This window comes from Salminus brasiliensis, chromosome 20, assembly GCF_030463535.1.
Source record: "Salminus brasiliensis chromosome 20, fSalBra1.hap2, whole genome shotgun sequence".
In the NCBI taxonomy this organism is placed as follows: domain Eukaryota; kingdom Metazoa; phylum Chordata; class Actinopteri; order Characiformes; family Bryconidae; genus Salminus; species Salminus brasiliensis.
The window spans coordinates 30591447-30645444 of NC_132897.1; the positions used below are offsets into that span (position 1 = coordinate 30591447).

A 53998-nucleotide genomic window follows, 5' to 3' on the forward strand; every position below is an offset into this window, starting at 1 on the left:
ATAAACAGTTTAAACAGCCATGGTCAAAGAAGGTCAAACTATGCAAATTCTTCTGTGTGTTACTAGTTGAACTTACTTTATTGGAAACAACCAAAATCTGCCGAATCGGTGAAGAGGCATTTTGGCCCATTAAGAGGCATTTTCCTCTATATAAAACTTTCAGTTCACAGTTGTTTTAGGGATGTCTTGCTTGAACGGCCAACTTCACATCACGCCACAGTTCATGGCTTGGCGACTTGAAAATACACAACAGATTTATTCTAGTTTATTGTGCCGATCTGCTTGTTTACTCCTGTGTTTGGAATTACCCCTCAACCTTGAGTTTTAGAGTGAATGGTTTCATCATAACCTGATAAAACTCAAACCATCCCTTCACAACTGCTAGCCATCCAAACCCTGGGACCAGCCAGTAAAGCATCCTCACACATTCATACCAAGAGGGGTATTTATTTATTTATTTTCTAAACAGTGCTTTAGCCTCTACATCTTTCCAGGAACTGTTTGTTTATTGTTACATCTTCTGGCCTTCACATCAAGTCACTGCATCATAATTTGGTTGCAGACTGAAGTAAAGATCCCTTTATCATTTGGTTATCTATGCTAAGACTAATGTTTCTTCTTAGGTCCTACACTACCTGCATACACCCACAACCAATTAGCACACCTGAAAAGGTATTTCACAAATAAGGATTTCTGGCTTAGCCAGACACATTTAAGCCAATGATCAAGACTTTATAATAGTGTAACCGTTAAGGACAGTCTTATTATAATCATCCTCACTCTGGGTTTTAAACTGTCCCACTTAGGTCAAGCATTTGGTGTTGGCACAGTGTTTGTCTTTCTCCAAACATAAAAAAAAAAAAAAAAGTTTTTCCCTGGACAGCAGCGATTTCCTCTATGATGAGCTTGAATAAACACCAGTGGATTCCAACACATACTTTCACCAGCAAGTGAAGGAAATAACTGCAGATCTGTAGGTTTTCCCCTTAATGAAGACTCTACAGCTTGCCTGTGCCCTTATTCTGGTTATACGTCCTACAGAGAGTATCAACAGGACTGGAGCTCTTATGTTCATAAACCATGCACGCCACAGCAGACAGATGGAGGCCCAAGACACATCTCCTTGCTCTAATTCAGGGGTGGGGAATTGCACAGCTTTGTGGCTTTCCTGTTCAAGCACACCTGATTCAACTTAACCCTTAATTGCCAGGGTTGTGTGTTAGAGCAGGGAAATTTACTAAACTGTGCTGAACTCTAGGCCCCCAGTTCCACACCCCTTCTCCAACTAATGTGTCTTGAATTTCTCATTCCAACATCCAGCCGATGACCTGGAACTCGACTGAAGCCCACCACCTCCAAGTCTTCTCCTTTCATGTGACGTAGAACTATGGTAATATCTCCCACGGTAGTTACTTCAGTTAATAGCGATGTGAAAGGATCCTCAAAGTCGACTCAATTTAGGAGGATGGATCTGCAGGCCCATGTGCATTTTTATTGGTGTCCACCAGAAAAAGAAGGGGTTTCTCTCAAGGTTCCTTTCCCACACTTTGAGAGTTCTTCTTTGCCATTGTCGCAACTGGCTTGCTCACTTTGGGGCTCAGGCTGAGATCTGTGTAAATCTGCTTTTTGACAACTTCCACTACATAAATAAAGATTTTTTTTTTTTAACTCAAAGCACCTTTCCCCTACTCAAGGCTGCTTTAAAAATCATTTGAACATGAAAATGTTAAACAAACATTACATAGGAACGCACGACATGTCTATCAGATAAATGACAAGAACACTACAGGACATATAGTGAAAACTAATGGGTTAACCTTGAAATAACAGCTCCAAAAGCATCTCGATGGTCCACTGTTACAGAACAGCATCCAACGTCCCTATCCCAGGCTTGGCATGCTGCTAATTGTACTACATAGGGCTAGCACGATATAGTTTCAGCATTCATCGCAACATTCAGCATATAGTTTCAGCAGTCATCGCAACTTGCACAGTAGTCAGAAACACAGGACGTGCAAGGTAAACTGCATGAGACCTCACTGTTGTGAGGTCTCATGACATGAGGCAGATTGTATCTGCCAAGATCATTTCATTTACACCCATCTTCGATACACAGAGTGCATTATCAATACCATGAAATGCCGGATCAAAAAGTGTGTAAATATTACTTTTACAAGTCAGTCCACACGCTTCTTTCACGTTCAGTGATGGTTTTGTATTTTTCAGCTTGTCTAGAAATGCATGTAGCCAATAGCATGACTTGCACATCCTGACTGTAGAGGCAGCATAGAAACAAGAAATACCAATTTTCGCACAATGCTGCTTTAAAGGGACAAAAAAAAAATCCCTCATCCCTTACCAGATGCAGTTAATCAGCCATCTTATCCCAGAAAATACATTTATATTAAAGCTAAAACTACAACAGTTGTGCAAAAGTGTTGGCCCATTATTCCCATCATGTCTAGATTAAGCAAGTAATAAATGTGTTCCAGACCACACGGATCTGCCTGTGCCAAACAAAGATCAGGATGCGTTTCAGGCATGTTTTTTATTTTTGTTATTACTTACTCGTTTTTTAGGGAATTGTTAAAGTGTCACATTCAATTGTGGAAACTTCCTACAACACAAGTTCATTTTTGGTTCATTTTAATGACACATTAATAAAGCAATAACCCCTGGTCAGAAACTGGCCATTTCCATCTCTCCTTACTGGAGATCTGATGATGGATTGGATGGATAGCGTTGGTCAGACAGTAGCTATATGCACCTGTCAGGTGTGAGCCGGGCCAAAGTTCAGCTCTTCGAGTAAATAGCAGTAAAACTTTACCTTCCAGCCGTTGGAGAGGTCCGGTACAAACTGTATAGCTACGAACAGAAGCAGGGCACTTCTGTGGAGGGATTTTGGTGGGATTTGTATTTTTTGTGTGGCACCCAGCTGCACTCCACCCAAACATGGACTCAAATTCCCCTCCATAAACACAAATTACCTCTGAAAAGCCGAACAGAAAGTTCAGAACCTCTAGCATGTCGGCTTATGTTTTTAATTTTACACTGGGACTATTTTTACTGGTCACATAGAGATAAATATACTAGCTATGCTAGCTAACTTCTTGCAGGTCCAGCGTCCAGCGTCCGTGGCTGCAGTGTTAGCTAGCCACAGTCCCAAACTCCAATGTTTTATGGTCCAAACCGATGATGAGCAATAAGCCACAAACAGACCGCACGGTTTCCTATTTGGAGCTGAATGACTGACTCACCAAATTCCGAAGGGAAGTTTCATCCAACGTCGAGTATCTTTTGTCAGTCATTCCGAACTGTAGGAGCGAAAACTTCAGTCCCGAAAAAGGTTCTCCACAGAGGAGGAGCTGCCGGTGTCTGTCCGTCTCTGTCTGTCTGTCTGTCTGTGGCGAGTTTCAGAGGATTTCTCCGTTACTGTTCATTGAATATGAAAGTTCGTTCCACTGGAGGTTAAAGGAGAAAAACGAACATGCTAGGATAGCTACTGCCACAAAACCCGAAATTACTAGTCGATGCTTATTCGTGCCTCCTAACGTCGTTATATCGTTCCTCAATGAGGGTTTTCAGTGGGATTCACTGGATTCCAAGGGGACCGTTGGGATTCTCTGACGAAAGCCCAGGGTTAAAACTGTGCTGCCTTAAAAACAAGAGTCCAGTTCAAAAAGGCTCCCACCTGTTGAAGTCCTGGACGATGCAGCAGTCAACTTTTCACCAGTTAGCGAACTACTCAAAAGGATCAAATGTGGAGAGGGAGCAGATTTCCGTCTAGTTGAGCTTCGTCCACCCGGTCTGGGTAACAAAGAGCCCTGGAAACTAATACATAAGCTTATATCCAGTGTGTAGTCTCTATAACCAGAGCAGTCTCCTCTTCTCCTGGACAAACTGACTTTCTCCTTCCTTGCCACTTAGTAATTAAAAAGTAAATCCGCCCTTACGGCTCGGCCAATAGACAAGCGAAGTCCCACAGCCACTTACTGTTTCAAATTTCTGGCGGGTTGAAAGCACACATACTGCCCCCTGCCGCACTGTGGAGTCATCACAGCTCCATCTGCCTGGGCTCGGTTGACTGGATCAGTGTTTTCGACCCCAAGTGCTGTAGTCCAGCCTGGGCGATATGGTAAAAATACTCCATCACGATATTTTTAAGACTTTTTTTCCCGCAATACACGATATTTATCACAATATATGTAATCACAGACTTAAAAACATCAGTAGCGACAGATCCTTAAAAAACTGCTGTTCAGATTCTCTTCCGTACGGAGCACAGTAATTTTTATTCAACATCTGCTGCTCTTCATCTAATTAAACCAGTCTAATCACACTGTTTGTAATGAAACCTGCAGCTGATCAGTGTGTATTAAGCACTAACAGTATCCTCGATATGCTTAGAAAAGCATATTGTCATCACGCTAACAAAATGTATCACGATACAATAAAATATCATTTATTTATAGTTATTGAGAGTCATCAGAATGGTGGTAATAGGAAGCAGGTGTTGTTGTGATTTCTACAATGCAAATATAGCAATTTTATTTCCACCATCACACTACCACCACCATGTTTGATTGAATCAATCCAAATGTATTTATTTAGTACAAAGCAACTGTATAGAGAGCCGTGTCCGAGCAACGGTGGCAAGAAAAAACGAGAGTAAGAAACCTTGAGAGGAACCTCCTCTGGTCGACACCAGATAGCATATATAATAAGCAAAACAGGAAAAAACAACACTAAAACAATACTGAATCAAGAAAAATAATAAGCCATTAAAAATGACTTGTTCAAGATGTTTTTTCCACTTGGAGGAACTAATCCAGTCATCCGACACATGTCCCACATTATCATCATTACATTACACATAATACTCATACATTTCAGACCAATAAAAATACATTTAGCTTATTGAGTGCTGAGTCTTGCACTCAATCTTTTGGAAACAAAAAGTTTTAGCTGGACACACTTTCTTAGCCTATGTTTGCTACCTAATGCCTTCCTGAGTTTTTTTGCTGATGTTTCCAATGGGCTGTTGAGTCAAAGATCTGTCCACTGGTGTGATAAATTTGGGATTCGTAAGTATCTCAGAGCGATCAATGTAAGAGACTGTTATCAACAAAGACCCCCAAGACCACATGTGGTCAACTGTTTGAAGGCTGAGACTAACTGATTAAAAGTGGAGTCAGGTGTGCTCTGGCTTGTTTGGAATGAAATGTTCCGGATAAGATTGCAAACCCCTGCTTTGGAGGACCTATATCATGGAATACTGAATCGGAAGTAGCTCCTCCGCAGTCAGTCCGTACACAGAAACTTAGCTGCAGAAAATAGCCCATTTCTTTTTTGACTGTTTCTGTAATGCCACAAGAGCCAACTCATTTACATAACCCCACCTATTCAGCCTACCAAAGTTTAGCCCCAAAGTTTAGCCCCACCCCACCCCGGTTAGAGCGCCGGGATATCGATAACAGGGTTGTGGGTTCGATTCCCGGGCTCGGCAAGCTGCCACTGTTGGGCCCTTGAGCAAGGCCCTTTACCCTCTCTGCTCCCCGGGCGCTGGAGTTGGCTGCCCACCGCTCTGGGTGTGTGTGTGTACTCACTGCCCCTAACACGTGTGTGTGTGTGAGTGTGTTCACTACCAGATGGGTTAAATGCGGAGGACACATTTCGCTGTACAGTCCACAGTGACGAATACGTGCACCTTTAATTTTTACAGGGGCAGTGGTGGCTCAGCGGTTAGAGCGCCGGGATATCGATAACAGGGTTGTGGTTCGATTCCCGGGCTCGGCAAGCTGCCACTGTTGGGCCCTTGAGCAAGGCCCTTTACCCTCTCTGCTCCCCGGGCGCTGGAGTTGGCTGCCCACCGCTCTGGGTGTGTGTGTGTACTCACTGCCCCTAACACGTGTGTGTGTGAGTGTGTGTTCACTACCAGATGGGTTAAATGCGGAGGACACATTTCGCTGTACAGTCCACACTGTACAGTGACGAATACGTGCACCTTTATCCTTTACCTTTATCCTTTATCCTTTCATATTTGTGTTTCAGCTGAGCGTTTTGTGAATGGTGCACAATACATAACAGCCAATCAGAACAGAGGTCAAAGGCACAATGACAAAAACAGCCTGTTAGAGATACAGAGAGGTTGGAGGATGGTCTTTTTAAAAAAAAAAAAAAAAAAAAAAAAAAGATAAAACCACACAAATGTTATTAGTGGACCTCAAGGGAAAACAAATAAAACTTCTTGTGTTACTGAAAAAGGTTCATTCATTGCACAAAGCTTATGAAAGTGTTGGACATTAGTGACACCTGATGGACAAAAGACAAACAGCAGCTCTTCTTTTATACAGTCCTGGGGGAGCCTGCACTGAGCCAGATCTAAGATTTAAAAAAAAAAAAAAAAAAAAAAAAGATTTGAACAAATCCCTGTCTATGTATTAATTCAAATATTTAGTACATAGTCCTTACAAACATTACTACTAAGGAAATGTTAATAATAATAATAAAAATAATCATTATTATTATTATTATTTAAAATAATAATGACAATTTAGTCTTATATTATATCTTATATTATATCCACTGAGAGGTATTAACACAGACTGTAAAATAAGGCAAATTCATCTGAGCTAAAGAACAACTGAATGACACCACACAGAGACTACAAACAATGATAATAAATTACTACAAGATAATGTCCATCAAGTTTTTTTCCAGATTATTTCATTTTAGAAAGCATACAACAGTACTGACTGGTGCTTCATGGGAAATATTAAAAGCGATGGTTCAGCCAAAAATCAAATGCACACAATTTTTCCCCTAGCTCAAAGTCAGTTAACCAAGATTGTGATGTGACGAGTTATAAATCATTATAAGATCCCAGGCACCAATTACTGTACTTCTTACTACACCTTCTTACATGTTAGACAGTCTAAGATTACTTAACAACTTTTTTTTTGTTTGGTAATAAACAAAAGCAAAAAGGCAGTAATTCAGATCCATATCAACAATATGCTGATTATCTTACCAGCAGGTTTGCATTTAATCCCTTTTTACACACCAAAATATGATTTTACAGATGCCAAAAATGCATCATTATTTTATTCACAGCAACTAGAACTATTAACAAATGGAAAAAGGATTAGTCTTGCATCTCATAGTGTTGCATCTCATAATTGAGGGGGGTGGAATAAGTTTTATTATATTGCTTCATCAAACAGTGCTCCCAACCTAATAAATCTCCCCAATTTTAGAGGCAATTAGCCAACCGACTCGTTAGTATTTTCTATAGTACTTTAATAGTATCACATGTAATGCTCCTTACACTGGGAAGACTGACACATGCCTCCTCTGACACATTCCCAATCAGCCAACCAACCATTTCTAACTGCGGCAGGTACCCGGCTCTAATGCATGGGCTGATGCATCTGCTAGCAGGCGCCCGTGATAGCCGGCATCATACTGAAGTGAAGTGGAGAGAGAGTGAGACCAATTGCGCTCTCTCTGAGCGGCAGTGAGCATGACACAGGATTCGAACCAGCGATCCACAGGTCATAGTGGCAGCACCTTGGAGCCCTAGTTTGCACAATATTACCCTGGTGACCAGAAGCTCATGTATAGGTACCTTGTTTAGCCTCTAAAAACACTAAAAAGGTAAGCCTAGGGATAACTGGAGTGCACATATGATTTTTGGCCGAATCATTCGTTTTAAAAGCATACATGATACAGAACAGATAACAGTCTAGGAGTAATTATACAGTTGTTTCAGAGTGCTAGTAAGTTCTGAATTGACTCTTGATTGAGGGATACCAACAACTTAAGTTCTTCAGTGCATTGTTGAGTTACAGAATGATTGAATGAGCCTTCCGACTCGTGGCCTCCAATAGAGAGCAAGTCTACCATCTCAAGGGTGCTAGTGTGTCTTCTTAACAGGTCCTTTGTCAGATTTATTGCGCTCTGCACAATCACCGAGGGCTGATACTTGTTGAAAGCGTAGTCTGCCAGACTTAGCTCACAGACTTTGCGGGCAAAGCATTTATACCTTTTCATAGTGGACAGTTGGTCCTCAGTAGGTTTAAAGTCGTTGCAGTTGCTGCCCTCGTGAACACTGAAGATTTGACCATGCCTTCCATCAGATCTATGCCAGGATAACTCCTTACTGATAAAGTAGTCGAGGAAGAAAGCGAGAGTTGGTGCAGCCAAGCGAAAGTTGAGTCTGAGAAGAATGAGACATTCTAGGTTGCACAGCTGCTCTCTGGAGAAGGAGTTGCAACAGAGTGAGAGCAGCTGCTTGATGCGAGGGGAGCACACCTCCACCTGATGGATTTACAGAAAGAAACAGATATCAACCGTCTAAATAAGCATAAAACACAATAAAACAGATAAGGCTTGTATATGGTTTTATTAAAGGCTTTTAAAGGCTGATTTTTTACACTTATGGGTTTTATGTACCAAAAACAGTTTTCATTTCTACATGTTCATTTTCTAACCTCTAATCTTCTTATTCCATATAATAAAGCAGTCTGTACTGTGCCTTTGAGACTGGGATATGTAAATTGTCTCTGCTATCAGGGCTAAAACACTCTTTATAAGGGCTGGCTGATGACAACACTGTTGAATTCGCTGTTGGAAACTGAACAGACTTCAGGGTGGTACACCGAAAATAGACACATGTTAAACAGAGGTTACTCCGGTAACTTACATGTTTTGTTGCAATCAGCAAGGCCGTGATGCCCAGCAGCTGGAAGCAGTCCGCAGCCACAGACGTGGTGGCCAAAAAACGGTCCATTATGTTCACTGCCAAGCAACAGGATTCAAAGGAGAGGCTGAAGTGTTTATAAACTGCTAGAAGCCAGCTGACCAGTTTGCACCGCGCTTCTGCCGTAATCTGTTGGGGTGGAGTTCAATAATGTAAAGACATAAATAAATAAACAGCTCTAATATGATTTTAGCTCTAATGATGCTTTCACTTATCAAGAATGACAAATGCTGCCGTAGATGATGCTCCAAAATGACAGAGAAAGCTGTACGCTACAGCATCAACAATGATAAATAAAAATATTAGTAGTATTCTGGACATGTGATTGCACTATGAGCATACAATCACAGTTCTATGTATAGTACAATACTCCAATGAGTTAATCCCTGGTTTCATAGCTGTCTATTGCCAGGGGTCCCAGAGAGCATAACAGATCACACTCTCTGGGATGGGATAGGATGGTCCTCCACCTCATCACTCAGCGCAGTGCAAGCCAGTGCAGGTGTTTGTTAGCTGATGTAAAAGAACTATCAGTTAGCATTCTCCTTTAAGCACATTCAGCTGCATTACTAGGTACTATTGATACTACTGACAAACAGAATTCACCTATAGGCCTCCTTCAAAACAACTAGTAGGCCCAGGTCACCAGTAATAACTCGTTTTCTAGCTTTTTGCTCTGCTTCCACACGTGTAGCTAACATACTCAAACTCTTGATTTTCATGATCCTGGTCTACAAGTTGAGTATCAGCCCCACCAGTTTAACATTTTAACATTCACCTACAATGCTTAACAACGCACAAAAACGACAAACAATATATATAGCGCTAAGTTTAACTATTATATACTCGGTTTCAAGCAGTAGTTTAGTCACAGTTTTTAGTCTACTGTAGGCTACCTGTGGTTGACGAGCCAAACAGTCAAGAGCGAGGAACTTCTCCTCGTTGTTTTGCTGAATGATGAAGCAGCTCTCGTCGTAGTTCATCTCATGCCAGTCAGCTGTCAGTCTCTCGTCCTGCTCTCTTAGCCACGATACTGCTGCGTGTTTGGATGGAGAAGGGCTTTGTAGGTCCTCTTCGAAGCCTGAATCGCTGAAATTGGACATGTTTTGGTTGATATTAAAAGAAGCCCCCAGCTCAGAAAACAATTCGTCTTCGTCTGAGGGTTTCAAAGCTCCGGACCATCACTTTGTTGTTAAGGGCTAACGTGCAAAAAGAGATTTCTGCTGTGTTGTTTTTTTATCACCCGTTTTCCGTCTAACTCCGCCTCACTTGTAAATCAACATGATCTGCTAGCCAATCGTAGATTGTAACCCTGAGCAATGTGAGCAAATAGTAGCGCAGTAGGCGGGGTTTGCTAGAATGCGGGTGGGAAAAAAGTAACGCAGCTTTTCCCGGGTCGCTTAGCGCGCATCGCCGGACTCCAAGCCTCCCAGCGTTTCTGTTGCCCTGGCAACTCGCGTTTGGGCGGGGCGAAGCAGTCCAGTGACGCTTCCTGTGTAGCGTGAATGGAAGCGGATTATAACTAAATGCACTTAAAAAAAAGACTAAACAAGCTAAACTCAGCTGTTTATAGTCTGTTATACGATGTCGATGTCAAGTAAATGTAGCTAAATTTAATGGGACTAGCCTTTGTTTAAATTAACCTTCTTCTTTCTCTCGTTTATACAGTGGCAGAGAGAACAATTATGGGATAGTCCTATGTACAGACTAAAGACTGCAGAGTATTCCCACTAAGGTGTGCTTTAAATAATCAAATTTTTTGGGGGACTGTTTGGCTGTACAATGCCCTGCATATACCTTAGGACAAAAAAAAAAAGCTTTCTAACTGGAGTTTGCGAGAATTGAAAGAGGGAGTTTGCATTAGGATGAGTTATAGACAACTATTAAGAATGTACTTGAGCAAACAGCAAATGGCTGGCTTATGTAAAAAGCAGAAGATTCTTTATTAAGTGATATGAAATTAAAAAGTATAAGTGATCACAGTCTTGGTGCTTTCTTGAATGTGGCCTTTATGACATAATGCACTGTGATGCTCATTGTAATGGTCATCTCCACGGAATTAGAATATCAAAGAACAAAGAGCGAGCAAACAGGACAGACGTTTTTAAATGTTATAGATGGTAAACAAAACAAACAACAAATTAGCTAAAGATTCTAAGAGTCTAATTAAACATAACGTATTATGAACTCAGCATTATGAATAACAAAAAAGAAGATCAAGATACATACGGATTTAAGGTAGTTAGTATTTGCATTTACATCTTAAAAAAAAAACGCTGGTTCTGAGCTGTTGGTTGTTAATAATTAAATGAATAGCATACTGTATACCAGTGTAATGTGAATTTGCAGTGCTATCATCCTGTGTTTTAAACCACACAATCATATTATACAGTATCTGACACCCTGCAATATAAGCAAAAAATTGAGGTTTTGCAAATGATGTTGTTAAAGTTCACATGGGGGCTTCTTTAGGTTCATTGCACTCCAATTTGTGTTCTTTTTTTTTTTACATAACTTTGATTAATAAGATTTAATGTCACTGTGTTCAGATTTCAGAATTGCTGGCTCAGCTGGAGAAGTGGACACACACCAAACCACAACATGCACCAACGTACCTCTCACTTCCACCAGCTGCCTCAAAGCAAAGACTAGCAACACATGCAGCTACTCTAGATCTGTTGCCAAGGAAAATCCAAGAGCTCTGCAGTTCCCCGAGCAGAATGTGCTATCAACAGAGATCAGCTTTTAATGCCGTGAAATGCTGTGATCCTATTCCCCCAGCAATCGCTAACTACTGCTTTCATTCTCACATCACCGTGTGGAAGGGTGTGAACTGTGAATCCGCTCAGGACCTGTTGCAGAGGGGGATTTTCTTCTCTCAGATTCTGGGAATGAAGGACTGGTCTAGTAAAAGCTCAGAGCCCACCTCGTCCACAGTCAGAAAGACATCAGGCAATTGTGGTAGGGAGTAGAAAGAAGGCCAGGTACAGGCCTCAGTGTTATTGTTGTATGTAACTTTTATGGTATGCGAGTCCACACGTCCACAGTTCCTCACTCTCATAACTACAAAATGAAGGGCCACTTCTGTATCCATAATAATAATTCAAGTTAAACTGTACCAGAGTGAACACTGGGCTGCACTACAAAACTAGCCATTCGTCCATGTTGGAGGGACTTCCAGACAAGTTCACCGACACTCTGTTGGCTGTGCTGAAGCCCAATGAAGATTTTTGAGGAATGCTGAAGAACAGCGAGCGCTGTTATAGGGTGCAGTCAGACAACACAGTGACTGTTAGAAAGGTCCAGTGTACAAATGTAAAGTCTCTCTAAGGACAAGTTTTGCTGTATGGAGGAACGTAAAATAAATTTTCTGTGATGTTACAAAAACCAACACATTTACATATATCCACCATTCAACCAATAACAGTTTAACCCTGCCCATTCACTTAAAAAGCAACAAAAGCTATTTAAGTACTAACATCACATTTTCCCTTCGTGTTCTCAGGGGGTGTACGTTTGACATACTTTATAGACCTGAAAGACCTTCAGAGAAAACTGTACACAGGAGCTTCTTGGATGTCTGCAGCCCCTCAGATCTGCTCCCATGAACCGAGACAAGGCCGCAAAACCTTTCACAAAAACAGAACTCAAAGATCTATTGATGAGAAATTCATCCACTGCTTCCCTCCTCTTATCAGCATCAGCAACTCTTACTGTACTGACATTTCAGCCAAATAAGCTGCAGAAACAAGTGTTCTATTAAAAGGCTAAGAGGAAAAAAAGAAAGAAGAATTTGTAATACTGATACATGGAAGTTGCATCAGACTAATAACGTATTAACCTAGATTAAACATATATAATGATGATTATTTTGAAGAAGGGATAACTTTGCCCTTTATTTTTGCGCTGTTTGTAAGACGCTCTTGCAGACATATTAAGGAGCGTGCAGAACCTGATATAGTAGGTGTCCACATGTAGGGCAAGAGGACAAGCAAGGGTGGGTGGAGTTATTCAAAAATCTTACTGATCCTTGTGTTGAAGCCTCTTTCAACCAAGAAACCAAAGTCAGTAGAAAATCTTTCCTGATTATCTTAAGTGAAATGTAGTGAAAGTTAGAGATATGAGTAGTATGGTGATATAGTTAGTACAGGGTTAGGCTTAGGAGCTAGGCTTAGCATTTGTATAGAGTTAGAGGAATGGACCATGGTTATGGTTAGCAAAGGGTTTGAGTTAGGGTTAAGGCTGCAGCTAGGTTAAGGGCTAGGGCTAGGTTTAGGGTTCGGGCCAGTATTACTGTTACCTTTAGGGACACAAGAGACTAGGATTAGATTTAGTGTTATTAAGGTTTTCCCTTTTTTATTTGCTATAAAGATTTATTGTAGTCACAAAATCATGTTACAACCCTCTACGCTTGGATTCTGTGTTCTGGACTGGTTGGGTTTTAGCATGGTTATATCGCAAAGTGAAAAAGTCAATTTTGATAAAGTGTTAATTATTTTACAGAGTGCTTTTCAGTCGAAAGTATTTATTTTTTGTCAGTGTTTTAATTTTAGACAATATGTACACATTTCAATAAAAAAATATATTAAAATATAAACAAGGAATACCAGGTGATGCCATAGATGTATCAAGTAAGAGACTCAGCATTTATTCATATAACTGTACATTTATTGTGCGTTAAAAGACAGGGTTTTTACATTCGTTCTAAATATACATATACACACACTATCCTCAGTTTTTACAAACAGATATCATTTCACATGGACTGAGCAGCGTCAAAGACACCATCTAAAACGTAATCTTTTCCTGTGCTGAGAGTTGCAAGAAACATGAAACTAATCCAACTCAATCCTTACTGTGATGACATCTATGAGAACTTAGTATCTCTAACTGTGCAAGACAGTTCTTAAGTTTAAAGACGATCTGGTAAATTCAATTTCTCAGGATAATGGTCAGTGAAAAGTTTTACTTGGAATTATGAACATCTGTATTCAAACATAAATTATGACTCAAGTAGATGCATCAACTGTTGTACAAGGGGGCCAAGCACTGTCTTATTCTCCTTAATGGGACATTCCATTGGGGGTGGGGGATACCAAACAAATATATTTAATCATTTACTCCAGATGCAGTAAATCAGTCAAGACATATTTTTCATTCTTCAGCATGTATTCACATGACATGAGATTGGTGGCAGTCTAAGTCCAGTGTCGGTTAGCAACATTAGTCTACTGTCTCTTGTTCTGAACTAATGAGAGATCAAACATGTCTTGGGTAATCCATTTTATCTAGGCTCAGAGATGTATAATTTAAACTGTTAAATAGATTGAAGTTAATGAAGAGTTTTGAAAACAGCAAATAAAACTAAATACTGAACATTCATCAAAAGCTTGTTTTACATCTTAAAGAAAATAAATACTGACCCCACAGTGCACATAACTTATCATTTACACACAAATGGACCTTAGCTTCCTGTGCTGCAACTATCTGAAAGTGACCTTTGGACTCATCAAACAGAGCTCTTAGATGATTAGCTCTTAAGTTTAGTTCATGTTTCTTTTCCTCTTATATTAGTCTTTTGTTGCCATACAGGCAACAAGGTGGTTCTTGATGTAGGTTCTGGGAATGGAGCTAGGTAGGCCCTGCAGAATAATAGACAGCAGGGAAGATAAAGGGGTTCTGAGTGTAGCTGGGCATGCAAAGTGGTTCAGATGTTGAAGCTTTCCCCGCAACCACACGTTCCTTTGATGTTGGGATTATTGAATACAAACTCGCTTGAGAGTTTAGTCTCAACAAAATCCATTTCTGTACCCAACAAGGTCAGCTGGGCCTTCTTCTCAATGAAAACCCTCACACCTGAAAAAGAAGCCACACACACAAAAAATGCCTGTGTTTTAAAATGGTCCTTTACTAGCATGCTGTGGTTATTCCAGAATATGCATCTTTATACACATTATATACATCTTCAAATGTGTCTCCATGTTCTGAACACTTGAAACCTCGCAACCTAATTTAAACTTGCCTGGTCTTCCGAAGCATCTGTCTGAGGAAGAGGACACTACTATTTTGTCCTAGTTTGTGTTAAAAAAAATACATGGTAAAATGTGTTTTGCATCATTCATCTGAAGTTGTATTTACTTAATTTAAAGACCTGGGGCCAGATTTATTTTATGTCCTGATATGTAAAAACACAGAATTCAAAGAGGGCTGTGTTTCATATTTCCACAATACACATGTACCATATTTAGTTTTCTGGATAGCTGTGAAAAATGTGCAATAGACAAAATGCCCCAGGGAAAAAAACCTCCACAGTACTAGGATGTTTAAAAAAAAATCTTCAGTTCCAGAAAAACATTCATTAAATAATTAACTAACTATTGACCATTACATCATTAAAGTCGACAGGAAGAACCTATCACAGCTATAACTACATAATCAATGTTATTAGCAAAAATATGCAACTGTGCGCCATCATTTGGGCATAAAGGTTGAATAGCCTTTGTTACATGCACCTTTACATTGTGATTTCATCATTTTCACCCTTGCAACCAACAACTTGTTAATTTAAATAAATATAAATAAAAGTATTCCTATAATACAGCACTCACCATCTTGAAGCACCTCCTCATCGGACTTGTCCTTTTCCTTGGTATAGTCAAGGGTGTAGGTGAGGCCATTGCAACCTCTGGTCCGAACACCAACTTTGAGGCCAATCTAGACCGTGCAAGCATGTTTGTTTATTTATTTATATACTTACTTACACAAGTATATCCATAAATACATATATACAAACTGCTACCTCCAACAACCCTCCAATATTACTTACATATTCAGGTTTGTCCTGTAAAAGTATCTGTATTTTGTTCACGGCTGAAGGTGTCTGAAGAAGAAACACAAAGTGGTTCACTTAAAAGCTGATTTCTTTGATGACGCTCGTTTAAAAAATACATAATAGGCTGAATGATAAAATCACCACTGACAAAGCTGGTATGTGAATGCACACTTTTAAGATTAGGTTAGGAGCCCTTTTGTCTAAGGGCCATAGTGCAATGTTGTGGTAGCCCAAGGGCCATAAAAATAGATAATTAAAACATAAGGCAGGTCAGGTAGAGAATGTATAAATACAAAATGTGAAGGTAGGTTTTGGTTATTATTTACTAATAGATTGAGTCTGGGGTTACTTTTAAATTAGGCTTGTGTTGAACTACACTGAACGTCGCACAGTCCAAAACTACACTGTTGCGGACAGTAGCCATGTGTTTACATACATTAATTCCTTTATCTTAACTTGTTTACCCAAAAAAAAAAACATTTAGGCATTAAGAATGACACGAGATCATATGATCCTGTCTGTATATCATGTTCTCCAACCATAAGAAAAGCGGTTAAAATAATCAGCTTTATAAACATTAGAGCACTTTCACGTCTTATTTGCATTAAGGGGACATTGTGCTAATCTAGAATACCGTTATTTAGATAAGGAACTAAAGTTAAAAGGGGCCAATGCTGTTAATCTAGCACTAGCTAATGTAGCTATAGCTACGCTAGCTAAATATCTACATCTAATACATCTGTACTTATGCTAGCTAATCTAAGTAAAGTGGTTTGTATTTAACCCAACCAAACAAATGACAGCTATGCACGCTTGACTGCGACACGTTTGAACAGGTTTAAAATGAACATGATCAATCTGCTAGAGGCGTTGCTGTCGTTTGTAAGCCGTTAGCCTTCCGAAGAACTCGCTAGAACTTTAGCGGGCAGTGCTAACGTTAGATAACCTGGCTAAGGTTAGCCGGCCAGCTAACGCAGTCACCCTTACGCCTGTTTGCTGAAGTCTGTGGAGTTCCGTTAAGCGTTGTCGAAAGCTAAACCCACTTACAGTCAATAAAAAACACTTACCAGCGTCAAAGCTGCTCTTGTGGGCAATATTTTTCGCCTGCTGACTGCCTTCACAGTCGCCCTCACTATGGAGGCAGACATGTTGAGTTTGTTAAAGTTCTCGGGGCTGGATGTAAACACCATGGAACGGTGAACCGCCCAACGACAACAAAGCCCGGATACGATTGGCTACTCGTTTGATTGACAGTCTCTTGAACCATATAGCATCCACCCCGAAACCGGACGTAAGGCCTATTTGAATAGTTCTCGATGTGGGGGGAGCCTCCGTATGTGGTGGCAGCTTTATACCGTTAAGGTTTTAATATAACGTTATAGTTTTAAATGAATGCTGCGACCTAATAAACAAAAACATCCCCAGTGGGATATTTCATTCTAATCTATTCTTTAAAAATGGAAATATTACATTTATTCTAATTCACAAAAGAAGACGTTTGTCAAAAAATAGTAAAGCGGTAATGCTAAAAGTTCACCTTGAAGAAGAACATGGTAGAGAGATTTTTTACGAAAAGCAAGAGAGTCTGTTAATATTGTTTTGGCAAATGTCCAATTTAAGTACACTCTCAAAACAGCTTTAATTCTTACACATTTAAGTTGGACATATTCCTTTGAGATCATGCCCCATGTTGGCATGACTGAGCCACGCAATTCCTGAAGATGTTTCAGGAGCACTTTCATGCTCCGAATATCCTGTTCTGCCCAATGACTAGAAAAACAACACTGATCAAACTCTATAATCGCTGCCATCAGGATGCGATAACTGTCCTAAAAGCAGAGGGAACCTGTAATCAATCTGTAATCAATTACACGTGTGTTTGCACAGCAGACTTCACTGTTCCTCCCATTAAAGCAAGACAATACAAATATATTACAACTCTAAGCTGCAATGATGGCAATATTGTCCTAAAGTCCTAAAATAAACCAGAAAAATAAGATAAAGTAGAAAATGGACTGCATGACATTTCCGAAAGATTTGCCAGTTTCTGCCTGGATGTGTGTGCTTACTAGAGTGTGGCTGGTCCAATACAATGCATGGACATAAAGCTAAGGGTAGATACTTGAGAAGACAGAAAACCAGCACAATGATCATACCCTTTCACTCATAGAAAAAAGTGATTCAAGTTGACTGCAAAATAGCATTGACCACAGAATACCTCCAAAATGGAGTTCATAAAAGCATTTGAAGAAGAGTGTGTAAAGAAAATATTCCCCATGTCATTACACCATATTCATCAGCCCGAACAAGGCAGGTTAGGTCATTGGATTCATGCTGTTGCCACATTTTGACACTTCTGTGTGCCTCAGCAGAAAGAGATTCATCAATGCACGCTACGGTGGGTGTAGAGTCGTATGCCACAGTTCAATGGACGGTTTATTGATTGGGGGGACAAATTATATAAGGTGCGATACCTTTTGGATATGCCACACTTTGTTTTCGATTGCCCTTCAGATGTTGGATTTAGTAAATATACAATATTTCTGCATTGAGGTATGCTGAAATGTATTACTTGTAGAGGACTTCAGTTTTTTGTACTTAGAAAATCAACAAAAAACATGCAATTTGATATATAATAGAACTTAAAAACATAATTAAGATGTAAACATATGTGTATACAACTGTATGTATCTTCTGTTTTGCATAATCATGGTGTTAAAATTACTGAAAAGTTTTATTTAGGAAGGAATTGTTTAAGAAGGCCTGTACATCTACACCTTCATGCATAAAATCATGTATAGGCCATCAGCTTCAGTGTTCAAAGAAAGCATCATAATGTGGGAGAAAAATAAATGTGCTGTAATTTTATGCAAAGTTCAGAGAATCAAAAATAAGGACGTGGGTCTCACCAGCCACTTTAATTTCTAGTTTTTAAGCTAAGAATTTTGTTACATACACAGAAACTAAGAAAAGTGTAAAAGGACATTATGAACAGAGGTTGTCATACACAGACAATTATATTTTTCTTGCATTTTAAGGCACAATATTATTTTTAATGAGGAAAAAACTATATTAGTGTAGCTTAAACACAAGGTAGGAATAGTGAGAGTAAAAACCAAGCACCTACTCGGAATGTAATTTCTGAGGTGTTAATGTAGTGTTCTTTAATTATAATATAATGCACTGAACTGGATCAGTTCCTACAGGCAATCATAGAGTATACTATTATTAGTGTAGTTCTAATAGCATTATTACAACATTGCAATGGGCAGTAAACAGTATATCGTTTCATTATTGTCTACCAGATGCAAATATGGAACAGGATACTAGTGGTTGAGGTAACTTGTAAACATGACTTTCTCTAGTTCTCCAGTTCATTGGGCTGATGATCCTTAAGAAACTGCTTCATATAGGCAGAGAGAATCTGAGTGTCTTCCAAAGTCACTGCATTGTACAGAGATGCTCGTATCCCGCCAACAGATCTGTAAAATGATTAAAAAATGGATTATTATCAATAATGCCTGTAAAGGGAAAAAATCAAGACATTTCGTAGGGGGGCAGGTCCCTGTTAGCAAATATGTAAACTTTTTATTTCATCACAAGAACTGTGAAGACTGTGAACGTTAATAATGTTTTTGTAGCAATTAATTTGCTGGATTAAACCAGCAGTGCCGCTTTGCTGACTGCAACAGGGCCTCGTACAGTGGATAGCAATTCAATTAACTTGGCTTTTTAATCAAATTTCTTGTTTCACCTTAAATGGTACAGCAATTACATTATGGGGCCTGTGCAGGTAACATCTTGTACTTGTTTGTTTTTAAAATACTCACTTTTCACCATCCAATCAAACCTCAAAGTTTCATCTACAATCATTTCTGAATTGCATCTTTTTTTTTTTTTTTTTTTTTTTTTTTTTTTTTTTTTGGGGTGTTAGTTTTGCATGACATCAACTGCCATGACTGTTAATTAAACAGATGTAAGAGAAAGCTTCCATTGTATTACTAGCTGTGTAGACAAACAAATCTTGTAAGCAGTCTTGTAAGCAATCTTGTAGAGTTTTAAAAGATTGAAGTGGTGAGCTGATCTGCACCATGTACTTCCTTGTTTACATTAAACGAAAAAAAAAAAAAAAAAAAAAAAAAAAAAAAAAAAGTACACTGGGAACTAATAGATCTGGAAAACATCAACAATATTTTTCCATTCATTCCAAAATCACCCCTAACCACTGTCAATAGTCAACATACCCACTATTATTTTGGCTGTATTTCACAATATTAGGTTATCCTTAGCCCCCTGAAGTCCACTGATAATGTCAATGTAATTTTAAATCCCATTAACGGTCATAATTTGTTTAGATATTGACCAATTTCCAAACGCTTTATGTCCCTCCAAATTCAACATGCTGTTTTTGTTGTTGTCCCTATAAGACGGACGTGTCAAGACCTTTCTTCTGACTGGATATCCTGTACTGTGATTTGTTTAAATACAAGGAGGTATTGTCAAGTTTAGATAGGAATTCCTAAAAATTTTCATTGTACATGTGTGGATGCCTTCCACACTCCACATCACTACAATGTAAAAAGGGCAGATGAGTTGAATCTAAATTAAAATGCAATCTGATTTTTTTGGTTGTGGGGTATGTAATACCTGTGTCCTTTTAATGAAATCATCCCAAGTTTAGAAGCCCCATCCAGAAACAGCTTTTCTAGGGCTTCATCTCCCTCCCCGTTTCCAACGTGGAATGGAATGTTCATGCGGCTCCGGCAATCCTCATTAACGGGGCAGCTGAAGGCGAAATATATAAAACAAAAAATAATAAGGGAATAAATAAAAAGATACATACATACACAAGAACAGTATGACAAAAACATTCCACTACCAAACCAAACACTATTTTAGAGCAGACATCAAGAAGCTAATGGTCAACTGAACCCTACTTCATCCTACAAAATCCTACATGATCCTGACAGTTACTAATGCATATATATGAGGTCATTTTACTTACGAGTAAAATCCATTGGAGCTGTTGATGATGTCGTAGATCAAGGAAGACTTCTGTTTGCTGAGTTTCTCCATGGCTTCTGTGCCACCATTATTCTTGATCCATTCCAGAACCAGGTTCATTATGTAGATGCTGTAAATACATAAAGAAGAAAAATGGCATTACTCTTTACTTATTTTACTTTGGGTCCATATAGAGGATGCTTATTGTACAGCAGGATATTTCATGAAGCAATAAAAAAACTACTGCATCCCTTATTTAATTGAGACAAACTGACTGACAAAATTACCACATTTACACATTACACATTACTATTACCACATATTATACTGGTATTTCCTACTGTATTGTAAGGCACAATGGACACACTAATGTGGCCATTTCATCCTGTTCCTCACTGTTATTAATTCACAATATTCTTCATGTTAATATGTTTCAAAAAAATTATAAAGACCATGTGCTTCAGTCCACTTTTTGAGACTGCTCCAAGAATAGGACTGGCACTTTACCAATTAACTCAGACTAGGACACTTTGGTGCATCTTAGTAAAAAATCTTGATTATTAAAAGTGGTCAAGCAAACATAACACCATAACCACCATAACACATACAAGCCCTGCATGAACAGATGGAACACATGGGTGAGATGTACCTGAAACAAGGAGGTGTGTTGTAGAGGGAGTTATTTCCAGCTTGTACTTGATAATCCAGTACAACAGGACACTCCTTACAGGCTTTTCCCAATAGATCCTCCCTCACAATTACAACAGTGACTCCAGCACATCCTATGTTCTTCTGTGCACCTGCAAATATGAGCCCAAACTTGGACCAATGACAAAAAAAGCTAAATTAAACATACAATTACCATTAAAACAATAGTACTGCAGAAAATAATTAAAGAGAAATACTGCCAACCTTTGATACATCTACTGGTCGAGACAGGAAATTTGATGACATGTCACTGACAAGAATCACATCCTTGGTATCAGGAATAAAGTTAAACTCAACACCATGGACTGTTTCATTGCAGCAGTAGTAGACATAGGATGCTGAAGGATTCAGAGACCAACTGCTGCTATCTGGAATTCCTGAAAGGAGAAAAACTTTTTCATTCAATTTACATTTTTTCATTCTTCATTCAATTCATACAATCCTGATCTTTTCATTTACCTTCATAGGAAAGTTTTAAGTGCAGGTTTTTTTTTTTTTTTACAGTTTTAAGCTAATGGGCATTATTTTAAAATCACAACAATATCAATAAAGGAAGAACCCATTATCGAGTAAAAGATTATTAGTATTGATGTGAAAATAAAAATGAACAAATTTATTTATAATTAGTTTGCTACATTAGCTGCCACGGCACATCAGCTGAGCATTGCCTAATCCAAATCCGCTCTATATTTGATTAGGTGGTAGTAACTCACTCGTGTATTTGTCCAGTTTTGGGTGAACCACATTGACTTTCCCATACTTCTCTGCCTCTTTGGCAGCTTTCGCGGACCAAGTTCCAGTCACGAGATAATCGGCACATCTGTCCTCCTTCAGACCAATCAGATTCAGAGGAACAGCACTAAACTGCCCTGACCCACCGCCTTGAAGAAACAAAACTTTGTAGTTTTCCGGTATATTCCTGTTATAGAGGAAGAACAATATAGACGATAAAATGGTTACTTTGCAAAAAGAAATTGTTATTTGTATTAATACCGCATTTCCCCTTTGTACAAGCTCTGAAAACTCACAGGAGTTCACGAAGAAGGTTTTCTGTGGTGTTTATGATTTTGGAGAAATCTGCAGACCTGTGGCTCATTTCTAGGTGTAATAAATGGAGACATCATTAATTTTAGCACATACATTGAAGCTACAAATTATATTTTTATCAAAACTGTCCCTTACCAAGAACACTAATGCCAATGCCATTATAATCCAACAGCTCTGTCTGTGCTTGAAGTAACACCTGGGGGGAAAACAAAACAAGAAATGCTGAATGTTAGTGTCCCATATGATGTTTATCAGTAGGCAGAGGAGCAGAAGAAGTTACAGTCTGGCCCATCAAATTGTCAGCAGTTATTTTCAAGAAAGAATAAGTTTTATGGCAGTGTCATTAAGGATTGAAGTTTTACACAACTGGCCCATGAAAACACACTTGACAATACACTCTTAAAATAAAGATCCCAGAAAGGGTTAAGAAAATATGCCAAAGTAGAAACACATTTGGTTCTTTAAAGAATGGTTCTTTAAAGAGCAAATATTGTAGAAGATACCTGCATGTGAAGACCTATATAAAGATGAAAGGAAGTTTGCATAATATAAAAGGTTCTATACCAAGTAAAACAGTTTATTACAACCATACAGTATGTCAATACAGAATGCCTGCAAATCACTTACCTATAGAACTAGAATACACCTTTCTAAACTCTGCAGGCTTTTTCAATGCTCTAGTGAAGTGGAAAAGAGCCTCTGCATTCTAAAAGCCCATTTTCTCTTTTCTGGCCCTGGCAACCAGCCTGGCAACAGCTCTTAGTAAATATTTGTATTGCTTTAAGTTTGTCTGGGAGCTTAATAAGAACTGAGGGAGAGTTCTGTTCCAGGGCTGTTCAATCTTGGGCAGACGCATACCATGTCCTTGTGTTCTGGTATACATGTACTAAGACAGTGATCACATAAAAAGGTGTTCTATCATTTTTAGGAGCGCATGGCACTTGTTATTACTGTGTTTTTAGGTGGGTATATGCAAAGCTTAGTAAATGGTGTCTATCCACATATCACAGAGGCAGAAACTCTGGTCTGGAAAAGGAAAGCATGTTCAGGAGTTCACAAACCATTACTTACTGAGAAAATAACTATATACTAAAGCCAAGAAACTATTAACACTACTTTTCTTACAAATGTACAACACACATTTAATGCTACAATGTAAATAGTAATGTAGATAGCAGATTATAGATTAAACCTGTATTAGCCTGTATTACATTAGCTTCTCTATGCTCGCTACTCCAGGCTCAGCACACTGCCCAGCTATGCACTATGAAAGGACACTGCTTATGAGAACTGTGTAATGCTGTGTAACCAGAGTCTCTTCTTTCACTTTCAGTGACGTTTCTGGATCTCTCACCTTGTCAGTCGGGGGAACCCAGGAGCAAGAAATACCAATTCTCTCATAATGCTGTTTTCCGTGACTTCATTGGTATTAGCTAACAGTATTGCATCAGCAACAGACCATTCAATGTATATGGTTATAAACACCTGGATTTATATAAGCACTTATCAAGTAGTAACTTGTAGACAGACTTGGTAATGGTACTTTGTCTTTAAGATTGATCTACAATCGCAATCGAAATGAGTCAACCGCCATTGCAAATTAGGTTTATTGGTAAAATCGACTTGTTTTTTCAACTTTCAGCTGTTTACAATAAACCAACTAAACAAGACCAATGTAAATAGCTCAACAAAACCAATAGAACAAGTGATTTCTTCAAATTTATTACAAAATACAACTTTTAATGCCTACTGCAGCCTCAGACTTATTTAACCCCCTGCATAGAATCCCTCATAAGAGCACACCTCTGCAAATCAGGTGGCAAATCAAGGACTCTATTAGTCGCATCAGTTGTGCTTGACATAAAACACACCTGGAATCATAGTTTGCAAGTTCAAAGTTAAAAGGACCACTGGCTACACTACCTGGATGTGACGAAAAGAGGAGGCTTTCACAGGCTGCCACCAGATTCCTAAGGATGGAGGTGGTCAAAAAACCTCTGACTGCAAAGCAGCTGCAGCAAGAGTTAGTGTCTAATGACCCCAAAAGCACAAGAAAAGTTGGCTCCAATTTTCTCAAAACCATATAAATAAATGCCACAGAACATTTTGGGATTCTGTTCTGTGAAGCCCTGAAACAAAACTGGAACTTTTCTGTCCTATGGGTCAGCAGTATAGATGTGTGACTGGGTTATTGCAAAAAAACTGAAAGTACATTTTGCTAATAAACCTAATTTGAAATATGGGTTAATAATAATCTTGTTTCATTCCTGTTCTGCCACTGTAATTATGTTCATCATGCATTATAATTGTGATAATTACCAATTGGTTTAATGTTAATTGTTATTAATGAGGCAGTGGCTCCTTAATCTGCCCACATTTCCAGTTCCAGACACTTTTTCATACGTGTCAGAAACAGCTGTTATCAATGTGTAGCTCATTTAAACTTGTAATGTATTTATTTCAAAGCGGACAACACCTGGAAGTTATTCATCCGGAAAATAATTCTGAAAATATTGGATATAAATAAATCCACCAGCAAGGAAGGTCATGTGACAATAAGTGAAAAAAGTAGGGAGTCTCCAAAACGGAAATTTAATTAAAAAAATAATAATAAAAAGTGGTGCAACTGTCTAAGTGCATGTTTGATCCCTGGCGAGGCCACAGCCATCCATGTCCAAGAGTCAAAGATAGCATGATTGGTCTTACTCCCTCTAGGTGTATAGGATGTCCCGCCCTCTCCCCCAATAACCAGCGTAACCAACATTGGTTGGTTGTCCAATTTGTCTTTTTATTTTTACACCGTAGCAACCAGACTAACATGCTAAGAACCACTAGAAGTCAATGATCATCGAAAACTTTTAATATAAACAAATCTTCTCTCATCCCACGCAAACTACACCGAGGTCACACAGACCTGATTTAGGGCACAGTGTAGCTCACTGCGAAGTATACAAATACACAAACATGAAATATACAAAAATGAATTTCACTGTTTATCTGAAAAGGGGGGGGGGGTCCTTTTCTTATGTATCTGTACGCCTGCATAGCTTGCCTGCATAGCTTGCCTGCAGGCAATGGGGATTTTTCAGTGGAATTTGACAACACCTGCTGTCTCAGAAAGCTGCCCTTTGGTCACAAAGATAAGGTATACTGTGCCTGCAGAAAAGTTACAGAAAAGTTTTTTTTGTGTGTGTATATTGACTTCTAGTATTTGTTAGCAACATAAGCCCCGTGGCTGAATTAAAACTAAATGAGCTAAATTTGCACACTAAACACGTGGTAGCTGATTGACTGCGTCCTGGGGTAAAGGGGAAAATTGAGCAAATTTGATTTCTTGCCAAAGCACTACTTTAAGGAGAAGGAGGACGGCTAGGAGTCACAAGGGCTGGGTGGACTCGTGGCTTTTTTTCCTATATAGTAAAAGTAATACAAATACTTTATGAAACGTAAGATGCAACGACGACACCTCGTCAGTTTACTGCAGTTTATTCACTCATGATTTGTTTACGATGACGTCACGTCACCTCAGCGAGTGCAGAAAGAAAGGGTGGGTGATTTAAAGCTGCGCTGAATCTAACCTGCAATCTTTAAAATCTACTGCGTTGAGGTTTCATAGGCTTAAGCCAAAAGTACACACGCAGCTCTCCGGTAGGTGTGCACGTCGACGTTCATCGAGGCTGATGCAACATCATCACCCACATGCCCCAGCTCGACTAGTGCTGAAAACAGCAGACTCGACTTAAAGCAGCTTCCATGAAAGGTTCACCAACAAAGCTGCTAGCTGGATCAAAGAAAAGCGTAGTGCTATGTTCTTCCCAGATGAGCAGCAAACGCTAAAGTGAAGTACACGCAAGTACAGAACAGAGACAACAACGTTAAGGATCATGAAATAAACATCAGCTGCTGGTTTGAATGGGAACTGAAGCGAAAAACTTACGGAAGGTGGGAGTTTCGCCGGGCCTGCACCGAAGTTAATAGTCTTTTTCTTCTCCATGATGTGCACGGTGTTTTCTGTACGAGTGGGCTGTATGAGTAAACTGCAGGCTTACTAGAAGTACCTCAGGTAGTTAGCGATGCTCAATCTGAGTGACCTACTTTCTCTCTGAAGCGCTCGCTGCTTGATTAACGCGTGGTTGCTCCCAACCAATTCTTTTTCGGCGTGCGTTCTGATTGGCCGCTGCCACACGCGCACACTATTTTCCACTTCTGATTGGATGTGAATGCTGAGCGGCGAATACGATTGGCTTGACTCTTCACGCCACTAAAACGTGATCACAATTGGGGCTGCGACTTGCCCGGCGTGAAATGTGTAGGAAAAACAAGCTCGCAGGACGGGGTTAGGAAAACAGTCCCTGGAAGTGTTAGCTAAAGGCCGGGTGAAAGGTAGTGTCAGCAGCTGCAAAAATGAGAGCAGACAGTGTCTAAAACAGATTTTTTTCCATGTCCATTATTAAGGACATCAGTTGCACTAAACTTACAGTAGCAAGGTAGCGACGACAAAATCACGACAGTCTAAAGGTACAGTGACATGTTGGGCCATTCAAAGCACGAAGTCCAGTGTGATTTCCAAAGATTTGTTCAAAATATCTGCATAATTAAATGATAAAGATATAAACAAAGTCATTCTGAGTGGTTTGGGGCAAATGCTCTGTTTGAAAAACTTGCTATGTAAGAGTTACTGAGGTGGTGGTGAGTGGAAACCAGTCTAAAGAGTTCAGTGTCTCATAAAACATTATTACTGAAATTGATTTATGATCATTTAAATCAAAAACGTTTTTAAAATATCTATTCACTGTAGAGAGGTACTTTGCAAGTGTTGCAATGCAAAATAGTACATAAACAGTTTCTTTAGATATTTTATCACTATTATACCTTTATCAACTCAATTTTGCAGGGTGAATAAAATTGCCATATTTGTGTTGTAAATATCATAACTTCTGGTTCAGATTTTGTATGGGTTTTTTTTTTCACACCTAAGTGAATTTGTTTATCTGAACCATTGATTTATGAAGACGTGTTAAAAAAAAGGTACCAAGTATTCCTAACACCAGGTAATATTTATGCCAATTTTTTCATTTTGTATAAAATCCTTCTATAATCTTAGATTGGTGTATTTACAGTTGTTCATGTACTTGAGGAAAACGTTAAGGAAAAGATAAATACTGTTAACATGGGGCCAATTTAATGACACTTTATTAATTTATCAAATAAGATGAGGTTTATTCTGTGTTAAATATGAACAAAGTGTATGTATGTGCACCCTCAACTACTCTAACTTCCCACTTTATCAGAAACACTGACCTTCCTGTGTTTATGATGACCACCTATTCTTCAGTAGCAAGTTTGGGCACCCAAGGTCAAAAAATATATGTATTAACAGCTAAGGGAGTAAAAGATTTTCAGAAATTGAAAACCTTAAAGATAACTTTGTTATGGTCTTAATGTTATCAGTCTCCTGGAACCTAACATTACCTACATTAAAAGCTCAGTATAAAAACACAGGAAGTCTTAACATTTCATAAACAAATGGGTATTTATTGTAATTAGGGCAAAATCCCCCTGCCCAATAAGCCCCCTTAAATCAAAGTAATGAAAGTTGGGCAACCTTAAGTGGTCAGTATTTAGTAACACCCCCTTTGGTAATAATTACAGCTTGTGAACAATTTTTGTATCCAGTGTATTTGGGGATTTTTACTCATTCTTTGTTGCAAAAGGCTTCTAGTTCTGTTCGATTCTTGGGCTGTATTTAATAAACTGATTGATGAAAATTGATGATGTTTAGGTTGATCTTGAGGTAGTCCACTGTGGATTTTGCATGTTTTTCTTGTCTTCTAGACCGCCAACATTCCTGTTAAATAGAATTTCTTAATAGCTTATGAACTTATAAAGGAAATAACTACCTGAAAATGCTTATCTGTAGTCTTCGCCAGCTTGTGGGTATCAGTAATTGTAATTTTTAGCGTGCTAGAAGCCCATGACTGCTGATTGCTGGGACAAGATTTGAGGAGTCAGAGTGACCTGGCTTTTTCAACGATGATTGTGAACAGGCCAGGATTAACAAGCCAGTTTAGGTTTGAGACATTGGTAAAAGTTATCTAAGAGCTCAGATCTCTTGGATTGCCAAAATTCCTTTTTTCACTCAAATAAATTGTCTTGCTTTAAATGTTGAAAAAAATCTGTAACTTTCTGCCCGATGGAGATAATAAGATAACTGACAGTGTTGTGAAAAGTATTTGTATTAAAATTTCTTCTATTGGTGCGTATTTGTCACATGTAAATGCTTCAGGTTTTCAAATCTGCATTTGAATCTTTATAATGTGGCATGATGTGCTGCACTTCCAGCCTGCTTTACATTGCCAGACCGGTTCTATTTAAGTGATGTTTAGATTCAACAGTTCTGGCTGTAATCATGCCTGGGTGTGGATGCTGAAATAATGGAAAAAATGTACACATGGTAGGAACTTAGTGTGTCTGGTAGGTGCTGTCTTAGATTATGTTTTTTTAGAATCAGTTTATCATATCATATTTTTTTTAATTAGAGAGTTTAATGTTAAATGTACAAAAGCCAGGCTGTCTGTTGTTTTTCTGATGAAAAAAAACCAATGTGCTTCCATATATATATAGTCCATAAAAGCATTTGCCTACATCTGTTTATCCCTGCTAGGTCTATGAGGAGTGTTGTTTTTTTAAGTGAAGTGCACTCAAGGCTAGCCAGTCCATGCAATTCTAAGGAAGAGGCTATACATTTAGTTTTGACTGGGTTACAAACCAAAACATGCATAAATCATTAAATTACTCCAGAGAAAAAAATATAATTAGATAGTAGAAAAATGTAGGAAAGCAAAGACATGAAGGCATTTCCACTTTTTATAAATGGGCCTTATATACATTTGATGCTGTCTTTTTTTAATCTGGCTTGGTCATTATGGTGATCAACAAATTTCTGAAGAAATAAATCATATAGGCATTATGTTGCCTTGCTACTTTGCTAGAAATAACTTTGATAAGGCCAACCTGGTGTACAATTACAGATTGCATCTTACTGGGTATTTGTGTTTTTAGCTATCAAGTTTATCAGGTAAGTCACATTAAACCTGTGGATATAAAGACCTATTAGACGCATCACACAATGAGGACTAGAGCTCATTTTATTGTAGCTTTAAGATTGACATACAAATAGAATTATGCACTGCTTCATTTGAAGCTGTTGAAATGTTCAGACCGTGGCGAGATTAAGAGGTTCCTCGTGGGCCCAGAGTGAGCATCCTAATCTTTCCACATTAAGCATTATGTTCTGTACTAAAGACGAATGTAGATTGTAATCAGTGATTGCTGTTAGTAAGATGCACTCCTTCTTAAGTCAGCAACAAATGGGTTAATGGTTCCAAAATATCCAAAATATCCAACAGCTGTCCCCTCCCTCTTCATCACCATAGAATATCATTGTGATAACTTGGAGGAACCTGGAGTGGGAGGCTGCATATAGAGAATAAAGGTTCTTTCTGAAACAGGCCTTTGGTTAGGGCATAGCCTGACTATCGTCATCATCAGATCCAATGTAAAATCTAAGAAAGCATTCTGTATTTTTCATATATATTATTCTGCATTAAATGATATTTATAACCAATTACAGTTTATTTTTTGAAAAATAAATAAATAAATAAATCGTGTTGATTTATTGTGTCGCTTAAAGTAACCTGTAAGCTCTTTTTGGAGTTCTCCTAATTTTCCTGCCATTCTCACCATTCTTGCAAAGACCCAGATGCCCACAACAATGCAAGAAATGTTATTTAAATAATTTTATTTACACAATAAGAAAATTGGACATGGTGGGGACATTTACACAATTGTTCACAACTGCACGCCTCTGTAGTACAGAACATACACAAGCGCATGCCTCATGCATCCTTTGTATAGACAAAATTAAACTTCATACTGTGATTGTATCTGTACACTTAGGTATTTAGTTATGTGTTTAAAAAAACTCATCTACAAACATGCAGTTTTGGTAGTGCAGGTTGATATAGTTCAACAAAACAAAACAAAACAAAACAAAACAAAAAAAAAAAACAGCCCAGTATTACTCTGCAGACAATCTGGAAAAATGATTGCATAGAAAGAATCTGAACTAAACATTTTTGGTCTCTTAATTGTTTAATGACAATTTCAATCTGCTGCATCCAGAGCATATGGTCAGTTACTATGGAGTAAAATTTCCCTGTACAAAAAACTGAAGCCAAAACTTAGCCTCTGTTTTGAGCCAACAAAGTTTTCTGCACAGGAAAATTAACATCTGTGAAAATCAACGATATGCTAGAGATGTTGCTGATAAAGATCAATGAAAAACGCTGAAGTACACCTTTAATCCCATCACTCCCATCACTGACATAAATCCAAGGTTTGTCTAGTATGGTGGCAAGCTTCATAATACCATCAGCTGCCCACATAATCCGTAAATATAAGAGAAATAAACAGGAAAGCAACAAAGAAAAAGGAAACCGTTTCAGTTTTTTAACAGTATTATTACAGTATTAATAGTACTGCTGCATCACAGTATTAATACTAAATCTCCCTCGTATGATCACAGAACCTCTGATGTGATATGTCCCAAAGCAGCTTTGAAAAAAAGGTTTAAAAAGGAAATGTCTTATTAAATAAGGCTCAGAGGGTAAAGTCTTAAATACGTCCTCACTGGCTCAGTCTGTGCTTTGAGCAGCCTCTTCAGTCTGGTGCAGTTTGTCGTCAACCTCTGGGTTTAGGTTTCGGGTTTCTGAGATCAGACGTTTTACTCCTACCATCCACTGACTAACTTCATTTACATAGTCTACCATCAGGGCTCTGTGGATCTCATCAGCTGCATCCCACTTCTTGTTCTTAAGCTCTGAAACAGAAAAAGAAAGAAAAAAGTTACATTGTGAGAATACATTAAACCAATGAAATTAATAAACCAATTCCAAAAATCTTTTTAAAATGTAAGAATAAAACAAAAATAAAATAAAAATTAAAATAATGAAAGTTCTTTTTTAAATCTTATCACAATAACTAAAACTAGTAAAATAAAAATGAACTAAGATCAAGTAACAGTTGGAGGAGAATGATTTAACAGTAGTAGCTGATGCATCTTTGTTTCTCACATTACCGTAATCTGGAACAGACAAAAGCATTTCAATCTTTTTTCTTGTATGCACAAATTTTGTTTTATATTTCAAGGTACTTAGATTCAGTGACTTCTTTCCATCAGGGTAGGGATATTCAAAGTGTTAAAATTGTAAAAGTCAGATTAACACTGCAATATAAGTGTATCAATAATATAGGTAAAAATTAATATTTAGACAATGATAATAAATCAATTATATTTTATAATATAGATTAAATAATACCAGTCTAAGAATTGAACCACGAGGAACCCCCTTAGATACTGGTAGAAGCTGTGATTTATTGTAGTCAAATTTATTCTCTTTTTTGCAGACTTAGCTGAACCATAACATTTTTAGATGTTATAGATGCATTACTTAAATATCTAAATGTTATACAATGGCCACAGTCTGTTTTACAGTGTCAGAAACTACCTAAGCAAGTCTATTTGAGATTCACTATAAGGTCATACTTATCAGTCTGAACATCCTCCACACGGGGGAGCTCTTAGTACCCACAGTCAAACAGGAAACACAAAAGCAGGACCTCACAAACTGTATGTAGGTTCAAAGCTACTAACTGCATGTATATAAAGGTCTAAAGGTGCACGTATTTGTCACTGTTTAGTGTACACTGTACAGCGAAATGTGTCCTCCGCATTTAACCCATCTGGTAGTGAACACACACTCACACACACACACACACACACACACACACACACACGTGTTAGGGGCAGTGAGTATACACACACACACACACACACACACACACACACACACACACACACACACACACACCCAGAGCGGTGGGCAGCCAACTCCAGCGCCCGGGGAGCAGAGAGGGTAAAGGGCCTTGCTCAAGGGCCCAACAGTGGCAGCTTGCCAAGCCCGGGAATCGAACTCACAACCCTGTTATCGATATCCCAGAGCTCTAACCGCTGAGCCACCACTGCCCTATATGCCCTTATATGAAGTATGTGTAAATTTTTAATGTTAAAAGAAAACTGTGTATAACATCTCTCAACCACTCAAAACACATCCAAATCATCTCAGGTAAATGGACATATTGTTTAGAACACAATATGACTAACTTTAGTCTAGAAACACAAAAATAAACATTTTCACCGAGCTGAATAGTGGGGCACCATTTTCATAACTGAAGGCATTCCAATTTTAGCTGAAATTAAATACAGCTTACCCATCACGTTTGTGAACAAGTAGTTATTTTGGACCCCAATTATTCGTCATTTCCAGTGCCTACCCAGGACTCACCCCATCACACAATACCACTAGCACTGGGAAGGTTAGCTTGTGCTTCACATGAAGAGACAGCACATCTTCCCAAACATCACTTGACAGCTAAATGCACTTGGGATGGGAACACTAACAGCAAGTTCAGTTACATCAGCCAACAGCCTGCACTGGCTAGCATCATTCTGAGTGATAAGGAAGAGGAAGAGCCATTCAACCCATTCATGAGAATAAAGCCAAAGTTGGCAAACTGGCAAACTCTTTGTTGCCTCTATAACTGTAGTCATAAAACTTCTGATTTCTCACCTTGTGAAAGTCCATTCATTCTACATTTAACAGCAAGAGAAAGTTTCCCACTCTTCCACATATCTTCAAAAAGCTTCAGACGCCTCTCAACATCATCACAAACCTGTTTCTGTGAAAAGGAAAATGCAAAGAAGAACTTGTGCCATTACAGCGTTTCCATTAAAAAATATATATATGAAAATAACTGTAAATGATACATTTGGTTCCAAATAGTCAGGAAAAGTACATAATTTTGAATCATTTTCACAGCAATGTCCACTCAAATATATCTTTATCAAGATCATACGTAAACGTGTTTGCTTTTCATAGGAATATACAAACTAATCAAGGAAAACTCCAGTTACCAGGTTAACATGTAGCAGCCTTATTGTGCAATCTTACACTGGAGAAAAGGAAAATTATAAACTACTTTGCTATCCTTTACTACCAATATTAACAATACATTTTTTATACCTTTACAGACTGTCTGCATGCAGTCAGTGCCCAGAGAAGTGGTGCTTGAACATTATCAAAGTTTGGTTCATTCTCTGTTTGCCTAGATGAGTTAGTCTGAGCCGTCAAAGAACCCGAGACTGAGCCTGTTACGCCTGAAGAGATTCTGCTTTTAGGAGGGGGAGGGGTCAAGCCTCCCACAGGAGGAGGCCCTGGGTTGCTCTGAGGACTTGAACTAACGGCTGGAGAAGGCGGCAAACCTGGTCCAGGACCTGCAAACATAACATAGTACTGTGAAAATGCTAAACAGATAAACAGAATGAATACCACAGATGTAAGACCCCAGGCATTCTATGCAAACATATACACATATATATATATATATATATATATATATATATATATATACACACACACACACACATACATACAATAATACACAAATGCACGGCTTAGCAAACGCTTGACACCACACTAACCTGAATAAGGGACTTACTTTGGCCTGTAAGTTGAGGTGGGGGCACCCTCTTGTTGAGGACATTCCTTTTTGCTCCCCCAGTGCTTGTCTGCAGACCATATGAAAACTGTGGAGGGTCGTTCCATCCTCGCTCCTGATTTCCTACATGACAAAATATATATGTGTTACTGATGTAATGGCTTGCAATAACCACTTTCTGCAAGGCTCAGTGTCTAGGTTAATGCTGTCTGCTGTCATGCTGTACTTGCAGGACAATTAACCAAGCTGTGCTGGATTCTTGCCCTCAGTTTCTCACTTCTGTTAGAGCAAGGAAAACACGGCCACATACAGGGAAGTGGCATTCTATGACCAGGATTGTGAAGATCTATAGCACTAGTAATGCTAAAATATACACTGTCTAGAAGCACAGCTAGTCAGGAATGTTTGCAAATATAACACTATAATAATCCCCATTAAAGCCAAAAGAGTGCAGAGTTCAGATCCAACTCTAATCGAACACATCAGATCCAAGCTAGGTGTGTTTGGATCTGATCTCTCCAGGATCAGGACTGGGCCATCCGTGTTATAGGGTATTGCGGACTCATGTTTTAAGAAGTAAAAGGAGTTGAGGTCTCTGATAGGGTCATGGCCAGGTGGACAGAGGTCTTAATAACATTTAGCTAGCTATATTTAAATATACGATTACAGGAATGAATGGAGTACGTATAAACACATACATAGCTATGATCTTACGCGTGTTATTCAGGATTCGTTTCTTATATTATGGATAACTGTAGGCGAAGAACTGGCTGTATAAGTGGAGCCGACTCCTGGACTGGCGATAAACAGGTCAGTCAGCTTAGATAAGGCTATAATTCCTGAGAAAGACTCGTTGTTAGGTCTAACGCTGCTGTTATCTGGAATACACATTCGGTTGTTACCTGGTTTAATATAAAAGTTGTCCATTGATAACCATCCAACTGTAAGTTACACCTCGATCTGAGTGCCAGCACAACACTCAGAAGTATCCGGCTGCTCAATACTTCCGGTCGCTCCTTGAAATTTCAAAATAAAGGCCCCCCACCGGGATACACTTAAATATTTATAGTGAAATTTGATGAATCATTAAAATAACCTCACAGTTCTTCACAACACAGCACTGCGTACTCTAATGCGTAATTACCGTTTAGAAGCTTAATTTAACATTTAGGGGGGAAAAAACATTTAGCTAATACATTTAAATTGCACACCACGGAGAAAGGAACATCAAGATCCCTGGAGATGGTTTTCCACAGTGTTGGATCTCAGACCCTTGAGACGGTTATCTTCTCCTCTTTCTGTTCGCCATGCTTCGTGTGGCACACTGACACGCAATGCAAAGATTGAGGAAGAACTTCTCTCCAGGTGTGATTTTTATATTGCCCACACCTGTTGCTTTCCACAGGTGAGTTTAAATGAGCATCACAATTTTGAAAAGGTGCCATTTCTTATGGCCCCATTTTTCACACATTATTTATTTGTTTTTTGTTGTTGTTCCAATACACACAAAGGAAATAAACATGTGTATAAGAGAATGTGTAATTGCAATAATAATAATTTAGGCTTTAATTATTATTATTATTATTATGAAGATTAGAATTACAAATATTTTCTTTTCTTTAAAAAATAAGCATTTAGTGAACTGGTTCTTATGACCACCACATGAATTCTGACTCTAGGTTTCTCTAGAATTTCAGGTGTTTGTTTCAATCCCTTATGTAATAGACAAATGTATAAAACCACAATGTCCTCTCAAATAACTCTGCAGCACTTTATCTGATCAGGATCATATGTAAATATGTTTGTTACAACAACAACAACAAAGCTTGATTTTTAATAGGAATATACATATATATTTTTGTTGCTGTTGCTGTTTTTAAGAGACACAAAAGGAAAATAATGAATGATATGGTATGGTATGGTATGGTATAGAAGAATCCTCAATGTTTTCTCTGACAGCTGACAGGTGTGTATTTGGGGGACTGGGTAAAAAAAAGTGTGTTTACCAAAATGAAAATGTAAATTCTGATCTGATCTAATTTGATTTGAATTTGAATTATAATGATTTAATGGTAATTATTTTTCATTCATTTTTAAGGGGCATATCAATGAATAATTAGTCTGTCCCAAATATTATAGCGGGCACTGCATATGATATATAACACAGACTATGCAAAAGCACATGTGGCAATTTGAATTAAAAAGGTGTTTATTTGCTCAGTAAAACACTAATATAAGAATAAACACAAATAATGTGTAAATATAAATAAATAATAATACATTGTTCTTTAAAACATATCCAACAGACAGACACATTTGAACCATAGTTCTTCATTTGTTCATTTTATCTGACCAGTTATTCTGCTTCTGTTCTGTTATTTGTTGCAAAAAAATGGTTTCCGTTCAGGGAGGTTCCCCTCTCAGCATTTCATGGGCCAAACCCGTATAACAAAATGTGATGTCTCTTAGGCGTCGGGCAATGTACTTGTAACAGTTTCATGTAAAAAGACTTTCTGCAAAAGAGCTTTTAGTGGACTTAAACTTTTCAGAAATGTGGTTTCTCTAGAACAGAACATATCAGGTGTTTGTTTCAATATGATAAAACCCATTTTGTAGTAGATAAATGTATAGAATGATAACATGCTAGAAGAGTCTTTAGAAGTTTCAAAGAAATTGTGGAAACTTTAAAAAGACATTTTGCTTATTTTGTCCAGAATGATGGCGCTGCAGAGGTTCCTAAAACGCAGAATGAAGGTAGAAATGATTTTTAGCAGATAGTTACATTACATCATTTATCTTTTTATAATTACTTGTTGCTTTACAAATAATATATAGACAGAATATATATATCAGTAAAAAAGCCTGGACTGTTTTTTTAAGGAGGCTGTATACATCATAACTGAATATAACATATGCTGCACTCAAGTGATGTTGGAAACTGGGAAATACTAACTTCAACTACCAGCTTTTTTTCATGTAATTGCACTCAAAATGGAATGGAAACTCTAAATTCTAGATGATGTATGTGATACTTATTGAAACTCTTAACCTTTTACACCATAAAAAACAGTAAACGTGGCAGTGAAATGTAACACACACACATGTGTGTGTATATATATATATATATATATATATATATATATATATATAGCTGAGGTGCTTCTACGTGATCTGCGTGGTTGGGCTGCTTCCCTCACAGAACATTGCAACATTTCATGTGACATCCACATCACTGAGCACTGCTGAACCGCATGTGGAGCAGTTCATGCAGGGGTCAGAGCATTGCAGCATATTTAAGGTTCTTCAGCATGTAAAGGGAATGCCTGTTTTGCCTGATGCATTACTGTGACCTGTTGGCCAGAGAAGGTTGTGAAGACCTGTTGGTTCCTTCGATGATTTTTTTCCAGTAGCTCTTACAAATCATTTAAAAAAAACTGCAAAATCTTATATTCGTTGTGACGGGAGCCGCCGTGTTTCTCCATGTTTCTCCGTCACCTGGTGCTAGGAGCGCTCATTCAGGTGCAACAGATTGGGAAGGAGCTCTCAACCCCATAAAAAAAACAACCCAGCTCACACACACACGAAGGCAGAGAGCAGTGAAAGCTCTGACAGAGAGCTGGAGAGGCAAGACACTTGGACGTACTCAACTAATGCGTGTGTGAGCAGAGACTAAAGCTTAAGGCTACAAGGCCTCTTTAAACCAATAGGCTGTGTGTTTTTGTGATGGTTTGGGGTTTGTGTGTGCAAATGTGAAAATAAAAAAAAATGTGGTGGTTTCACATTGTGGTCTGTGAGTGTGCTTGTGGGACTGTTTAGGTTTTTCAGTGATGTGACTTACAATAACTACAGTTTGCATTGTGCCCTGGGAGGGAAATGGATGATTCGAAATAGTGGAAAGAGTTTACATCATAGACATCTTGAAAGACCTAAGAGCATTTCCTTATTTAATTGAATCACACAGTTTTCTTGGCTGAGAAACATGTTAGATGATGATGAATATCTCTAAAGCCAAGGAGATGATCATTGATCACTGTCCCAACCCTTGAAATCAGATCAGTTAAATTCAAGATGCACCTGTTGAGGCATTTTTTCTGCTTATCTAGTACCATGTATCCTTGTATTTACTGGCCATGGATTTATGTTGTATTCTACCCTGTGTAATGTGCTGCAGCTGTATGTTGCACCATGGGCCTAAAGAATGACAGTTTCTTACTTTATATACATTCTAGATCATAGATTCTAGAGCCAGGACTATACCAGACCTTTCATATTTTCATTTGAATAGAAATAAAAAAATATATAATAAAAGAATTCCAGCATTTGTAATATCAGTTTGTATTCAACTGCATTTGTATGGTTGAAATGAGTGACCTTACAGGCTTTGCCATAGCATTCAGCATCTAGCATAGCATGCTTATGTGTAGCATCTCTGCAATAGTTGTTGTCCTGGGTTTTAAGGATTTATTAAGAATGGTGAAAAGCAAAACACCAGGGATCATCAATGTTGCCGATAGGTCAAGGGAGAATGGCAATTAACCATGAAAGCAAACCAGTGGGGCACATTCAGGCAATATTACATAGTAATTCAGCAGTGGTGTGCAGAATGTTATCTCAGAACCTGACTGTCTGACTTAATCTTGAACAAGCCTCAACAGATAACATGCCCCTATCTATGGTGCTGATGTTGTCAGCGAAGTGTCTTCAGCTGGCACAGAAGTATTGAAAAGCATGCACATTCAAGCAAGAACATCCAAACATCACACTGTATCTAAGTATCGAGTTCATACTTTCCTGGATGCAGTTTTTCAGCATGATAATGCACCATGTCACAAATCACATATCATAAAAGAGTGGTTGACAATGATTCACCCTCAATGAGCTATACAGTGCTTAGATCTTAACCGTATCAAGCATCTTTGGGATCCTGTGGAAAGGTAGAAGACATGTGGCCTGTGCAGCCACCCACGCTGCAGTACCTGTGCAATTCTAGCTATGACTCAACATCCCTGCACAACGCCCCCAATATCCTTAGCCCAGAAGAGGCTCAGCATATTACTACATATTCCATTGAACTGCTGTGCAGTTGGTGGTGAAGCATGTTAACTAAAAATAGATCAAATAGATAGTGACAGGGAAGTTGTTAAATACTGTGCTACATTTGTGGTCTTTTTATTTTAGACAATTATCATGATTAAGAGAACACCCTCATTTCAAGCTGTGGCTCAAGCTACATTTTATAGTCATTATCTGATCTCCTATATAATCAAAAGTTTCACCATGCTGGTATTGAGTAGTAAAGGACTTACGTTACTGGTACTGTGACTCTTCATGTATAACCCACACAAAATTCTGAGAATTCAGCATCACATGCTTTAGGGTTATTCAGTGTGAAAAAGATCGACATCACCTTTCCTTTATTTTATTTCCAGTGGTAGTTCTTCCTTTTCCGGGAGACATTTCTGAGGAAATCAGATAAGATAATCCATTTGCACAAAGAAGGGAATCGGAAGTCAACAGAAAATGCAAAATGAAAGAAAATGTGGAAGGTAGGTGGAAATTGGACTCACAACTCACAATTGGATTCACAACCGTGCAAGATCTGCATCACTCAACATTCACAATCATGGGCTCCTCTAAGCAGCTGCCTGAGAAGCTGAAAATTTAGCTTGTCAATATCCACTGGAGGGTTTCGCTGACAGTGAAGTAGCGCACCTTTCTACTGTGCAGCACTGCTTGCAAAAGCATGGTCTGTATGGTAGAGGCATCAAAAGGAAACCTCACCAGTCAACATTACAAAACACCACCTAGAAAAGCCAGATGCATTATAGAAAGTGCTGTAGACTGAAGTAAAAGTTCAACTCTTCTGCCACAATCCCAAAAGAAATTGCCACCTGTATACTGTTAAGCATGGGAATGGATCTGTTAGGCTTTGGGTTGTGTGACAGTTATTGGCACAGACAACATCTGTAGAAGAACAGATTCCAGTGAATATACGCAAATTCAATAAATCACAGTCAGGATACAGAGGATGATGATCTACACACACACACACACACACACACACACATACACATACACACACATATATATATATATATATATATATATATATATATATATATATATATATATATATATATAGCTGTGTTTATTGTTTTTTTATTTATTTATGTTGTTTATGTAATGTGCGTTTTTGAATGCAAGGCTGCTACACTGTTGCAGAGAGGCGTGGCTTCTAATTACATATCAGCTTTTACTGTCCCTATTGTGCTGACTTTGCTTGTGCTACATAAGACAGGCATTGTTATTGCACGATCTTGAAAAGCGTTTTTTGAAGCGCTTTCTTCATGGAGGGAAGAGCACTGTGATTTTGAGTGACTTTGCAAGCTGAAACCAGAGGCGATGGTAAATGTGTCTGATGCATGAGGATACAAAGAGAATTGTAACAAGTAAGTTCAAATGGATTTTTTTTATATACACAAAAGCCTTGGAATTGTTCTTGTAAAACCACTTTAGTCCGGGTAATTCTGGATCATTATATTGGTCCGTGCATCATAAGGCATTGTTATGGATAACTGCCAGATACAAATTATGCTATTATGTTAGGTTATATATATAATGTTTCTGCAGAACAGTTATTATAACATGTTTGCATATAAACATAAGCTAATCTTTGAATTAGGATACATGCAAAAAAAAGCTTTAATGCAGTGAAAAGTAACAAGATTTTTTTTAACACCTTACATGCTTAGAAAAATAAATGTTTGGTTCCAGAATTCTTTTTTTTTTGGTAAATTCCACCAGCAACACTTCTAATTGAACTTGACTTAAAGAGCACAATTAATACTTGGCTGCAATAAGAATTAAGTTTAAATTGGTTAAAGGGTTTGTTTAATGGAAAGTCTGATTTCTTTATAGTAGGGGTGATGCGAACCAGGGGCTGTAATGTCTGTGATGCAAACAATGCAACTAATAATCCAATATAGGCAATAAACCTACACTTGTCTTCTATGTGAATATGGTAATGCTGATAGTGGTCAAATTTCTTGCATATATTGCCCTGCATATAGCCCTCCACCCTGAACAGGTGGAGTGTTAGACGACTACTAACAACTATTGTAAAACATTCTCTGGCAATATGCATCATATTTGTAAACATTCTGTGTAGCAGTTCTCTGTGATGTAGCTGTTAGAGGCATTCGGATGTCTAGTTCCTAACACAGCCACTGTAAACAAATCTTATTCTGTATGTTTCTGTAGGGCAGAATTTTTGAAGCTTAATGATAATAATTTACCAATATGTAAACACATTCAAATCACAACAATATAAAATTAATAATTACATATTAGGTCACATTAAAGCATTACTCATCCTCACCCGCCGGTGGGCAGCACCGATTGCTACTCTCTACCAGATCCGCATCCCCTGCTCAGCTCAGACCTCAGTAGCCAACCATCTTTGTCATACTGGTGGTCTAGATTGGTCAGGTTGATCATGACTGTAGGCCACCTAAACCATCAATCTCAATTTCAAACATAGACTACTCTGGCAGAGAGCAAAGCTGGCGAAGCTGGACGGACTGGTAGAGGGTGTCTGACGACGCCGGCAGGTCTGATGACGCCGGCAGGTCTGACTACAATAGCCTAATTAAAAGGAGAGAGCCAGAAGGTAACACATACACGGGAACACCCTGAAACGCTAACGTCCATCTGCTCCACTTTACACAAACCTGAGTGATCGCGTGCAAGCAGCGTGACGATAGCTCCAGCATCTCAGTGTACTACAATTCCCTGTGTCCGTGACTTACCAAAAGCTAAACTAAACAGATGAGTTTTCAGCCTAGATTTAAAGATTGAGACTGTGTCTGAGTCCCGAACATTATCTCAAAGGTTATTCCAGAGTTGGAGGGCTTTATAAGAAAAGGTCCTTCCCCCTGTTGAGGTTTTCTGAATTTTGGGAACTACTAAGAAGCCAGCACCCTGAGATCCAAGTGATCTTGATGGTTCATAAAATGTAATAAGATTTTGCAGGTACTCAGGAGCGAGGCCATGTAGGCCTTTATATGTTAATAGAAGAATTTTGTATTCAACACTTTTGAACACTTTTAATACACGGCCAATATTATATTGTATTCTGATCAGACTTTAAGCACATTTGCAATGCTTAAGGGCCCCTCAGCTGTAAAGGTCAGTTCTGGGGATAAAATTAGCGACATCCCAATAGCAGTCCTGCTCCTCTAACCTTTAGACCACGGCTGCCCTACCATATTTGACCACTCTTCTTGGCAGAATTGATATAGTTCGATGAAAGGTGCTGATTTCCTGCTACAGACACATTTGAGCACAATGCACATGTTTTTTTTATAGGGTATTCAAAAAGCTTAAATGTTTTGCCTTATCCATGCCACAACATTGCTTATCCATGCTTGGGGTTATTGTCCTGTTGGAGTCAATTGGGTCTAACTAAAGTAATGCAGAATAATTCTGAGGTAGCTTGTATAATGTATCACTGTTTAAAAAACAGGCCCAGAGCATAACGCTCCAACCACCATTTTTAACAGTTGGTACAGTGTTCTTAAAGTTGAATGCCTCATCTTGACTCTTCCAAACAACGCAATCATCAGCCGAAACTTGGAAGTGTCAATTTTAATCGGGTGCTTATTCCTTGGATAGCAGCCCTTTCAGGCCATGATGATGGAACACTGTAGACAGCAGCTTTTAGTTCAAAGCAGGCCTGTGCTTCGAGATTCTTGGGCTGTTCTTAACTATCTGAAACAATTTCCTCTCAGCTGAGAGTGACCATGTGGGTCTTCTCTTCCGAAGGCGAATGGTCTGAGCACTGACAGGCTGACCCCCCACCTCTTCAATCTCTGCAGCAATGCTGACAGCACTTCTGCGCCTATCTTTTAAAGACAGCATTTGGATATGACGCTGAGCATGTGCACACAGCTTCTTTGGACAACCAACGCGAGGTCTGTTCTGAATGGACCCTGCTCTTTTAAAACGCTGGATGATCTTGGCCACTGTGCTGCAGCTCAGTTTCAGGGTGTTGGCAATCTTCTTGTAGCCTTGGCCATCTTCATGTAGTGCAACAATTTGTCTTTTAAGATCCTCAGAGAGTTCTTTGCCATGTTGGAACTTTCAGTGACCAGTATGAGAGAGTGTGAGAGCTGTACTACAAAATTGAACACACCTGCTCCCTATGCACACATAGTAACACTAACGAGTCACATGACATTTTGGAGGGAAAATGACAAGCAATGCTCAATTTGGACTTTTAGGGGTGTACTCACTTTTGTTGCCAGTGGTTTAGACATTAATGGCTGTATATTGAGTTATTTTGAGGGAAAAATTAATTTACACTGTTATATAAACTGCACACAGACTACTTTTCATTGTGTGAAAGTGTCATTTTGTCAGTGTTTGTCCCATGAAAAGATATATATGTGAGGGGTGTACTCACTTTTGTGACACACTGTACTTTTAATCTAGTAATTCTTTGAAATATGTTAGTTTTTAACTGGTTGGTAATCAAATAACATTCCTTTAATATAGTAGTCCATTGGATTATATTATATTTTTAAACTATTAATCAGTAATTTGAAGGTAATCAGATTGTTACTTTAATAATCATTTACAGTTACAGTTTTAACTGGTAATCAGTAATACTGAAAGATATCAGATTGTTAGTTTAATATAGTAACCCTTTGGATTATGTTACATTTTTAAATTAGGAATCAGTAATCTGAAGGTAATCAGATTATTAATATAATAATCATTTAATTTACATTACAGTTACAGTTTTTAACTGGTAGGTAATCAGATCAGATTTCATTACTTTGATTTCCTTTGGATTAAATTAACAATTAGTTATTTTTTTTAACTTATAATCAGTAATCTGAAAATGATTAGACTATGTTAGTTTAATATAGTAACCCTTTGGATTATGTTATACATTTTTAAAAAGTATACATTTTAAACTGGTAATCAGTAATTTGAAGGTAATTAGATTGCATTACTGTAATATACAATTCCTTTGGATTATGTTACAGTTAAATGTTAACTGGTAATCAGTATACAAGTTACCTTCCAAAAACCTTGTTTGGTGCTATACTGAACCTTTTTCATTTTATTTTATTTTTTAAATAATCTGGGCCATCATTTAGAGGAACCGATTTACAAGACAAAGAGTCATTTAATCATTCAAATATAGAACCATTGACAATACTGATTAGCTCTTGAAGAACTCATTTTAAAGAGTGTAAATTTAACAGAAATTACACAGAAATCTCAACAACAAAATACAATGTCAGATGTTTTAGTATTCATTTAAGCTCCCTTTTACCACTATTACAGCTTAATTGTTTTCAGGAGACTCTTTCACACCTATTTTCTCCTTCTCACCATTTCAGTTATCCCATACACATTCAATGGTATGGAGTTCTGGATTCTACTTACTTGAAATTTTGTTGAACTCATGTCCTTCTTTGTGCAAGTGGATCTATATCTAACCTAATATACTGTTAGTACTGTATATTGATCTATACGCTGACTAAGGTCTTTAATATCAGAAACTAAAGAACACTGTACATTTTACACTGGGAATTAACATCACCTCAAGTTCCAAACTGACGCACTTATCATTTGTGGCTGATGGTTTGGGGGCTAACATACAGTTGGAAAGGGATGTGGTTTCTTATAATACAGGATATCTTGCTTTCAGACATTTCCTTATCATTTTGCACCATCCATATTTTGCTGATCATGCTTTCCAGCACATTTTTTGATTTAAGATTCTCTTTGTTAAAAAATAAATTTAAATATTACTACACCACTTTAGATATGACAACCAAAAACCCAGCTTCTGAATACTTTTGATTTACACAAAACCACCGTGTTGAATTTCCCTTTCTAAAGACGCATCATTTGAAAGGAAAGTTTAAAGACGAAATCTGTTGATTCCATGTCATGAGTCAGTGAGTATGCGTATATCTCTTGTCCTCCTAACATCTAAGGGCTTCTTAACATCTAAGGAAATTACATCTGACATTTGCTTTTCTACTATTACTACTCTACAATCTAAGGCCTTGAAGGAAATTACATCAGGCATCTCCTATTCTACTAGTCTACAGTGGACCAGCAGGTTTTTAGATTATGCTAGTAGTTGATGTAATCCTGGAATACTGAAGTGATTTCTGAAACATGCATTTTCTATGAATAATTATACAAAACTACAATAAAATAAAATTGAAAGAATAAATAAATCCCAAAACTACAAAAACGGAAAGTTGCTATACATAGTATGAATATCTAATCAGCCAATAGTGTGGCAGCAGTGTAAAGTGTAAAATAATGACAATACAGCGTCAACAGCTTCAGTTAATGTTCACATCAACGATCAGAATGGGGGCAAAATGTGATCTCAGTGATTTTATGCGTGGCATGATTTTTGTTGTCAGACAAGCTAGTGCCTTTTTGATGAGAAAGTTCAGTGGATAATGGCCAGAATGGTTGGAGCTGAAAGAAAAGCTATGGTAACTCGGATAAAGGCTCTGAACACTCTGAAAACAGAATGCACTACATGTTGAACTTAGAGGCTGATGGGCTACAACAGCAGAAGACCACATTGGATTCCACATTGTCAGCCGAGAACAGAAAGCTAAGGCTGCAGTGGGCACAGGCCTACCTTAACTGGACAGTTGAAGTTGAATCTTAAATTCTGACCCTAATCTGTGTTCCTAAGCAGAAATCTTCACCAACAGCATAAATCCATGGACCCTATCCTACTTGTGAGCGGTCCAGGTTAATGGAGGTGGTGTAATGGAGTGGGGAATGTTTGTCTGTATATGCTGTAGACCTGATAATACCAGTCAATTCTGGCTTGAATGCCACAGCTTATTTGAATATTATAGCTGACCATGCGCATCCCATCATGGCCACAATTTACCAATCTTCTAGCAGCTACTTTAGCATGGTAATGTCACAGTGCATAAATTGTCTCATGAACATGTTTGAAAAACATGAATGTCCTTCTGTAGCCTTCAGTCACTGCCCAATAAAACACCCCTGAATTATTCTTTACACAATAAAGCTGAACACAAACAGGCCAAGAGTGTGTCATAATGTTAACCTTAAAACAAAAAAAAAGGAAATAAGATCTGTTGTAAGAGATTCCGCAAAAATAGTCACACTAGTGTAAGACTGTTTTCTCTCACCTTCTCTCACCACATTTATCATCACTACACTTTGCTTAACACTTGCTAGTGCCTTCTGTCAAAACATATATTCAAGAGGAAATCCCTATACAGAACTACAGGCTAACATGAAAAACGGTTGTAGGGAAATAGAAAATCAATTAACAAAACTTAGCATGTCTCACAAAGCAGGATTAATTGTTTAGCCAACAAACCTTAAACTTAGTCCTGGATTTTCTAGCTCATGGAAGTTGATCAGTTTATATAGGGCTACATTGTCATGGTTTCTGACAGGCTCCCTCAGAATCCAGAAAACAAGCATTCCAGCAGTTTGTAGACCTGAAGTTGTTTGTCATTCTGTCTGCGAAAGTTTAGTTTTTACAGTGTGAAACTAATTTACAGTGGAAAACAAACTATAATATCTGAACCTTTATCAAACTATCACTGAAACGCCCTGTTTTACCAGCGGGAGAACCACATGCCTTTCTTTGCTTTTAAACTTGCACTGAAGAACGCATTTAGAACCAAGAAGAGGCTAACTGCAACACTAATGCTAATACACGCTGTAGAAACCCAAATCAGAGCACATTTGCACATAATAAAACAATTATTTCACTGCATTTTTAAAAATCCTATTCATATTCTATTCTATGCAGCTTAGACCCAGAGTTTCTGACATTCCTATGAAAAAAGCACATTTTCTTTTCTCTAATAATGGCAGATAGTGGCAAATTAATCCTCATATAGAACATACGTTCCTTTGTGTATGATGTATAACTCCCTCAACATTGCATTATCATGAAAAACAAAAACGGATAAAAATGATATAACCAACTTCATCATTTACATTTCTGGAGGATCCAGTCTCTTGCCACTTTATTCTTCAGAGGAGCTAAAGAACAGTTAAAACTGTTAACTTTAAAAGTACAAGTTACTTGAGAGACTTTTGGAACTCTAGAGTTCTTCAATTTGAAGGTCCCACAGCCTTAAAACATGGCTTTGTAATGCTTTTCAGACTTTTCTCGCCCATCTCTTACAGAATTCCTTTTAATCGCATTATTTGTGTCTTGGTCTGGCAGTAATCATATCTGGATGTGTCCAGTTTAATTGACCCCAAATATCAACTACATTCAGTTCATTGGTCGATTGTGTCTCAATTACCTTTCCTCCAATAAATCAAATAAACATTTAAAAACTCCATTCAATTAAATTCTAGAACATGAATGATCAATGAAACTCATCATCGCCACCCAGTAAAACACCCCTGAATCATTCTTTACACAATAAAGCTGAACACAAACAGGGATTCCCTAAAAAGAGGTGTAATGGCTAAAGTGTTACTTATGTGTAAGTAGTGATTCTGCGTAAAGTGATGATAACGTGTAAAACAGGTCAACAGGAAATAGTCACACTAGTGTAAGTCTCACATTTGAATGAGAGGGCTTTTCCATTCGTAACAAACCATGTATTCAAGAAGAAATCCCAACACAGAACTACAGGTGAATGTAAAAAACAGTAATAGAATAATAGAAAATCAATCAAAAAAAAAATTAAAAAAAAGACTAATTGTTTAGCCAACTAACCTTAAACTGAGCCCTGGATATTCTGTCTAATGGAAGTACATCACTTTCATACTTCAAAATGGCATCATCAAAGCTACCAAAACAATTATTAAGCATTTGGCCTAAGCCATCAGTGCCATTACACTATACAGACTGCAAGTTACTAATGTGCACATCTTAAATTGTAAGATATTCTGTTTCTGATTGATGCTAGTACAAAAGGCTAGGAGTAACCTGAAAAACACTTGTAAACAAGCTAGTTGTAGATGCGCTCTGTTGAAAGTATAGTTTACTTAAATATGACAATCAGTGTTTCAATTACTTATGAATTTTTTAGCACATTAGGAGGGCATACTGCACAATGCCCATGTTTCTTGTCAATACAAATAGTGAAGTCAAGAAAGGAAACAAGTGAAGTCTTCAGGAAAACTGGGTGAGTATGGAAATATCAATTTGAATATACATATTAATAGATTTCTGATGTAGCTAACCAACATAGTTATGCAGAAACAATGTATCTTCAGAGCATGCATCTTATATTTAAATATGCTTCAGAACATTGTCTTGCTGTATAGCTTAGCATAGACCTGAGCTTCAGGTCATGTACACAGGATTTCTGTCAGATAAGAATTCATTGCTTTGTCACTTATAACAAGTATCCAAGGTCATCACTTTTCATTTTATGCAAAAATTTTGAGATCTTAGCTTTTACTAAGCTAAAAAAAAACAAAAAACCTTACTCGCCATCAACTTCCAGACAGATCAACCATAAGTATCTTAACTTAAGCAATTCTACAGTTGTGGTTCTAATTTCTCTAGGGTAAGAATGAATGTACAACATACATCTTTAATGGATTATACAAAAAAAAAAAAAAGAATTCAGTGGCGCTTCCTGTTAGTGATCATGGACTGGACTGGACTGGTCGTGCTGTCAACCAGTCCTAACACAGCTTCACTGTGCTTGGACTGGTTGACAGCACTCATTGAATTGACCATCACACAGTAAAAAAAAAAAAAAAGCTCTGAGAAAGATGATTTGGTAGGTAGATTTCCACAAGTCAGGAATGTCTTTTAGACATATATATCTTTTAGACATAGCATGCACTAGCACAAGACCATTCATGAACTGGACATGACTGGGGTCACTGTCAGCAGTCAAGTGAGTCTTACATTGCCATAGACTTAGATGTTGCCAACCTAGAAAATCAAAGCCTCTACTCCAAAATCGGCACCTTCAAGCTCAACCAAATTTTGCAGCTGATCATATGAACAAAGAACAAGCATTCTGGAAGAACAGTTTTATGGTCAGATGTGACAAATGTGTTTCGAGGAGGTGATAAGAAGTTGATGTTTAAATTCTACACTCTGGCAGTAATGATATCTAGGTGTCTAGTATCTATAAATAAATTAACGGAGATAAAAACTATATACAAAATATATTTTGTATTTGCTCAATTTGTATTTGTCTTTTATTGATTTTTGTTTGAGGTTTTGAAACAAGTAGGACAAAAGCAACTGCAATTTCTTTTGGGATCAATAAAGTGCCAACTTATCTTAGAAATGCAAAAACAGAAGAAATCAGGACGGGGCAAATTAGTTTGATGTCAAATTCTGGGAAATTCAGCTCTAGTGTCTATGCTTCCTTCCAGAAACTCATGACTCAAAATGATATTATCACTAGGGTGCTCTCAATCATTACAAACTGTCCCCATCTTAGAAAACATCAGACGACTCTTATGGCAACCTTGATTTGAAAACCATGATTTGTACAAAACATCTTTAACAAAAAAAGTAAACTTAAACAAAAGTATGTGAACAAAAAAAAAAACTTTACATTTTACAAATGAGGTCAAATTACATAACAAATGCAACTGTGATTTGTGTTGAGGGTACTAAGGTCAGTCATCCACTGAATTCAAGACTGCTTAAAAAACTGTGATATATTGCAGTCACTGTATGTGAAGATGAAATAAAAAAAATGGATGGCAAAAAGGTTTGGGAAAGAATCTGGAAAAATGTGTAATTTTATATAAAAGGTTTTTCTCAAAATAAAAAAAAAAAAATAATAATAAAAATATTGGGTAAAAAACAACATAAATGTGGCTCATTTCTACAAACCAGTACTGGGTTACTGTAGAACATTATAAAATAACCCCAAAACATAAATAACATTAAATAAATAATGTTTGTCCCTGCCTCTAAAGAGATAAATAACATTGAAAAATAAACTAACATTAAGAGAAGAGAACCTTGATACTAAGTAACTAAGTCTAACAGAGGTTTAACTAGCTAGTGTTAGCTAACTGCAATACAAGTATTATACCCATAACAATCTACTAAATAATCTATAAATAAATAATCTATTGAAAGTAAATAAATTGATGTTGGGCTACAACCACTAGTGGACCACAGAATTTTAAATATTTGCAACTTCTTTATAGCAATCAAACATTACCAAATCCTATCAGTCACACATCAACAGCTCAGAAAAAAATAATTATTAATATTGATATTGAATTACAGTAAACATGCATTAATTAATTTCACTAAAGTAGTAAAAAGAAAATATTTTATAGGTTACATGCCAAGTCTGGTCAGTTATTACATTTGTTATTACAACACATGATGTACTATTACTGTTGTAGTTGTCTACAGAGGCTTTATAGTTTCCAAATGAAAGCCAAATCATTAATGCTTCATGAAATAATATGCAAATACACATTATAATATCATGGGCAGTTTTGTTACTCTATTATTATTTTGCTACTCTGTGTAATTACTACAACATAATTATTTAAAACTTTAATATTGATTTCATAATATTGATGATTGAATATTCATTTTTAATAATTAATTCATCATATTCATTATTCATTATTTAATTCATAATTTAATAATTGTATAATTATTTAAAACTTTTAAAAACTGTATTATATAAAACGTCAGCTACTAAGTTTTTTTTTTTAATATTATTTTTTTTAGTTTATTAGTAGAATATATTTAGAAAGCCATCAGCAAGAGAAGATGGAATTCCATGGTATTGTGGGAATGTAGGGGATTCGCGAGCATCAGTATGGTAATGGTACTTTTGTATTTGAATGGCTCACATACACCCGATGTTCGGTTTGCTAGTGAAACAAATGACAACAAACATCATATTTCAACACTCAGGCTTTTTTTCCCATTTTATTGGTGGATTTTTTTTACCAGTTGTACTACACTTGAACTTATTTGTAAGGTCAAAACTACAGAGTAAACCAAACCATTGTGTGGTATACATAAATGTGTGCTATGGATCACGGTCTTGTTGCATGACCCATCTGAGCTTTAGCTTCCGCTGTGCTATTCCACCATGATTTGTGGTCGTATTATCCTCCAGAGACTATAGAATTAGACTAAATATAATGTGAACAATTCAGACAAACACTTTTCATATTCTGTAATGTCTTTCCTGGTGTAAACAAATATACAAAGTTAACAGTAGATTAGTAGTTTCTGAATATCATGCACAAACAAAAAAAAAAAATACGGCATTAGCTTGTAATGCAAATAGAAAAAGATGCTACTTTTGATTTAGGTCTTTGTGGATTTATAAAGGGGCATCAATTGGAATTGGCCATTTTCTCATTTTGTCAAGCCCCATCATTATATTTCCTAATGACATTTACAAAAGCATAGTTGCCTTGCGTAGTGTCCCTTACTGATGAAGGCTTTGCTTCAACAATGCTGATTGATGTATTAGCAAGGTGTCTCATGAAAACCCCCAAACTACTAAAAATCCACGACGTCTCTGATCTTATCTGAACAGTGAGCAAGACGACAGCTTATATACGGCTCTGTGACATGATCCGTTCAATCCAAACCGAGCCAACGAACTCGACATAGGTTGCAAAGTGCTTCTGAAATGGCCATGAACTGCCGTGAGTTCCAAGCTGCTGGTAAGTGCTGTACTCAGGGCTCAGATTCTCTGTCAGACATCAGACATCACTGAATTAATATCTTAAAGGAAGGAGATTGTGCAAGGTCATGCAACATGCAGTATTGAAATTCATGTAATCTTGATTTGCGTGCCAAATCAAGACTTCTAGACATAGTCTTGGAACAAATGTAAAAAAAGTCTGTTTTTTGGTGTGACCTTATTTGGCTAATTGAATGTACCCTGCTAACCTTTATGTCTGAACTTTATATATGAGAGTCATGTATAACAAGATATACTTTGCTATTACCGATCAGCCATCACTGACGATTTTTGCTCCTCTTTTGTAGTTCTATTCACAGTGCTTTGTCTGCTGCCAGCCGTACAAACATTTGTTTACAAAGTGGCCCTAATAGAAATAAATAATGAGACGGAGGACTTGATCTCACTCATGGTGGGTATGAGTTCTATGCCAAATTCAGTGTTAGGTAAAGTTCAGTGTAAGGAACTTTTCAGTAGCTCAAATATGTTGCCTAAACTAGCTATCATCATAAATTCTCCTTTACTTAATGTGGATTTGTGTTGTTGACTGGACCTGGAAAATGGTTCCAGTTCCCTGACAAAAACTAATGGCTTGTATTTTTCCAGGAACAAAATGAATTGAACTGCAATCAAAGCCAGACCATTGAATGCCTCAACAACACATCCAACAACAATGATGGCTGTGATCTGATTGTGACCTTTTTAAAGTTTTTTGATCAGGTCAGCCATTACAAAATCAACAAAGTGTCTGTTCCACTAAAAAGAATCAGGCAGCTTATGAAGGACTTTGGGTACACATGCAATGGAACAACCGCAGGGGACACCTGCGGATTTACAAAAACTGATGGAGATTATCAGAAGTTCTGCAAGGTCTTAAAGGGATTACAAACTTTCAAAGAACGTCTGCATAACTACCTAATGTGACGTATTTGCTGAAATGATTGAAAAAGATTCACGTATTTTAGATACATTTTGTGTTTGCCAATCCTGAACTGTTTTTATTTATTTATTGACTTATTTATTTAATTTATTTAGATATTTTTTATTACTGTATGACTAAATCCAAATTAAAACAAATGCTTCATCACATTTATTTGCATCATGTGTGTTTGATATCTAAAAATAACGGACATATTGAACAAACTAAATAAAATGTCTGTCCATGCAAAAATACAACAAAGTAATACATTCATTCAACGATAGGTATGCTAAATGGAACCTGGGAGCTGGTATGGATAGGAATTGGAAGGAAAAACATGAAAAAGAAAAAGTGAAATCAAGACGCAGTGGCTGGCTTCATGTGCTAGTCTTCACCCTCGTCAAGCATTGCCAGTAACGAGGGTGTTTACATGATCAGGGATTAGGTAATTGGCTTTGCAAATGGGGTAGAAACTTTTTAATTATTAAAAACATTATACAGTAGCATGCAAAGGTTTGGGCTCATCTGGTCAAGATTTCTATTTAAAAGTATAAATATTAGAGTTATGAAAATACATACTTTCCAAAAGGCATGAAGTTAAAGACATTTTATAATAGAATAAAATGTTCTTTGTGCCACTGGCTGCATCACCAAAGTCCAAAGCATGCTGTTATCTCTCCTCCACCACTGGTGGTTTTCGTGAAATTACTAATAGTAATGATTAGAAATGACACAGGGTACTCCCCCTGTATACACGCTTACTGAAATGTATTGTACAAAAAGCCATGTGTTGGTGATGACAGCTTCAAAACGATGTTTTTTTCCACTTCCGGGTTATGGCCCAAACAGTGCTGACTGGAACCTTCAGTAGTTTCGAAATTCTACAGAAACCAAACGCCATCAGTACGTTTTGCAAAAAGGCGGCTGGGAAGGGTAAATTTCAGGTGGTGCCATGACTTTCCATGGCTTTTTGCACCTCTCTTTCTTCTTGTGTTTAATACTTTTCCCCCCTGTGTCATTTCTCATTATTACACATTACTTAATTTATGGACATCTATGATCTGCATGTGTGGATTAAAGGGGTTCAAATCAAATCAAATTTTATTTGTCACATACATAGTCATACACAGTATAACTTGCAGTGAAATGCTTTTATGACAGTCTGCCCACATCAAGCTATACAATAAAAATCTACATTTAAACTAAACTAAACCATAACTTAATGAAGTAAAGTGCAAAAGAAAAAAAATAAAAATGAAGAAAATAAAAATAGAATAAGTTACATTTAAGTTAAAGAATAAAATATAAAAATATGAAAATATAGAAATATAAGCAAAAAAAACAAAATACAGAATACAAATATATATACAGAGATGATGTATATACAGAGATGA

At 37.6% G+C, this 53998-nt stretch overlaps 5 protein-coding genes across 9 annotated transcripts in view; all 5 read right to left on the bottom strand.

Annotated features, from left to right (window-relative positions):
• Nucleotides 1-3888, bottom strand: part of smtnb (smoothelin b) — a 65289-nt gene extending 61401 nt beyond the window's left edge. For all 5 annotated transcript variants that reach the window (XM_072664746.1, XM_072664744.1, XM_072664749.1 and 2 more), the window contains exon 1: nt 3258-3888. In XM_072664746.1, coding sequence (XP_072520847.1) covers nt 3258-3308 — 51 coding nt within the window. In that variant the 5' untranslated portion in view covers nt 3309-3888. The remainder of the gene's footprint in view (nt 1-3257) is intronic.
• Nucleotides 3889-7767: 3879 nt separating this feature from the next.
• Nucleotides 7768-9864, bottom strand: LOC140541947 (cyclin-O). The gene is made up of 3 exons (XM_072664753.1): nt 9658-9864; nt 8705-8890; nt 7768-8319 (listed from the first exon to the last, which is right to left on the bottom strand). The coding sequence occupies exons 1-3, from the start codon at nt 9862-9864 to the stop codon at nt 7768-7770; spliced, it is 945 nt and encodes a 314-aa protein (XP_072520854.1).
• Nucleotides 9865-13407: 3543 nt separating this feature from the next.
• On the bottom strand, nt 13408-16789 carry isca1 (iron-sulfur cluster assembly 1). Its single transcript, XM_072664674.1, has 4 exons — nt 16661-16789; nt 15588-15641; nt 15370-15475; nt 13408-14617 (listed from the first exon to the last, which is right to left on the bottom strand). Exons 1-4 carry the CDS (start codon nt 16781-16783, stop codon nt 14469-14471), a joined length of 432 nt encoding a protein of 143 aa, XP_072520775.1. The 5' UTR covers nt 16784-16789; the 3' UTR covers nt 13408-14468.
• A 1939-nt stretch (nt 16790-18728) lies between these two features.
• On the bottom strand, nt 18729-26491 carry psat1 (phosphoserine aminotransferase 1). Its single transcript, XM_072664737.1, has 9 exons — nt 26290-26491; nt 22488-22548; nt 22334-22403; nt 22019-22224; nt 21510-21682; nt 21247-21416; nt 20599-20727; nt 20241-20378; nt 18729-19075 (listed from the first exon to the last, which is right to left on the bottom strand). Exons 1-9 carry the CDS (start codon nt 26344-26346, stop codon nt 18955-18957), a joined length of 1125 nt encoding a protein of 374 aa, XP_072520838.1. The 5' UTR covers nt 26347-26491; the 3' UTR covers nt 18729-18954.
• Nucleotides 26492-30138: 3647 nt separating this feature from the next.
• On the bottom strand, nt 30139-34960 carry sra1 (steroid receptor RNA activator 1). The gene is made up of 5 exons (XM_072664639.1): nt 34874-34960; nt 33972-34094; nt 33497-33747; nt 33044-33152; nt 30139-31233 (listed from the first exon to the last, which is right to left on the bottom strand). Exons 1-5 carry the CDS (start codon nt 34896-34898, stop codon nt 31049-31051), a joined length of 693 nt encoding a protein of 230 aa, XP_072520740.1. The 5' UTR covers nt 34899-34960; the 3' UTR covers nt 30139-31048.
• Nucleotides 34961-53998: the final 19038 nt, after the last annotated feature.

Coding starts and splice junctions, on each gene's coding strand:
- psat1 (XM_072664737.1), bottom strand. CDS start 26,346: ATGGAGAAGAAAAAGACTATTAACTTCGGTGCAGGCCCGGCGAAACTC. Junction 21,417..21,509: donor GACCAGTAGATGTATCAAAG/GTTGGCAGTATT, acceptor CATTGGTCCAAG/TTTGGGCTCATATTTGCAGG. Junction 20,728..21,246: donor AACACACCTCCTTGTTTCAG/GTACATCTCACC, acceptor ATGTATTTACAG/CATCTACATAATGAACCTGG.
- sra1 (XM_072664639.1), bottom strand. CDS start 34,898: ATGGACAACTTTTATATTAAACCAG. Junction 34,095..34,873: donor CAACTTTTATATTAAACCAG/GTAACAACCGAA, acceptor TTTGTCATGTAG/GAAATCAGGAGCGAGGATGG. Junction 31,234..33,043: donor AATGAATGGACTTTCACAAG/GTGAGAAATCAG, acceptor TTTCTGTTTCAG/AGCTTAAGAACAAGAAGTGG.
- isca1 (XM_072664674.1), bottom strand. CDS start 16,783: ATGGTGTTTACATCCAGCCCCGAGAACTTTAACAAACTCAACATGTCT. Junction 15,642..16,660: donor CAAGAGCAGCTTTGACGCTG/GTAAGTGTTTTT, acceptor TTTCTTCTTCAG/ACACCTTCAGCCGTGAACAA. Junction 14,618..15,369: donor TGAGGAGGTGCTTCAAGATG/GTGAGTGCTGTA, acceptor CTTCTTTTTCAG/GTGTGAGGGTTTTCATTGAG.
- LOC140541947 (XM_072664753.1), bottom strand. CDS start 9,864: ATGTCCAATTTCAGCGATTCAGGCTTCGAAGAGGACCTACAAAGCCCT. Junction 8,891..9,657: donor GTTTGGCTCGTCAACCACAG/GTAGCCTACAGT, acceptor CCACCCCAACAG/ATTACGGCAGAAGCGCGGTG. Junction 8,320..8,704: donor TGCTGATTGCAACAAAACAT/GTAAGTTACCGG, acceptor TAAATCCATCAG/GTGGAGGTGTGCTCCCCTCG.